General features: G+C 37.9%; 1 protein-coding gene across 1 annotated transcript; it reads right to left on the bottom strand.

Moving 5' to 3' along the window:
• Window positions 1–16,371: 16,371 nt before the first annotated feature.
• Window positions 16,372–68,083, bottom strand: LOC110196948 (protein unc-93 homolog A-like). The gene is made up of 11 exons (XM_078155041.1): window positions 67,997–68,083; window positions 66,661–66,809; window positions 51,125–51,334; window positions 39,120–39,301; window positions 38,444–38,673; window positions 28,565–28,690; window positions 24,970–25,184; window positions 21,644–21,779; window positions 18,718–18,848; window position 17,925; window positions 16,372–16,730 (listed from the first exon to the last, which is right to left on the bottom strand). The coding sequence occupies exons 3-11, from the start codon at window positions 51,209–51,211 to the stop codon at window positions 16,465–16,467; spliced, it is 1,374 nt and encodes a 457-aa protein (XP_078011167.1). The 5' UTR covers window positions 51,212–51,334; window positions 66,661–66,809; window positions 67,997–68,083; the 3' UTR covers window positions 16,372–16,464.
• Between the last annotated feature and the right edge of the window lie 3,424 nt (window positions 68,084–71,507).

Here is a 71,507-nt window from a genome sequence, read left to right as displayed (position 1 = left end):
TGGGAGCTGGGGTGCCCAGTTTATATACTTTTTCAATAGGGGCTGACATTATCATTTATTGTTTACCCATACCTGTTCTATCACCCCCCCCCGAAACCATACCAGACCACCCCCAGCCTTGAGCTATCTAGGCAGAAGAATCGATCTCTACCCAAGCCTGAGCAGACCTTTGATTAAATCAATTCAGGCTTGGGTTGGGGTTTGACCAGGATGAGAAGATTCAATGCAATTTCATTGTCACTAATGGCCTTCTAAAAGAGAGACTGAACTTTGGAAGGGGGAGGTGGGTAAGTGGAAGCTCTGAGTCTATAAGATACTGATTACTAAGAAAAAAATAATTTTTCCCAATTGGCAAATGTATTTTTCTAGTTTGTTTTTATTTTTCTTATAATTTGGTTGTACAGTTTACTTTTAATGTAGTTACATAGATTTCTCTTGTCTGAATTGTCCTTTCTAAATGGTGTATAAAACAGTCATTTATCCTCCACAATTAAGATAAATTATTCCGTTCCCTTCCTTTTTATGATTCTTTTAAATGAAATATTTCAACATTTGAAACTGATATGCTTTTATCACTGGAAATGACATTAAAGAAGAAACATTACCATCTTTGCTTTCTCCTCCTCCTTTCTCCTCTCTCCTTCTCCTCCACCTCCTCCACCTCCTCCTTTTCCTCTTTCTTCTCTCTACCATCCCCCACACATGGTTACCAGATTGCTTTGATGATAACTACTTTGTAATATATTCTAATATCTGATAGTATAAAATATCTTTCACCAGATTTATTTTAGCAGCACCTTTGTTACTTTTGCCCATACACACCCAATTGGGTATGGAAACCTATCTTACCCTACAGGAAAGTAGGAGGGAAGAGGATAAGAGAGAGAGAGTGATTGAAGGGAAGACAGATTGGGGGAGGGGGTAATCAGAAGCAAACACTTTTGAGGAGGGACAGGGGCAAAGGAGAGAATAGAGTAAATGGGGGGCAGGATAGGATGTAGGGAAATGTAGTTAGTCTTTCACAATATGACTATTATGGGAGTGTGTAGCCTATGTCGAATTGCTTGCCTTCTCAATGAGGGTGGGTGGGGAGGGAGGATGGGAGAGAATTTGGAACTCAAAGTTTTAGAAACAGATGCTAGAAATTGTTTCTTCATGTAGCTGGGAAATAAGACATACAGGCAAAGGGGTATAGAAATCTATCTTACCTTACAGGAAAATAGAAGGGGAAGGGATAAGAGAAGGAGGGAGGGTAATAGAAGGGAGAACAGATTGGGCAAAGGGGGAATCAGAATGCAGGCCATCATGGGGTTAGGAAAGGGGAGGGGATGAGGAGAAAATTTAAAACTCAAAATCTTGTGGAAGTGAATGTTTAAAAATAAAAATAAATAAACAAATTGAAAAAAAGGAGACTGATAAATTTTATTGTGTTACGGAGAAAAACCCCCCTATATCAATTGGGCTTAAGTGACTTGCCCAGGGTCACACAGCTAGTGAGTGTTCTGTGTCTGAGGCTGCATTTGAACTGAGGTCCTCCTGACTCCAGGGCCGGTGCTCTATTTTTTAATTCTTAAAAAAAAGTTATTCAGTGTTTAATTTTATTAATTACTTTTCCAGCATTTTATGGATCCTGAAACAGCATGTCTTGGTGAATAGACAGCTAGCCTTGGAATCAACACCTGGGGTTCATCATGCCTCAGATTTTTACTGGGTGTCTGACACTGGACTAGTCACTTAACTTCCCAAGAGTACTCCAGGCAATTCTGTAAAATTGTCAGTTGTAGAGATTTGTGTGGTTAGTGGAAGTTCCTTATGGAACTCCCTATTCTGATGAAATCACAGTTGAAGTCTTCCCACCCTTCCCCACTAAAGTTTTATTTTGTTAAGAGCCTTTCTGATGCTGAACCACTTTTTCATTGTTATGTTGATTGCCTGAGGAAAGATATTCTGTGAGTCCTGGATATGGATAATTGTATCCAATTATCAGGAGTGAGAAGTTTGTGTGAATTATTCATATTAGCCAACTATACAACTCAGGTTTTTATATATAAGCCAGCCCTCTGTGGTAAACTGGCTTTAGTTTCTAGAAGATAACAATATTTATATAAATTGTATACCTTTTTAAATTAAAAAATAGTCCCAGTCCTGAATGAACTTAGAAAGCTTTATGTAAGAAGAATATATACAGCTTTCTAAGTTCCTTCAGGGCTAAGACTTTTTTTTTTATGTAATTATCCACAGGGAAAGTAGGTAGTGATTTAATTTTAGTGTATTGCTATAGGTTCCCTCTGGCCTTACCATCAAGTGTAGCTTCTCAAGCTAAAGATCAAGAAAAAGACAAAGCCAGGTCTGCACTTTGGGAGACATGAGAAGTGTAAGATTGGTCCCATAGAGCCATAAATCAGGCACCAGACATAAAAGGTGCTCAGCTGGTTGGCCAGAGGCAGGAGGTGGGCTTCAGATTTAAGCATAAGTCAGTACTAGAGAATATAGGCATTTTTTTCCCCTGATTTCTTGAACTAGGAAGGCTTATTTTTTAGTCTTGGAGCAGGTATTCCACTGATTCTTAAATTATCTCTTCTTGATCTATTTTCCATGTCATTTGCTTTTATGAGATGGATAACTTACATTTTTTCTCTATTTTTCCCTCCGGTAATTCCAGTTGAACTTGTGCAGAAGCTGCTTTGCTTGTAGATGTTTTGGAGTCATTATCTTCTTCTGGGTTTGTGTCTTGGGTGTCCATTATGGTGGGATTATTATTTGGTTTGTTTGTTTGCTCATTCTTCTAACCTACTTTGTAATTCAGATTTTATGTTACAACTAGGCTCTTCACACTTTCGGAGATATTTGGGCTGAGCTTATGTCCTCTGGGATCCTGCTACAACTGAGGGCAGCTAAGTGGCACAGCGGATAAAGTGCCAGGCCTCCTGGAGTCAGGAAGACCTGAATTCAAATCTGGTCTCAGACACTTACTAGCTGTGTGACTCTTAGTAAGCCACTTTACCCTGTTTGCCTCAGTTTCCTCATCTGTAAAATGAGCTGAAGAAGGAAATGGCAAACCACTTCAGTATTTTGCCAAGAAAACCCTAAATAGGGTAAGAGTTTGACATGACTGAACAACATGTTATGAGTACATTTTCCCCTCCGAAGAGCTGACTGTTAAACATTTACTAGCATACTTCTTCCTTGTACACAGCCTTTACCTATGCTATAATGCTCCATACAGCAACTCCTAAAAATCCCATTTTCAGTATACTTAGTCTTCTCTGATTATCTTTCTTTGTAGACCTGGACTGGAAAAAAAAATTATTCTCTTCTCTGTTATAATGCTGCTAGAATGTCTTCTAAATTCTTGCATTTAAAAAAATGTCTTTGCCATGCCAGATCTCAAACTGTATTATAAAGAAGTAATTATCAAAACATTCTGGCACTAAATGGTGGCTAAAAATGGTGGATCAGTGGAATAGATTAGGTATATAATACATTGTAGTAATAGTATCTAGTGTTTGTAGTAATCTAGTGCTTGATAAATCTAAAGATCCAAGCTTTTGGAACAAAAAGTCAATATTTGACAAAAACTTCTGGGAAAACTTGAAAACAGGATGGCAAAAGTAGGTATAGATCAACATCTCACATTGTATACCAAGATAAGGTCAAAATGGGTACATAATTTATACATGAAGGTTGATATCATAAGCAAATTAGGAGAACATGGAACAGTGTACCTGTCAGATCTAGGGATAAAGGAAGAATTTAGCATTACAGGATATAAAATGGATCATTTTGATTATATAAAATTAAAATGTTTTACACAAGTAAAACCAATCCAACAAAACTTAGAAGGAAAGCTGAAAACTAGGGGAAATTTTTTTTTACAATATCTCTGATAAAGGTCTCATTTCTCAAATATATAGAGAACTGAGCCAAATTCATAAGAATACAAGTCATTCCCCAATTGATTGGTCAAAGGATATGAACAGGCAGTTTTCAGACAAAGGAATCAGAGCTCTCTGTGGTCACATAAAACATGCTTTAAATCACTATTGACTAGAGAAAAGCAAATTAAAATGACTCTGAGGTACCAATTCATAACTATCAAATTGGCTAATACAACAAAAAAAGGAAAGTGATAAATGTTGGAGGGGATGTGGGAAAACTGGGATGCTAATGCACTGTTGGTGGAGTTGTGAACTGAAGCAACCATTCTGGAGAGCAATGTGGAAGTATGCCCAAAAGGCTATAAAACTGCACACCCTTTTGATCCAGCAATACTACTGCTAGGTCTGTATCCCAAAGAGACTTTAAAAAAATAGAGAAAAGGACGTATTTGTACAAATATATTTATAGCAGCTGTTTTGGGGTGGCTAAGAATTGGAAATTGAAGGGATACCCATCAATTGGGGAGTGGCTAAACAAGTTGTGGTATATGATTGTAATGGAATATTATTGTGCTATAAGAAATGGCAAGTAGAATTATTTCAGAAGAAACCTGGAAAGACTTACATGAACTGATACAAAGTGAAGTGAGCAGAATCAGCAGAACATTATACACAGTAAGAGCAGTATTGTATAGTGATCAACTGTGGATGACTTAATTGTTGTCAGCAACACAATGATTTGAGGCAACCCCAAAGAACTCAAGATGAAAATTGCCATCTGCCTTCAGAGAAAGAGCTGCTATTGTCTGAATATAGACTGAATACTGTTTCTTTTTCTTCCTTCCTTCCTTCCTTCCTTCCTTCCTTCCTTCCTTCTTCCTTCCTTCCTTCCTTCCTTCCTTCCTTTGGAACTCAAAAATTAAAAAAAACCCAAATATTAAAAATTGTTTTTACATGTAATTGGGGAAAAATAAAATATTATTTAAAAAAATTACATGCCCTTTGACCCAGCAATACCACTACCAGGTCTGTATACCAAAGAGATCAAAGAAAAAGTAAAAAGTCCTATATGTACAAAAATATTTGTAGCAGTTCTTTTTGTTGCGGCAAAGAATTGGAAATTGAGGGGATGCTTATTAATTGGGGAATGGCTGAACAAGTTGTGGCATATGATTGTGATGGAGTATTATTGTGCTGTGGGAAATGATGAGAGGGGTGATTTCAGAAAAAAACATGACAAGACCTAGATGAACTGATGCAAAGTGAAGTGATAAGAACAAGGAGATCATTGTGCACGGTAACAACAATGTTGTATTGATGACTAACTATGAAAAACTTGGTTACTCCGATCAATACAGTGATCGAAGGCAATTTGAAAAGACTCATGAAAAAGTGCTATTCAGCTGCAGAGAGAGAACTTATGAACTCTGAGCGCAAATTGAAGTATAATTTTCTCACTTTATTTTTCCTGCTCTTTTTAGAAATATGGCTAATATGAAAATATGTTTTGGATGATTTCACATGTGTAATTGATGTCCTATCACTTGCCTCCTCAGTGGGTAGGGGGAGAGAGTGGAAAGGTGGGAGAGAATTTGGAACTCAAAATTTAAAAAGAAAAGAATGTTAAAAATAAGTAACAAATTTTGAAAAAACGATTCAGTCTGGTGAGTTTTCTAGATCTGTGTGGAGGAATTTTAAGGTAAAATTCAAGTGTACTTTTGCTTACTACTCTGCCATCTTGGCTCAACCTCCTTTCCTAGCTAATGCTCTTTCCCTTTATACCATGCTGTCTGCTTGGGATCAAACAATCAATATATTAGCTGCGTACTTACTACATGGAAAGTGTCTTAATATAACTCTCCTTTCTTTCACCCTTTCTTTGGAAGACTCTAATAAAAAAAAGCTGACTACACTCCATTTCCTCTTCTTTTACTTCTTAACTGAAGCTGCTCTCTCCAAAATTACCAGAGATATCTTAACTGACAAGTTTTATACTCTCATCCTTCTTGACCTCTCTGAAGCCTTTTTGACACTGTCAACAACTTTCTCCTTCTGGACATTCTTTCCTCCTGGGTTGTTAATGATGCCATGACCACTCCTCAATCTACTTTGCATGCTTGTGATCTATATTATGTCCCCTAATTCTGTGTGTTTCCGAAGGCACCAGGCTGGGCCCTATTCTCTTGCATCTCTATGCTATCTCACTTGTTGACCTCATTGGCTTCCCATGGGTTTAATTATCTTCTCTATGCAGATGACTTCCTGATCCACATATCCAGCCTAAATCTCTCTCCTTAATTCTAGTTCCACATCACCAGTTACTGGACATTACAAAGTAAATTTGCCATAGACATCTCAAACTCAACATGGCCAAAACAGAATTCACCATCTTTTCTTCCAACCCTCCTCCCCTTCCCTGAAAATCCCTCTTTCCATCTGACACACTGGCCTCCTTCTAGGCTTCTAGGTTCTATTTGTCATCATTATCTTCAAGGGAAAGATGACAAGTTTGGTTTTAGAGTCTGAGTTAATGGCATACCAATCAAATTGAAGACATTTGGAAATGTGAGACTGGAACAAGGGAAGAAGGACAGGGCTGGGGATCCAGAGTTGAAAGTTAACTGTATAAAAGTGGTAATTAAAAACATGACTAAGTTCTACAGTAGCAAGAGTATTCAGAAAGTAGACAACAGAGGTAATTTCTGAATCTCTAGGAATGAAGGAGGAAGAAGAACCAGCAAAATATATAAAGAAAAAGAAAGGGAAATTCAGTGGCCTTGGCCCTAAACAATAAGTGGACATTGATTAGTGCTGACTAAAGGATTAAAGACATTTTCAAAAACGTGTTACACCTTAACATTTATATGAAGAGGTTTGTAGTGTAAAGGTAGAAATATGTATTTTCAAAGAGGCATAAGACTTTTCCAAGCTTTCTTAAATGACTTTTGAACACCATCTGATTACCTGAATAAAAATCAAAGCTTTTAATATCAGTGGCTTTTAATAACTTCAAAAGCCTTGCCCCAAATCGTACATCAAATGAGTAAGAATCTCTATAAACTAAGGAATCTTGGAACTGAGTGTGGCATTCGGCATTTCAATTGTGTGACCTTTACTCAAAAGCAGTGAAAGAAGTAATTTCCCACCTCATTGGTACAATTGATTCACATAAACTCATGTCAACACAGCACAATGCAATGATGCAACAGTAAAAAAAAAAGATTTTGTAAAGTGTACTTCTATATGATGATTTGAATGGACATTCCACTGATGCTATGCAGAAGGGTAGGCCCTTGTTTTAAGTAGAGAACTTTAATTCTGGTCTATAAAGACATTTTAATAGTTCATCACAATGCGACCACAAAATCAAGACATATTTGCTAACTCAACTCTGAAAAGGCACTAGAGAGGTAATGAACAGTGAAAATTGTGTCTTGAATTTGAGAGATAATAAAATGGAAAGTGTTATCCTATCTTGAGAAATCTCTGAATATTCATACAGCACTGGGGCACATTCTTGTCAGGTCACATTGTTTGGGTGCTATTTAATGTTTATATTGGATTTCTGTTTTTGTGTGTGTCCATATATTTAATTTCTCAAAATAAATAGCTCCTTGAAAGCAGGAACCCTATGGTATGGTTCTTTGGGTCTCCTGCAACTCTTCTCACAACATTTATAAGGTATGCAATTAAAGTCTACTGAATAAATGTGTTTCTTTCATGTTGTTTAGTTCTTAAGCTGTTTTCAATTATTATGTGCTGGTAATGTTACATTTCCATCAAAGATGTTGTGACTAAGAAAGTTCTCCAAAGTTCAATCACCATTCATAGGCTATATTTGCCTGGGTACGATCACCAGCCCCAACCATCTGCAGATCCCTACTTCACCCTGAGGAGAAGGAATGGGATCATTCAGAAAACCTCTTTAGTGTTTTGGGGCCTAGTCTCTGTTGCAGCAGCTGACCAACTCTGCTGAAGACATGCACTCAACCCCTCCACTGTTAAGTCCTGTCCTTTGTTGGAAATGTCCCTTCCTTTTTCTGGAAGGGATATGTTATACCTGTCCTGCTAGACCAAATCCCTTTTCTGGCCCATCCCCAGTATCTCCCACCAGAGATGAGAAACTAATCTTGTGGAAAAGGTAAAGATATGACCTAACCAATAGTATAATTAGATATTTGGAGCAGGCTAAATGGCCTGACCTAAAGAGTAGCTATTAATGACCCTGTATCAAGTTGGATGAATGTCTCCAGTAGAATGTCCCAAGGATCTATGCTTAAGTCTATGTTCAATATTTTTATTAATGATTTGGAGGGACAAATGACATCCTTCTCAAATTTGTGGGTGATGCAAAGCTAAAAGGGATTGCTAACACAATGTATATGCTAAGTTCATAAAGAATCTGACAGGCAAGAAAATTTGGCTGAACCTAATGTGATGATCTTTAATAAAAATAAATAAAAAATCTTACATTTGAGTTCAAGAAATTTATATCACAACTACAAGGTGAGGGAGAGAGGAAGGAATGTCTGGTAAGCAGTTCATCATTTTAAAAATACCTGGGAATTTTAGCCAACTAGAAATTCAATATGAGTCAATAAAGCCATTTGTTGTTATTTGGTCATTTCATTTGTCTGACTCTTCATGACCCCATTTGGCTTTTTCTTGGCAAAGATACTGGAGTGGTTTTCGATTTCCTTCTCCAGTTCATTTCACAGATGAGAAAACTGAGGGAAAGTTGCCTGGGGTAACAGAACTGGTATATGTCTGAGGGCAGATTTAAACTCATAAAGATGATCTTTCCTGACTCTAGGCCTGGTATCTGCATCTACTGCACCACGTAGTTTCCCTTCAATGATATAAAAGAGCAGCCAAAATAGCCAGTACATTTTGGGCTGCACAGAGAAGCATTGTTTCTAAGAGTAAAAAGGTGATGGTCTTGCTCTTCTCTCTCCTGGCCAGACCACCTCTGGAATGTTATGTTCAATTCTTGGCACTACATTTTAGAAGGACATTGATAAATAGGAGGATAAGCAAAATGGTGAATGGCCCAGAGTCCAGCCATATCACAGTCAGTTGGTTGAGAGTGTTTACTATGGAGAAAAGGCTTTTGGAAAGAGAATAGCTGTCTTCAAATACTTGAAAGGCTATCAGGGGAAACAGAGATTTGAAAGGCTATCATTGAAACAGAGATAGACAACTTTCTAGCCTGTCAAAAATCTTCAAGCATCTTAAGTGTGTTAGTGATCTCTCTTAAACAGCTTTGTGTCATCTGCCATAAGAATGCCATTTATTCCTTTTCTCTACATCATGGACAAATGTTTGGTCCCAAAGGATAGAAATAGGATCAAGAAACGGAAGTTATAAAGAGGTAGATTTAGGCTTAATGTAAGGGGAAACTTCCTAATTATTAGGGATATCATAGAGATAACAGGTTCTTCCTCTTCAAAGCAAAGGCTAGATAACCACTTTTTGGATGTATCAGAGTAGTTATTCTTTTCTTCAGGTATGGGTCAGATTAGAGGTAGCTTCAGACTCTGGAATTCTGTGATTCTATACATCTGGCTTAAGCAAGAACTCCGTATAAATCCCAATATTGTAGAAATTTTTTTCTAGATCCAAAGATTGATCCCTTTCAGTGAATTCCACATTAAACCATAATAATTGTGTGGATCAGGCATGCAAACTGTAACATGTAAACATGTGTTACAAACATGGAGGACATCCTGGGCAAAGGCATATGGATAGGAAATTGAATGTTGTGAACCAAAGAGGAAGAGTGAGGTGGTCAGTTTGGCTGAAATGTGAGTGCATGAAGGAGAGTACTGTGTAATAAAACTGAATATTGTTAACCAACGTGATGTTGTAAGGAGTTTTAAATACCAAATAGAGAAGTTTTATGAGATTGAGAAAAAAGCTAACGTGAGTCATCTTGGGACCTGTGAACTCAAATTAAGATAAATACCTCTAAGAGGCAAAGGGAAAAGTTGGGCAAGGAAGTATGAGAAAAGGACATTATTGAGGCTTAGAAGTCACAATAAATATTATATCTCTGTAAGCATTAGCCAAATGAAAGGGGTGTAGATTTGACTGGAGAAAAAAAAAAGGTGCAGCTTATGAGACAAAGAGTAACAAAAAACAAAGGAGAGAAAAGGAACTTCCTCCTTTCTCACAAAACTAAATAAAAAGAAAAGTATCATGCCATGGTTGGGGCCAGAGGGAGAGAAGATTGACTCCTAATCCTATTTCACCTGAGGTTAGGAATTGCCATTGCCTTCTAAAATAAATAACCAGGTGAAAATCCATCAAAATGAGTGTGAACCGCTATTTGTAATCCCATTTTCAAAGGGGAGTTTTGGGAGGACAGCTACAAATGAATTAATAATTTCTCATGGAAGACAGCTTGCACATAAGCACTCAGTAATGTTTTGGGGATGAATGAGTGAGTAGATTATCCTCAGATTAATAAATAGGCCATATGCAGTTTTGTTTGGATGTAAGTATCCAGAAAATAGCCCATGTATGCTGTCAGATCACCATGGAAACAAAATGCCAGTTGTTAATGTTACTGTGGGCAGAGGAGACAGTCATGTAGAAGGAAAAGGAAAGGAAACCTAAAATAGCCCTGCTCTCAAGCCCATTTGTCTCCCTTATTCTCCTGGATGGACGAGGAACTGAAGCATGAAAGATTAAATCCTGCCCTGAGGGATAGGGACAGAGGAAAGTTCACCAGGGAGGCAAGCTTTGGGTACTTGTCCCAGGGAACACAGGTTAAAGTGGCAGACATTTAAAAGCAACCCAATTTTTTGGAGCCTGTTGATCCTGACAAATTTCCTTTAATAATTTATCAGGCAAAGAGTTATTTTTAGAAGGCAGCATTTTGTATCTTAAATAAAGCCCATCAGCATGTTAGAGCTGCCATGACAATTTTGCCCATCTCTCATGAACTGTCAAAGTAAATAAACAAATCAGAGTTGTTTTCTTGGCCCCACTACTCCAAGGGCTGAAAGAATTCCCACAGCCCTGTGGGAGATAAACACTTATGCCATAGGGAGAATCATCTTCCTACTTCTTTATCCTTTTTGCTTATTGCTGGAGAAACAAATCTAATTGCTTATAATTATGGATGATAACTAAAAAGGCAAATTCATAATAAAATTAAATAACATTGAACTTCATTTTATAAAATAACAAGAGGAGGAAGTCCCCTTTTTCTCCCTTGTAACTGTCCTTCTTTACAGACAATATGGTGTACACTTGGGTGCTTTTTTTTTAAAGGCACTTAAGAAGAGGGGGAAAAGGTAGGATTGTAAATCAGACCTACTGATTAGAATGAACAAAATATGCGTGAGAGATGATTTCAGAAATCTGGCATAGCGGCAAAGGCTGTATGCAGTTTTTTGGGGGCCATACTTGGTGCCATACTGAGTCTATTAATTTTTAAAATAAATTCCTTCTAATTTTGGCTGCATGAGTTTTGTTTGTGCAAAATTTTTAAATTTAACATAATCACATTTACCTATTTTACATTGCATGATTTTCTCTATCTCTTATTTGGTCATAATCTCTTCACCTTTCCATAGATCTGAGAAATAAAACTTTCTATGCTTCCATAATATGCTTATGGTTATCAACCTTTATTTCTAAATGAAGTACTCATTTTCACATTATCCTAGTATATAGTATGAGATGTTGATCTATATCCCATTTCTGCCAAACTGCTTTCCAGTTTTCCCGGAAGTTTTTTATTTTTAAACAGTGAGTTATTGCCCCCAAACCTTAGATCTTGGGTTTATCAAGCTTTAGATTACTATGGTCATTTTCTGCTATGTATTATATACCTAATTTGAGCCACCACTCTATTTCTTAGCCATTACCAGATTGTTTTGATGATTATCATTTTGTAGTATAGTTTGAGATCTGATACTGCTAGGCCACCTTCCTTTACTTTTTTTCCCCTTGATATTCTTGACTTTTGTTCTTCCAGAAGAATTTTATTATCTTTTCTAAGTCTATTAAAAAATTCCTTGGTAAATTGATTGGCATGGCATTTAACACGTAAATAAATTTAGGCAGTACAATAATTTTTATTATATTGGCTTGACTTACCTGTGAGCAGTTACTATTTTTCCAGTTGTGTAGATCTGTCTTTATTTGAGTGAAAAATGTTTTATATTATCTGCAGTTATTTTAAAAGAAATTTCTCTTTCTCTCTCTTCCTGCTGAGTTTTGTTGAGAATTTACAAAAATGTTAATGATTTATGTGGATTTACTTTATATCTGGCATCTTTGCTAAAGTTGTTAATTCTTTCAACAACTTAAAAAAAACCCAAGAACCAAAAACCTTGTTGATCCTCTCAAATTTTCTAAGTATACCATCATGTCATCTGAGAAGAGTAATAGTTTTGCTTCTGAGTTGCCTATTCTTATTCCTTCAATTTCTTTTCTTGTCTTATTGCTTTAGTTACCATTTCTAGTACAACATTGAATAATAATGGTGATAATAGATAATAGATAATATTTTACTAGGAAAGATGCTAGATAATGCTTGCACTTGATTTTACATAGATACTACTTACCATTTTAAGAAAAGCTCCACTTGTTGCTATGCTTCCTGGTGTTATTAATATGAACAGGTATTGTATTTTTTCAAAAGCTTTTTCTGTATCTATTGATATAATGTTATGATTTTTGTTTTTGTTATTGATGTGGTCAATTATCCTTAATTTTTCTAATATTGAACCAGTCTTGCATTACAGGTATAAATTTCACCTGGTTATTGTGATCTTTGTGATATATGGTTGTTATCTCCTTACTAGCATTAATTTAAAATTTTGAATTAATATTCAATCAAGCAAATTGGCAAAATAAACCAATTAGGCACATTGGTTTATAGTTTTCTTTCTCTCATTTTGCTGTCCCTGGTTGAAGTAACAAACATATTTGTGCCATACAGGAAATTTGATAGGATTCTTCATATCAATTTTTTTCAAATACTTTATATAGTATTGGGATAAATTGTTCTATAAATGTTCAGTAGAATTCACTTATAAGTCCATCTGGATTTGGAGTTTCTAACCTTAGGGAGCTGATTTATGCCTTGTTCAATTTCTTTTTGTAAGGTAAAATTATTTAAGCATTCTATTTCCTTTTCTGTTAATCTAAGTGATTAATATTTTTCTGAAGATTCTTATACTTCATTTAAATATTAAATAGTTTTACTGGCATTTAATTGAGCAAAATAGCTTCGGATAATTGCATTATTTCATCTTCATTACTGGTGCATTCATCCTTTAAGTTTTGATGCTTGTAATGTGGTATTCTTTCTTTTTTAAAAAATCAAATTAACCAATAATTTGTCTTTTTTTTCCCCATAAAAATGTTCTTTGTTTTATGTATTATTTCAACAGGATTTTTTTTTTTTGCTTTCAGTTTTATCGATCTCTCCTTTGACTGTCAGGATTTCTATGTTGCTGTTTAATTGGTGATTTTTAATTTAATTTGTACTCTTTTTCCTTCTTTGGATTCTCAATTCATTGATTTTTTTCTTTTTCTTTTTTATTGACATAAAGATTTAGAGTGATAGATTTTCCACTAAGTACTTCTTTGCATCCCACAAATTGCTGTGATTAATCCTTTGACTCATTCTTACTTTGGGATTAGATTATTTGGTTTCCAGTTAATTTTTTCTGTGCTTCAACTGCCCTTTATCATATGTAATTTTGATTTCATTACAGTGCAACAAGTGTACAATTGCATTTCTGCATTTTTGTGCCCTATTATATGGTTATATACAGCTGAGAAAAAAGGTGTACTCCTTTTCATTCTAATACTCCAGGGCTTTATCATATAGAACTTTCCCAAAATTCTATTCATCTTCACTTCTTTCTTTTTTATTTTATGGTTAGATTTATCTAGTTCTGACAACAGTAAATTAAGGTCTCCTACTAGTATAATTTACTTTATATTTCCTCCTATGATTCACTTAATTTTTCCATTAAGAATGTGAATACTATGCTATTTAGTCCATACAGTATATGTTTAGTATTGCTATTACTTCATTGTCCATGGTGTCTTTTAGTAAAATGTGGTTTCTTTCATTATCTCTTTCAATTACATATATTTTTTCTTTTGCTTTGTCTGAGATCATGACAGCTACCCCTGCATTTTTTGCTTCAGATTAAGCCTAATAGATTCTGTTATGGCCCTTTATTTTAACTCTCTGTGTGTATTTGTTCCAAGTGTTTTTGTTTGTTTTGTAAACAACATATTGTTGGATTCAAGTTGTGAATCCACTATGCTATCCACTTCCATTTTATAGTTTCACATTTATGATTTCTAACTGTGTATGTACCTCCATCCCCCTTTCTTCTGTTTGTCCTTTTTTTTCCAATCCTTTCCCCTCCTCAAAGGCCTGTTTTGCTACTGACCACTGCTTCCCTTAATCTCCCTTCTCTCTTATCATCCCCCCTTCTCTTAACCCTTTCCCTCCTACTTCCCTGTTGGTTTAGATAAATTTTTATACTGAACTGAATTTGTGTGTGTATTCTTTCCTCTTTTAAGCAGTTCAGATGAGAATGAAGTTCAAATGTTGCCTGTTTCCCCTCACACATTTTCCCCTCCATTGTAAAAATTCTTCCTTGTACACCTCCTTTATGTGAACTAATTCTTCCTCTGCCTTTCCCCTTCTCCCAGCACTCCCTCTTTCTCGTCCTTTTGTTATTTTGAGATTAACCTAACATAATAGACTCACACCCATGCCCTCTAAGTAGACTCTTTCTAAGTGTCCTAATGATAATAAAGTTCTTTAATACTGTATACTGTTTTCCTGTCATTACTAGAGAAAAGATGGAGAAGCCAAAGAAATAGCTTCTTTTCTGAAGAAGCTATTTTCACTTTTAATACCAATTTAAGGTATGTCATATCACTGCATGTTATCTCATTGGATTCTCACAACAACCTTGTGAAACAGAGGCTATTATTATCCCTGCTTTATAGATAAAGAAACTAAGGCAAAGCTGAAGTGACTTGCCAAGGGTGATACAGCTAGAAACTGTCTCAGGCCAGTTTTTAATTTAGGTCTTCCTGAGGCTAAGTACAGAGCTATTACTCATTGCACCATCTAGCTGCCTCATGAAGGAGATTATTGAGAGAAACTGAATGATATGGGATTGTGTTTTCAGTGGTTAAGAGAAGACAGCTATAGTTATAGTTACAGTCATAGTTTGAGGCGACTTAAGGGTGACATTTCTCACAGTGAAAACTTTGTAAATAATTGTTTATGTCTTTATGTTATCATTGCTTACATTGTTAGTCAACTATATGGCTAGTACTTCTGATGTTTAAATCTAGGAGATTAGTGGTTTTAATAAATAAGCAATCATTTATAAGAAAAAAAGTTTTCTCCAGTTTATGAAATACATAATATTTAATGAAGGAGAAATCTTCTTATTAGTTAATGAGAAAATATCCAGAATTACCTCCTGGATCATGCCAGAGGGTGAGAAGTGACCTAAAAGTGAATGTGGTCAAGGCAGCTAGGTGGCACAGTGGATAGAGCACTGGCCCTGAAGTCAGGAGGACCTGAGTTCAAATCCGGCCTCAGACTGAACACTTGACATTTCCTAGCTGTGTGACCCTGGGCAAGTCACTTAACCCCAATTGCCTAAAAGCAAAAAAAAAAAAGTGAATGTGGTCAATCCCACAACCTTTAAACTTGTTATGTTGATATATGTTAAGTCTTTTGGATATTTCTCATTGAAGATGATATTGGTCTGAATTTTTAGGCCCTGGGGAGTATTACACTACCTCTTCTATTAGGTTCATGATTACACAAAAGATTGATATAACAACCTATCCAGAAAAAAATAATTGAAAGAATGAAAAATGTCTATTATCTAGACTATGGCAAGGAATTAGATGGTCATTACATTAAGCTAATATTCTGGTACATATAAGGACAGGAACTACAGATGATGATTTGGGCCCAGAATTGAACATGAAGAAAAAGGGTTACATTGCATTTGGAAGATTGTGTACACTTTCAATGATGGACTTTGAAGATACAAATCTTTTATACAAAATTTCTCTCAGCAGAGCTGTGTATTTTTGACTCTCTGAACACCACAGTCTTCCAAGAATCAAAACTGAAAAGGTGGGTTAAAGTGGGCTGAAGCACATTTCTGATAATGACCCACAAGTAAGAAATAGAATATGAAATGTATGATAAGAAAGGGAAGTGGGCCAGGAAGGGATAATGGATGGATATCCCTATTATTTCATTACTACTCACCCTCCCCCCAACATAAAAAGATCCAGAAGAATGTTTCCAGAATATTGCACAAATTCCCTGTGGAAGATCTAAGGGAGAGTATGGATAAGAATTACACAGGATAAAAAGGCCTGGTGGTTGTGATCTACCCCAATGGAGGGAGAGAATACTCACATCCATGAAATCACAAATACATCAAAGTATTGTGACTAATGCTGAAACTATTCTGAGAAAACAATTTAATACTTTGGTGCTTCTACAGAGAAAACCATTTTGAGGCCTTCTTATTGTATCTTCTCAAGCACCTTGTCATTTTTACATCTTTGTTTGAGTAAGTGTTTCTTCTGCTTGACTCTCCTTTTTTTTGGCAACTGCCTCAGGTGGCTTCCCATGTTCCAGGTACTCAACAGTCCCATAGGTCACCATTGACAAAATCAAAACCCCAAGTACTATGTATAGCTTGACATGGACACACAAAAATGTGCTGTATCCAAAAGCAATGACAAAACCGAGGGACTCCCAAAGGCGATAATTAGCAAAAGCAGCTTCCTTGTTCTTCACAAATAAAATTCCATAGATGGCTGCAAGGAAAAAAAGAAAGGAATAATAAATTTGTCCTGAAACCATACTTTTTTCATTATTATTTCTGAGACTAGACACCCATAAACCACTGTTCCCCAAATATTTCCAACAAAATTTTTTTAAAGTAAATCTTCCATTTTGTTACTAGAGCTAAAATAAACTGCTGTTATATGTTCAAGCTTTTTTTTTCTATGTTTCTGTAGAAGTGAAAAATAATAGCATGCTGTTATTAAGTCATTATTATCTGGACCAAATGTAATATGTCAAAAGCAAGGATAAACAAAACAAGCAATAATAGCATTTAGCAGCATCCATCCTTTCATTCGCAGAAGTAAATTCGAGAATCACCCACACAATTCCATGTTTAAGAACTCTGGATTTCCTTTATCTGATCATAATCTTTATCTTTGCATCTTTCCCAATGCTTTACAACCCAGAATCCTTTGTGCCCAGCAAGTTTTTAATTGTTAAGCATGAATTTAATTAAGCATGCACATGTATATTATATTATGCTACCCTTCAAAAAAGTCATATTCTTAAAATAATGTCTCATTTCCCTTAGAAGTTTGCTAGCAGTGCTAACTGCTAATTTAGGATAAAGGACATAAGCATATGTTCTTACTTGTAAGAAATGAAGAAGAAAGTCTTCTCTGGGACAGTAAGGGGTACCTATTAAAGCTTAGGACTCTGATAGTTTTGTCAAACTTAGTCCTTGTTTTGAAGCAAAAACTAATCCAACATCTAACTCAGATAAAAATAGCACAGTTGATACCACAAATGATTATTAGTAGAATTAGGGTATCAGTTCCATGAAAAGGGAGACAGTAAGAATGTTATTTAGTGTCTTATATGTATCCTGATACCACCAAAACGGACTAATCAGACCTTTGTAATTTTTTTAAACTTTCCTCTTTGTTTTGTTGTGATGATCCCCACCTCATACCCACACCATCATTTATTTTAGGAAAACTCTTAAACACCCAAAAGAAAGTTCTTCTATTATTTTTAAGGGATAGGACAAAGGATAAAAGAAAGAACTGTGTTCTCTCTGCAAGGTTACAGCAGTTTGAGGAGAACCAGGTTTAGAAGAATGATATTGACCCCTAGTAGCCAGAAGAGGACATCAGGTTCTTTTGTGAAAGTCATTTTAAATTCCAAAGCAGATGAAAATGACTGTAGGAGATAGTCTTCACCCTAATAATAATAATAATAATAATAATAATAATAATAATAATAATAATAATGATGATGATGATGATGATGATGATGATGATGATGATAAAGCATCTTAATGCTTTAAAATTTGCAAAGTGCCTGTCATACCTGACTTCATTTGATCCTTACAATAACACTATGAAGTAGGTGCTATTATCGTCTCCATCCCAATCATTCCCATTGTCTTAGCCCCAGATTATCTCTCTAGGTTCATTGGACATTATCCCCCCCCCCCACACCACACACACACACACACACACACACACACACACACACACATGCCTTTCACTCTGTTCCTCACACATGGCATTTCATCTCCCTTCTCATCTGCTCCTTATAGAATCACTCTCTTCCTTCTCATCACAGATTGATCACCACTTTATACATGAAGCATCCCAGCTGTTAGTGCCTTCCTTGCCTAATTGCTTTGTATTTAACTGCCTTGTATTTATTAGCATTTATTCTCTTTATATATTTTCTGTATGTACACACACACACACACACACACACACACACACACACACACTCACACATATATATGTATATATATATACTTCTTGTTTCCTTGTTACAACCTAAGCTAGGCTAAGGATCATTTAATTCTTTCTATTTGTATCCCCAAAGTCTTGCACAGTGCCTGGCACACAGTAGGCATTTAATAAATGATCACTGATGGAGCTGTTGCTGGATTTCCTGGTTGTGTCCTCCCTCTCGGAACCCGCCACAGTCTTTATGATCAGAAGGTGAAAAAGCTAGAGAATTATACTTAACATTGATTTGTGTCTGCAAAACAGCATCTGCCATGCCCCAGAGGCCAGGAATTATGAAGAATACAACCATCTGACTGGGGTGAGGTTTCCACAGCAAGAGGGAGATGATGCAGGGAAGGTGTATCACTGCAGCTACGAATTTGAAGACAGAGGGAAAATATAAGAGAGAAACAAATGATCACTGAAAATCAGTTAAAGAGCAGATTGCGGAATTTAGATCTGCAGAAGGAACTCATTTCTTCATCTTAAAACATCCTTCTAGGATTTCTTTGTCCAATTTTCCTTCAAAAAATGAGCAGGTTGGTGTTCACCCACTTCACTGAGTCTAAACTAGTAGTTGGCCTTTTACAAGTCTCCTTTTTGTACTAAGACAAAGCACAGATGCTACTGGGATGCAGAATTTCTGATCAATAGAAACCTGCCATAGAGATTCTAGGTCTACTTTAACGTCCATTGATTTTTTTTGGTTTTGCCTTTTTTTTGTACCCCTACCACTTAGAATATGGCCTGGTACATAGTAATCAATTAGTAAATGCTTGTTGATTAACTGGTTAATTAATTAGTTCACTGGCTTTGAAAACTAAACTGAAAACATCAAAACAGGGGAACCTTGGGCCTGAGACAGCCAATGGGTTAATCAGGACCAGACCCAATAAGAGAGCTCAGCAGCAGCAGTAGTCGGCAATTTTAGGACCTAGGACAGTTGCCAGTAAAGGAGGACAACACAGCTAAGTTAACTATTAGGGACCCAGAAAAGCTTTCTAAATTGAGGGTTCTTACTACTGTATCATGCTGCCTCACAATGTTTTGACAATTGTAACTTCTGCATGATGTCTATCATGGCTTCCCCATCATAAGACACTTTTTTGTTTCTCTACAAAATACACATCTTTGGAATGGGAAAGTGCCTGCCCACATATCCCAATGCTGAATTCCTCCATCCTCCAATTCTTTCAGGCTTTGATTGGGTATCTGTTTCCAACTTCATAGTTCAAATCCTTGCTTATTATCATTCATACTGAGCTCTGTTATCTTTTCCTTTGTTAATTAAAATAATAAAATCTATGAAATTTGAAGTCTTAGATGATCAGTAAAGGAAGTATGCTAGAGCATAGCAGGCTATGAAGGAAGCCTACATTTATAGGCATGGTGGCAGCAGTGAATAGACTTATAATAATCTAAATAATGATGTCTTTTAAAAAAAATTGTTTTAGGCAATTGGGGTTAAGTGACTTGCCCAGAGTCACACAGCTAGTAAGTGTCAAGTGTTCGGTCTGAGACTGGATTTGAACTCAGGTACTCCTGACTTCAGGGCCAGTGCTCTATCCACTGCACCACCTAGCTGCCCCCCTTTTTTTGTTTGTTTATGATGTCTTAATAAATAAGTGTTTTCCCATGTTAGTCTTCCAATTTCCATATTGACATGCAAGAAAGCTGAAGGAAGAGGCCTTGGATTTAGAGCAAGAAAACTACCTTTGTTAAAATCCTAGCTCTACTATTTACTGTCTGTGACTTATGATAAGTCACTTCGCCTCTTAGGCCTCAGTTTTTTCATCTGTAAAACAAGAGGATTTGATTAGGTAGTCTTTAAGGTCCTTCCCTGATAAATGTTCCCTAAGTTCACCTCTAGGTTTCTCCTTAGTTTTATTGGGGTCCTACAAAATTTCCCCATAATTATACATCATCAGCATTATTGGATAATTTTGCTTTGTTTTTTGTTCTGAGATAATATTTGTAAAAAAAGCACTTATCATGGTAACAGGCACATAGTAAGCACTATATAAATGCTAATTGTCATTCCCTTTCCTTCCTTTTCCCCATCCCTTCTACCTTCCTTTCTCTTCCCTTCCCTTCCCTTCCCTTCCCTTCCCTTCCCTTCCCTTCCCTTCCCTTCCCTTCCCTTCCCTTCCCTTCCCTTCCCTTCCCTTCCCTTCCCTTCCCTTCCCTTCCCTTCCCTTCCCTTCCCTTCCCTTCACTTCCTTCCCTTCCCTTCCTTTCCCTTTCCTCTTCCTTCTTTTTCCCCTCTCTCTCCCTTTCCCCCTTCTTTTCCCTTCCCTCTTCCTTTTCTTTCCCCTCTCTCTCCCTTTCCATTCCCTTCCCTCTTCCCTTCCCTTGCCATAGGCTATTTTCCTAGCCCTCATCCACCATCTGATAAATGTATTCTATTGATCATAAAGTGGATCAGGTGAAAGAGCATTAGCAGATCTGAGTGCTTCTCAAAGGAACTGATGAGCTAATAATTTATATATACATATATAAAGTACATTATAAAATTTAAAGTATTACTTCATATAGAATAATAGAATACAAATTATGTTGATATAATAATTATAAAATAATAAATAACATATGTAGGTATATATGTTTATATATGTGTATATAAATATGCATAGATAATATAGACATAGTGCTTTCTAAACAACATCCATATAAGATAGTCTCCAAGGATTTAGAATTGGATGGGACCATGGAGGTCAGATAGTTCAGCAGGTCAAACACATAGCTCATAGGCCATGTGGCCCATAAGGAGGAGGAACCAGATTAAAATGTAATTGGGAAGCACTTAGCAAATTATATATACATGTATATATAATATATATACATATACATATATGTGTATACACATATATAATATTCCTCTAAATACATATACACAGATAATGTTAATGTGTGGTTTTCTAAATCAATATGCTGCTACTAGGATCCTCGTGTACATTACGGCCCAGAGAAAAGAGAAGGGAAATGACTTCTTCCCACTAGCATTAATAATAAAGAGTTCAAGCAAGAAGCTAAATACAGAACTTCAGTCTCTAAGACCAGGGCTCTTTATCCTATCATGCTGCTTAATGGGTTAGAAGAATCATCTCCAGATATAAATGATAGCAACTTCTTATTGCTATTTATAAAGAATAAAAATTATCACATACCTAGTACAAACAAAGCTATTCTGCCTGTGTACTGGGAGAGCTTTCCAAACAGCAAAGAACAAATGGAATTGGTGGCCGAAAAGCAGATCATCACATAGCCAACATATTGTATACCCAGGGCGCAGGTGACATATGACTGAAAAGAAAAGAGGCAAATGTTAAAATGATGTTTGCACTCACGACTGTTCTTTTTGGATAGGTACTGAACCTGTGATTTCATGACCACAAGAAACTTCCAGATGGAAACTCAACCAACATAGCTTAGTCTTTTCTCCATAACTACAGTCCTAGAGAGCTACCTAGAGCCCTGTTGTTGTTTGTCCTTTTTCCTTTGTTCTTTCTTTTTTTCCTTTTTTTCCCTTTTTTTTTTCCTCTTTGGTGAGGCAATTGGGGTTAAGTGACTTGCCCAGGGTCACACAGCTAGTAAGGATTTCAGGATGGTGAACTTAGGTCTTCCTGACTATATGCCCATCACTGCATTTCCTGTGCTGCCTATCTGCCTAAGTGGATATTCATATTAAATTTCACCTTATTTGATTCAGCCCATTGTTTTAGTCTGTCAAGATCTTTTTGAATCCTGACTCCATTAGTTATTAATAAGTCAGGTATCCCTCCCAGCTGTGGGTCATCTGCAATTTTATAAGCATGGCCATTTTCCAATCCATTAAACCAGTTCCAAGTTCACTTTCCTTATAACCCACATCCTTCCATCCTTTGCATAGGAGATGAGAGACTTTGTCAACTGTTTTTTCTAAAGTCTGGTTAAATTAAATCTACAACATTCCTCTGGTCTCTCAGTAATGTGTGTAAAGTACTTTATAAACTTTAGTAAAAGTCTCTAGGAATGTCAGCTATTCTTTGTCACTCTTTCTCTAGAATGGGAAGGAGATAGGGAATTGTCCTTTCGTGAATAAGGGGGACACTGGATTAACCCTGGTGGAAGGTCAGATAACAATCTCCAGAATCCATGCCTCACTATTCATTTTTCCCAACCTCATCTATCTCATCCCCACTCTGATGTTGGGAGAGGAGAAAAATGAAAATCAAACTCATCTTTCATGTAATTTTAGCTCTGTAATTTTATTGTTCTGAGAGACATCTTGCTTTTTAAGGGCTCTTATTTAAAATAAAAAACCCTAAAAGTTCTCATCTCTAACTCTTTGTGAGTTCATTAACAGGAATGGGACACAAGATAAGGCTAGGGACAGGAGAGAGAAAAGGCTTATTAATAGGAAAGATGAGAGAGGCCAGATCTCACCTTCTTAGAACCAACTCAGAGCTCTACTATGCCCTTTATTTATCTCACATTGCAAATTCTGCAGTTCACATAATCCTAATGTTACCTTTAGGAAGGAGGGCAGGCTATTAGGAACATGTGAATCTAACCTGAAAGGAACTGACTAGCTCTTATCTTCAAGGGAGGTACCCTGAGATCCTGGGTACATACCCATTCCAGGTTGGTTGCCAGAAAGCCCCAAAAGCACTGCCTATTTAAAGGACTCTGTGAGGTAAGCAGGCTTTTAGGCTTGACGTCTGCTGTGGAAGTACATTTCAGCCTGCAAAACAGGCTAGGTATTGGCTATTTTAGTCCAGCCTCTCCATAAATTGAGGTATCCCTCAAGAAAGGAAACCAGGTTGACCAAATGCATCTGGGAGTCTATGGCCTTCTTTGCTAAAAGTGTGTGTGTGTGTGTGTGTGTGTGTGTGTGTGTGTGTGTGTGTTGTTGCAATGACACCAGGTAACAGCCTTCTGCTGTAATTGGTTGCAGAGTGAAAGCCCCAAAATGAACTTCTCATCTAAAATTGTCCTTGTACTTATGTCACTAGCTGTGTCTAGGATATGTCTTCTAAAATAAATAAATGTCCTATATGTGTAGCTTTGAGATATCATATTAAAACTCCATTCCTTTTGTATATATTGATGGACTGAGGCTTTCCTGACTGAGGTGATGTTCAGCATGCACGCTGCATTCAGCAAAGAGGCAACAAAATCAGATCCCCTAAATTTTATGCTGTATCTCCAAAACATAAAGTGCTCTTCACATTCCTCCACTTGGTGAAATCTTTCTTCAGGTTCAGATCAACTGTTGCCTCCTTCATGAAGTGCAATCTCAAATCTCCCCAGATGAAAATAGTACTGCCTGCAAGTTGACTCTTGTCCCTTTCCTCCCATAAATGCACAAAATGGCAGCCAACCAAAATGCCAGGGGAGGAAAGGGAAGGGGAGAAGGGAGGTATGCTTTTCTACACTCTTGATATTGCATGATGGCAAAGACCTGTGGACTACTCATCTCTCATTTTCAATGAGTGACTCCTCCATACTCATTTTTCTATCATACACATCTGTATATTCTTGGCGGCTGATGTTTTGGAGTGTATTCAGGCCCACCTTTCCATTGGTCTTTGGATGATCCTCAATCTTAATTCTTCAGAGATGGTGGCATTTCATGACTCTGTCATATTCTATCAACACAGGAATATTGGCAGCTAAAGTAGTACAATGAATAGAATACTGACCCTGGAGACAGGAAGACCTGAGTTCTAATACAGTCCTTACCAGTTCTATGATGCTGGGCTACTAAATTACTTAAACTGCCTTCTTCAGTTTCCCCAGCTATAAAATGAGGAATAATAGTAGTGCTTACCTCACAGGGTTATTGTGAAGTTGAAATGAGATAATATTTGTAAAGTGCTTTTTGCACACCTTAAAGTGAATGCTAGCTTTTGTTCTTGTTGTGGTGGATAAGATGGGGCATTACTCAGGGACTAGCTCAAAATCACTGAAAACATTACTCAATTTCCCCAAAGAAACCCAGCTGGGTGCAGCTCATTGTTTAGGCACAGTGTCTATCAAAGCTAGATGTATTGATGGACCAAATCTATAGGTCTTCTATCCAACTGCTTATCATAGCCTTTCAATAGGTATTTTTCATCCACTTGTTTTTCTTGTATGAATTCAGCTCAATATCTTTAGAATAATTGCGCTTCTAATCTAGAGATTCTACAATGCTCTAGACTTGATTCAGTCAGGGCAAAGTTGTCCATACACAGATGCATGTGGAGGACTCAATCATCCACAATAAAACGCTCTTCCATTTGGACATTGCACTGAATATCCTTCATGACCATGTAAAATCCCTTGGCAAACCTCTGTATCCCTGTTTAATTCTTCATTTGATATTAATTATTAGAGGGAAGCACACCTAGGACTCACAGTTGCCGCTGCATCTGCCCTGCCACTCAGCAGAATCCACGTAAGTCATCGGTAGAAATAGTACACACACGTCATCATTAGTTATACATGTGATTTTCATTTTCTCTCATACCTTTGTATAGTCACCAGAAAGAAATCCTTGCTCAAAGCCACTATACATTGTCAGTGGAATGAGAAGACATTGCCGTTTATCTTTAAGATGCCGAAAAGTTGCCAGGAAGTTGGACCCAAAAAAAGCTTTTTTCTTTTCTTCTGTATTTTCCAGTTGATCATTTGGGATCTGCTCAAGAAATACAGCTACCAGTAACACTGCCAAAATACCACTTCCTATGGAGACAAAAGAAACCTAATATGACAAATGTGATCTAAACGTGGCTTTTTGTTAAATGTTGTGGACGTCACAGAATATTGGACCCATGCCTTTTGGAACAGTGACTCTTTCTAGAATCCTATAGCAATGTGAGCAACCTGGAAGTATGTAAATTAAATAATAATGCACAAAAATATACTGCATACTAACTTGAATGGCACTTTGCAAGGGAACTTCCAAAAAGTTCTTTAACACCAGTGGTCTTTGAGTGAAGGCCTGGGTATGAACTCATTGGGGAGGTTGTAGAGGTAGTTTATGCTTGAGAGAGAAATTGGATCTCTAATAGCTCTTCCATCTCTAACAATCTAGGAATCCATCTATCTATATCTATATCTATACCTATACCTATATCTATACCTATACCTATATCTATATCTATATCTATATCTATATCTATATCTATATCTATATCTATATCTATATCTATATCTATATCTATATCTATATCTATATCTATATCTATATCTATATCTATATCTATATCTGTATCTGTATCTATATGTTTTAGGCAATTGGAGTCAAGTGACTTACACTTGCCCAGGGTCATACAGCTAGTAAGTGTCAAGTGTTTGGTCTGAGGCCAGATTTGAACTCAGGTCCTCCTGACTTCAGGGCCAGTGCTCTATCTACTGCACCACTTAGCTGCCTGTATATTTCTTTACCTTATACTAATTCATACTGAAATGTATTGACTTTTTCTTTTTCAGTCTTACAATTCAAATTTGGCCCAATAGGTTTTAGATTTCGCTACTTGAAAAAGGCAGGTGTGAAAGTTTTCAGATAACCGAAACCTAGATTTCAATGAATATGGCCTTTTCTAGAACATTCATAAAATTTGCTGTGACTAGTCTCAGCACTGACCTCTTACGATTGTCATTTTTAAGCACTGCTTCATTTAGAGCACTTCTCATTCATTCTTACTCCTTGTTTCTTGTGGCTGAGCCAGTCAGTGCACTTTCCACGACCAAATATATCTTTACCACCTGCCCCAACTCCATGTCCTTCAAAAAATCATGTTAATTCGATGGTGCTAACAAATTAGAATGGAATCTTATTGAGAACTATTTGAAAATCTCAAGAGATCATTCTCACTGTCACTTCACTGATCATTGTACAAAAGTACAATATTTTACTAGTCATGATATAAAAAGGTTTCTTTAAGTCTATGTACCTGAGTCATTTACACTGTTCTCCTTCACAGATTTCTAATTATTATACTACATTTCTAAGTCAATTACATTATCTGATTTCTCTTTATATAAACATTATTGAGGTAGAATTCTCTTATCTTCATCTATTGCATAGAATTCTCTTCCCATGATTCCATGATGTTATTAAGATCTTTAGTTTAAAAATTGCTTAATAGGATGTTGAAATACTTTCCTGAAAAGGAGAAGAAATGAGAAATGGATAAATTGCCAAGGATCTTATATATAAATATGTGGAGTCCCAGACCTGTCTTGCTTCTAGGTAAAGTTTAGTTCCCAAAGCAACTCAGGAGAGGTGACAATTAGAACATGGGCAAAAGAGAAAAAATATATCAAATGCCTTAAAAAAAGAAGAATGGCTTCTTGAAAGAGACTCTCATAGGAATAGAAGGTTTCAGGAGCCTGAATTTTTTTTTCTCATGATAGCATATTTTTTACTTTTCTATTTCCTAATACATCATTATATTTTTAAGTATGACTTTTTATCATAAATACGTGTACCTTCAGGGAAATTGATGGCTCAAGTTAACACAATAATAGTTTCTTTATGTTTTATATGTATTATTTCTATTTTGCATTTTTAGATTTGAAAAGTTAATAGGTCACTAGATTTTTTTAATCTAAGCCAATTTATGGCTTAGGGTCACTGAAGACTTTTTTGTTGTCTATAAAGCAGACCAGAAGAAGCCATCAGAGAAGGTGTTAAAATTCACTTAAGAATATGTTCTTCAAGCAAAAGCAAAGTCAAGGTGATCCATTTATGTACAGAGAAGAAAAGAAAACAATGGGATGGATATCTGTCAATAATTAGGAAGGTTAAAGATGAACTCACTGTAGTGAAAAAAAGGAGTAAAACATGAAAACATTCTAAAAAGTATGCAATGAATAGACTTTAGAGATCATAGGATCATACTGTACTGGATCACAGGATCAACAGTACCTTCCAGTACTGTTGAGATTATCACGTCCAGTCTATTCATTTTATAGATGAAGAAACTGAGGTCTAAAGAATTTTGGATTTCCCTAGCTTCCACTAACTAGCTAGGGGAAGAGGTAAAATTGAAACTCAATCCTACAATGCAGCTCCCATCTCGTTTTTACTTTTGTGCTGCATTGCCTCTTGGATACTGAGAAGAATCTTTGGCAGAAAACATTTGAGAAGCACTGGTATGTAATCTCTTCTCTATATTTCTCTTACATGGTTGACAGAACTAGCCTAGAACCCAAAGGGATATAATAAAGGCTACCACTTTTAGGCAGAGAGGTCAGGTAAATATGACTTTAGTTTTTTGTTGACATCATTTGCCCTTGACTGTGTACCTAGAGATTTCAGAACTTACTGGAATTAGAACTGGATCTTAGGATGAGCAGTGCATTATTGTCTTACCACTCTATGTTTGAATTATGCAACCCTATAAATGAAACAAGGCTACTGTTTCCTGATTGTGAGGGTAATTTATTATCTCTTGTAGCACCTTCTAATCTCAGACACAACTGGGACCTCAGAAATACTGTCTCACAAAAGTCTGTGTAAGTACTGCCTGCAAGTTGACTCTTAATCAGCAATTCCCAACCTCTCATCATTTGAATTGTTTAGAATACTTCTCTGGATTCTGTGAACACCAACTGGCAAGCGGGGATCTACAGAATCATTCTCTGAAGACACAAAAGATAAAATGCCTGCCATGAACTAGAGCCCAAGATTCTGGTCTGGAAGGAAAGCTGAAGACAGAAGGGAATAGCATAACCACTAAATGATATAGGGCTGAAATTCCATGAAATATTGGCTGTGTACACGAGCTTCTAGGGCTACGGGGAGACTACCACCAAATGTGGCAGTTGTGGTTCACTGAGCCTTTCATCCTTGTTTATTTCACCAATGAATCATTAGGCTTAGCTTGACAATACACTGGGATAAGGGTAACTCTGATACATCTAACTTCACATGAGAAACACCTGCCAAGGCAAACCAAGCCTTCACAAATTTGTCAGATATCTTCTAGAAGAGAAATTCTTTAATTTTGGGAGGTGGCCTTTTTTGGGTAAGCACAAGAAAAAGGAAGAGAAATTTAGTTGCGCCGAGTTTTCTTACTACTGATAACTAATTGGTATTTACTCCAGGCACATACCAGTATAAATGCCCAGCAGGGTGTAGACTAAATCATTTGCTGGGCGCTTAGTGTTGTTTGTAGGTGTGCTGGCTGTAAAACAATCACGTGCTCCACAATGCATCAATTGGTCTTCTTGGATTTCTCCTGTAAAATAAGAATAAAAACACTTTAGAGTACTGGGTACTGTCCCACTGGTTTCAAATAATAAGTTGGAGTAAATCTCTGGAATCCAGCAATGATAGATTATGACCCTGAGTGGCCCCTTGACACCAAGACTTTGAAAATCTTCTCCCATCATTTATACTTAAAAACTAATCACCAGGTTGTCACTAGAGTTCCTCTCTGATGCCTTATCATGGTTTGGAGATGACCCTGGGTCCTCAAAGGCTATGCCAGACAACTGTAAACTCTGGCACCTCCTCCCAAGTTGGAAAAGCTTCAAATATGGGACATCTGATAAACTGAGTACCTATTATCTGAGGGCTAGCTTGGCTGCATTTGGAGAGCCTCGTCACCATAAAACTCTCTAGAATTTATCCCTCAAGCACAACTTCTGTGCTATGTCAAGACTAAGAAGACAGGGCTCCATTGTTGTGATTGAAGAATGGTTGGTAGAGATGGATGTGGACATGGCCAGCATGTAAAGAAATGGTTTGAAAATGGTACTATATAGCAAGACATCTCTGCATAATTGCCAATATCACTTCTGTTTTCTGCTTCATTTCTCCTGACTTTGGAAGTTTCTTGACACGTACCTAGTGCGTCTATTGAGTAATCTAGCACTAGAAACACAACATGGTAAAAAGCACTGGATTTGGAGTCAGAGCATCTGGATTTGAATCCTGGCTATGGTATTCTTACCTTAAACCCTCAAGAAATTGATTTAACCTCTTCAGGGCTCAGTATACTCATCTGTTTTTTTAAGGGATGAGGGAGCTTGTGAGGTCCTTTCTGGTTTTAAATCTACAATTACTTTAAAAAAATTTCAGAAATTTATTTTGCTAAGTGATTCAAGTTATAATTTTCTCCATTTGATTTTGAAAGGCATAATTTTAAATACATTTTGGAATGTTTTCTGGTCAGGTATGCATTACAATGGTTAAAGTACTAGATCTGGAATCAGGAAGAGCTAAGTTCAGATCAGGCCTTAAACACTTAATAGCTGTGTGACTTTAAGCAGGTGATTTAACCTCTGACTGCCTCAGTTTCCTCATCAATAAAAATAGGGGTAATAATAGCACCTATTTCCCAGGGTTGTTGTGATGATTAAAATGAGATAATATTTGCAAAGTACTTTAAAAGCCTTAAAGCACTGTGTGTGTGTGCGTGTGTATGTATGTATGTGTGTGTGTGTGTGTGTGTGTGTATGTTTGTATGTATTTAGTTGGGAAAATAGTATAGTAGAAGTACTTGAGAAGAAGATTTTATCTCTTTGGTAAGATTTCCCTCTGTCTACTATGGTGAAATCCTACTGCCTCTACCTTTTTTTTAACCACCCACTTAGTTCTTAATTCTTAGTTCTCAACCATTTAGAATCTAGCTTAGAATCCCACAGCTCCACTGAAACTATTCTCCCTGAAGTTAACAACAATCGTTTAACTGTTTAATATAATTGTCTTTTCCAGTCCTCATCCATCCTCGACTTCTGCAACTTTCAACAGTTGACTATCCCTTCTCTTAGCTTTCTGTCTTAGCTTGTGTAGTACTGTTCTTTCCCGCCCATCCTCTATCTGGTTGCTGTTTCTTAGTCTTCTTTGCTGGTGTCATGCACTTTCTACCCCCAAGCATGTGTGTCCCCTAACAGTCTACCCTAGACTTTCTACTCATTAATTAACCTCTCTTGCTGCTCTTAACTCCTACTAGCTGAATTGTCATCTGCATGGAAATAGCTCCCAAATAAATGTATCGAACTTTAATCTCTTTTCTGAACCCAAGTCTCTCATCATTCATTGCAGTGAATAGAGTACTAGTACTGGAGTCAGGAAGACTCATCTTCCTGAGTTCAAAACTTACTTGGTAAGCTACGCTTACTAAATGTGTGGTCCTGTCAAGTCACTTAACCCTGTTTGCCTCAGTTTTCTCATCTATAAATTGAGCTAGAGAAGGAAAAGGCAAACCACTTCTGTATCTTTGCCAAGAAAACCCCAAATAGGATTACGAGGATTTGGACTGAAAAACCACTAAACAACAAAAACTTTAATCTCTCTTCTGAACCTGTCTGTCATTATTCATTGCCTAATGGACATACTTACCTAAGCATGTCCCATCAGCATCTTGAATCCAACATTTTCAAAATTTAAAACATTATCTTTTCCCTTAAACCTTCTTTCAGACTCCCTTACTTTTTCATTGAGGGCACTATCATTCTTCCAATGAATGCATCATTGCTTTATTTTAAAACATTAGCTTTCCTGATGGTACTTATATTAATGTTACCATAGGCAAGGACAAATAATATAATAAAAAGATAAAGTAATATATTGGAGAAATGTGAAAGTGGAAAAATAATGAGAATACAAGCATGATAATTTTTACAGCTCCTAGAACCCTGTAACTCTGCTGAGGTCTCTTAAAGTGACATTCTTTTTTAGCATACAATGCATCTTCGTCCATCATCAATCATGTTTTAATTCTCACCCCCACAGATTCCTCCTTGACTTTTGCCTCACCACCCATATCCGAGCCAAATCTACTTTTGCTAAACTACAGCCATAACTTCCCTACAATCTCTCTTCATCTCTCTGTTCATTATAATCAATGATAACAACAGCTACAACTGACAGAGACTGTAAGTGACTTGTCTAAAATTGTGCAGCTAGGAAGTCTTCGAAATAGAATCTAAAGCCGAGCCTTCCTGACCCTAAGTCTACCACTCTCTCTACCATATTGTCATAAGCCTTAGTTTAGGCCTTATTCACTTCTCCCCTGAAATAATAGTCTAATGGCTTTCTAATTGGTCTCTATTTTTAGCCACTCCTTTCTTCAATCATCTTGACATAGCGGCTGAAATAATTTTCCCAAGGTACAGATCTGATGATGTTATTTCCTTGCTCAAAAGAAAAGACAAACTTCACAGCCTTGAATGTTTAGTTTTTCCATAATCTGATTTCCTCCTGCCTTACTATACATCACTCACCTTTATGGGGTCTGTGTAGCAACTAGACTAAAAGTGCTTCCCCTAACTTCCTCTTCCTGCCTTTCTATCTTTGTATAACTGTCCTGCATTCCTAGAATGCTCTCCTTGGCTTCCTCTGCACTTCTTAGAATCTTCTCTTTCCTTCAGTATTCAATGTAGGTATGACCTCCTCTGGGAAACCTTCATGGGCTAATACTTACTTCCTCTTAAAATTATTTTGTAGGTACTCTCAGGCCTATATGTTATATCTCACCCCAATAGAATATAAGCTCCATGAGAACAGATCATGTTTTATTATTTTCTTTGTATTCCAGTGCCTAGCATGGTATTTTACACATAATAGAAACTTAATAAATGTGTGTTGTAACTAGGTCTGTATCCCAAAAGAGGTAAAAAACAAAAAGAAAAAGGACCTATATGTACAAAAATATTTATAACAGCTCTTTTCTGGGGGCAAAGATTTGGAAATTGAGAGGATGCCCATCAATTGGGGAATGGCTGATCAAGTTGTAGTATGTGATTGTGATGGAATACTATTGTGCTATGGGAAATTATGAGTGGGATGATCTCAGAAAAGCCTGGAGAGACTTGCATGAACTGATGCAAAGTGAAATGTACTGTGTACAAAGTAACAGCAATATTGTAAGATGATTAGCTGTGAATGACTTAGCTGTTCTCAGCAATACAATGATCCAAGACACCTCTGAAGGACTTAGGATGAAAAACCCTATCATTCCCAGAGAAAGAACTGATGGTGTCTGAATGCAATTTGAAGCATACTTTTTTTAAACTTTATTTTTCTTGAGGATTTTTTATGTTTTCTTTTACAACATGACTATTATGGAAATGTTTTGCATGACTACACCTTTATAATCTATATTGAATTACTTGTCTTCTCAATGGAGAGTAGGGGGTGAGGAAGGAGGAAGGGAGGGAATTTGGAACTCAAAGTTTGAAAACAAACATTAAAAACTATTTTTACATGTAACTGAGGAAAAATAAAATACTAAATAAAAAATAAATGTGTGTTGAATTAAAGGAGAGAAATGGTCTTTTTTGCTGGTTCGGTATTTCTGTGTTTTTAAGTGGGACAGAATATAGACAAAAGCAGTATCTGCCCCCAAAATATTCAACTGCAGTTGGAAGGGAAGGTTTGGGAGACTGCATGCTTTTGTAGAAGGAGTTCAGAAGACTTGAGTTCTATGACCGACTGCCAGTCACTAGCTATCTGACTTTCAGCAAGTTGCCTTGCCTTTATGTGCTTCAGTGTTATGTGTTTTATGACCCATAGGATTTAGAGCTAGAAAGATTCTATGATCATCTAGTGCAACCCCCTAATGTGACAAATAAGGAAAGTGAGGCCCATGCAGTTCAAGTGATTTTTCCAAGATCATATCATTAGTAAGTATCAGAGACACGATTTGAACCCACATTTTTTAATTCCAAATCCAGGACTATGTATAGAGCTAGTGTTATTTAAGACTCCTTTACACTCTAAAATACTGTGGTGTTTAGAAACCATTTGGTGTTGGGAAAAAGGAAATAATTCAAAGCAATAAATATTTATTGGGCATGTACTGTGTGCTGAGTTCCTTAAGAATGATACAAAGATGAAAAATTACATAATCCCTGCTCTCAGGGACATTATAATCTAATAGTAAATATACAACATGTATATAAAAAAGGATGATACAAGATAAAATGAGATAAAGGCAAAACAATAATCTAAACAATGTGTTCTAGAAAAATGTATGTATTGTATGATTACATTGAGAAGATTTAATGGAGGAAAGACCTCATAGTGATAATAATAGCTAACATTTCTATAGTGCTTAAAGGTTAGCAAAGTGCCTTGAAAATGTTGTCTACTTATCACCACAACCCTAAGAAGATGGTGCTATAATTATTCCCCTTTTACAGATGAGAAAACTGAAGCAGATAAAGGTTAAATAAATTGCCCAAGGTCACTCAGCTAGTAAGCATCTGAGACTAAATTTGAACTCAGGTCTTCCTGAGATTTGTAGAGAAAATAAGACCAAGGACAAGGCCTTTCAACAGGGGCCACACACATGTGTGCACACACACAACACATACACATACACAAGCACAATTTGAGAAGAGACAAAGGAATCACAAAATCAAAGAACTTCAGAGTTGAGAAAGACTACAATTTCCATCTAATATAACCCATGGTAAAAAAACTATTTATCATACAACATACCTGAGAACTAATCACCCAGTTTTACTTGAAGATCTTCAGTGAAGGTAAGCACATTACTTCCTAGGCAGCCCAATAACATTTTGGATATCTCTAATGGTTAAGAAATTTTTCTTTACATTAAGCCTAAATTTGCCATTTGCCAACTTTTGTCCATTCCTCCCAATTCTTCCCTCTGTTGCCAATAAAAAAAACCCCCTAATCCCTCTTCTATGTGTCAACACTTCAAAAACTTGAAGAGGACAGCTAATGCTTCTCTTCCCTATGAAGGAACAATCCTAGTTCCTTCACCTGATACTCATATGACTTTAACTCAAAGTCCTTCTCCATTCTACTTGCCCACTTCTGGATACATTCTCCAGATGATAAATATCTTCCCTGAAACATGGCATCCCAAAATAAACTCAATACCCCATGTGTGGTCTGACCAGAGTAGAAAATCTATTACTTCCTTAATCCTGAATACCATGCCTTTCTCAATCAATCAATCAATCAATTAAGCCTCTACAACATACCAACCATTGGGTTGGCAACTAAAGATACAAATACCTTTAGAATGAATGAAATGATCTCAACTCTCAAGGAGCTTACACTCTAAAGAAGGAAGCAAGAATGTCTATAAGTATATAAAGAATAAAAACAATAAATACAAGGCGGTAAACAGATGACAGTTTGTGAAAGAGGGCCATAGGAGGTAGGATGTTAGGAAGGGCTTCATGTAGAAGGTTTCCTTTTAACACAAGATTCTATGACACAGAGATGATGAAGGAAAGAATCCCAGACATGGGGTATAGCCATTGCAAAGACATGGAGAAAGAACTTGGAGGGTTGCATATGAGGTACAGGAAGAAAGTCAGTTAGGCTGGATTGCAGAATGTGGAAGAGGAAAGTAATATGCATTTAGGTTGGAAGGTTGGGGCCAAGTTTTAAAGGACTTCAAAAAGCTAAACAAAGAAGTTTATATTTTCTCATAGACACATAGGGAGCTAGTGTGGATAATGGACTGGAATGATCTCTAAGATCATGTGGCTTTCTTGACCACACCACTAATTCACATTAACTTTGAAATCCACTAAAATTCACATATTTTTTCCTAACAAAATTGCTGTACAGCCACACCTCCCCATCTTGTACTTGTGAAGTTGATTATTTTTAACCTAAATGTGAGGTTTCACATATATTCTTTATCATATTTCATTTCATTTTGGCCCAATTTTCTTACAGTCCAGATTTTTCTGAATCCTGACTCTTTATCCAATGAATTAGATATCCATACCAAATTTGTGCCATCTGCACAAAGATAAAGATGCCATTTAACTCTTTTTCCAAATCATGGATAAAATGTCAAATGTCACAATATTAATTAAGTTCAGATCTCTGAGGTGCCCTCAAGACCTTTCCAATTAATAGAGACCCATTAATGACTACTCTCTGGTTCTGGGCATTCAACCATTGACCAGATTCACATATTTATACTGTCATCTATACCTCATCTATTCACTTTCCCCACAAACATATTATGACAGACTGTCAAATTTTGTGTTAAAATCTAAGCCAACATTATCTACAGTAAAGCTGTCAAACATACAGCCAGTGGGTCACAATGCAACACTCCTAAGAGTAGGAGAAACTAGATTAAAATGTAATTTAGAAATATTTTTTAAAAAAATAAATAAAAATACAATGGAATATAGATAATTGTGTTGCTAGTGCTTCATTCTCAAAGAGGACCAATGACATCAGAAGAGTGATGTTTTGACTTGTGCAAGAATTGGATTTAAGTGAGGCAGATATGTCATTTTCTAAGTCAATATGCTGCCTGTAGGAGTCCTTGTGTATGAGTTAGTGGCCCTATTTCTATTTGAGTTTGACTCCCTGATCTACAGTATTACCCTGATCACACAGTTTAGTAAACATATTGGAAATAGAACTAAGCGGAATGTGGCATGATTATGTTCTTTGTGAAACAACGCTCAATCATTGTGAATGACTTTTCTACATGTACACTAGTAATCCTTTTAATAATACATCATAGAATTTTGCCAGGAATCAAATTGAAACTCAGTAGTCTATTAGTATACATTATCTTTCTTTTGGCAAAAATGGAGACAAAATCTGTCCTTTAATCCCTCAGGCATTTCTCCCATTCTTCATTATCTTTCAAAGATCACCAGCAGTGGGTCATCTGCCATCACTTTTACCAGCACTTTTGGTACCCTAGAATGGGGTTCAGCTAGGCCAAGTAACTTGAACTCCTCAAAGGAAGGTTACTGTCTTATTCTTAACTTCCCATCAAAGTCAACCAAGAAAGATCAGTGAGAAATGTAGACGAGAACAAGGAGAGAGAGCATATTATGGCAGAAGTCATGAGATGAGAGAGGATTAAGAATTAGGGGGCGCCAAATGCTATAGAAAGGTCAAAGAGGATGAGACTCCTGGAAAAGAAGTAACTGGATCGTCCAACTTGGAGGTCATGAGAAATCTTGGAGAGAAGAGTTTCATTAGAGTGCAGATCTAGTAACCAATCTGAAGAGTGTTGAGGAATGAGAGCCGAGAGGTTTGGACTCACCTTCCACCTATGTCACTTACTCTCTCAGTAGGTATGAGCGAGTCACTAAACTCTTTGACATTCAGTCTTCTCATTCATCCAACGGGAAAAGTAACAACTGGATGACCTTTGTAGCCTTCTTATACTTTAATTTTGTCTATACATTCTACAATTCAGCCACACTGGTCTACTTACTCTTCCTCAAACATGACGCTCCACCTCCAATGTGTATATTTGCACTGGAATCCCTCAGCCTTGCACGGAATGCTCCTACTGGAAATGGCCCCAGATGAAGTGGGAGACCATGGCTTTTATAAGCTAAGGTCTTTCCCAGTCTTAGTTTGTCAGAGGCAATGTCTATTCAATAATTAAAGGCTAGGCAAGAATTGAGGCAGTGCCTTCTCTTTAGAGGTTCCCTTCCATTTACATGATCTTTTATGCATGGTTATTTGTATGTTGCCTCTCCCATTATAAGATGAGCTTCCTTGAAAGAGAGACCATGTTTTTACTCAGCTGACACATAGTAAGCACATCTTTATACTTACTGACTTACATACTTACAGACTTGCCTACTGACAAGATTTTTATATTGCAATGAGTGAGAGTAAGGAATTGAAGATGACACTGAAGTTATGAGCCTGGTTGAGGGTGACAGTGTTATTGGCAATCATAGGGAATTGATGTTGGAATTGTTGAATTGAATAATGAGGCATTTTCTGGTAGACTATGAGGGGACATGTCCATTAGATACTTTTTTCTATTGGTAAGGGCAGGGTGGTGGTAGAGATGGGGAACAAAGCAAGGTGGTTTGCTGCCTTGCTTTGAGGGGTAGTTTTATAAATGGTAAAGTATTATATAAATATGAACTATTATTAATCAAATAATTTTCTTTCATTTGAATTTTGGATTTTTAGTAAATATTTTTACTAAAGATAAGTGAGTATGAAAACCAACATGCAACACAGTTTTATATCTACATGTGCCCAAAGGCACTTACAAACAGATGAGTGTAGTAAGAGAATACATGCAAGGAGAAACTTTGATCCTGGATGACTCAATGTGTTAGTCTCTAAGGCGGTTGGCAATCTCTGGTTCCCAGTACATCTGATAAAATACACAGTTGACTTGAATTATTATCACTATATGACCCTTAAACCTAGTAGAAAACTAGGGTGATTCAGTTTGTGGGAGGTGGGGAAGGAAGTCAAGCTAATTTTGTATCATGTAGAAAGTCTGAAAGGGCAAGCGATGACTAAATAATCCTACAAAGTTGACTGCATGTTATATTGTGCTCTCTCAACATAGATTGCAAAAGGAATAAAGAAATGTCCTCAGGCTGAATCAGCAATTCTCCAATAGCTAAATGATCAAAGGATATGAACAAACATTTTTCAAAGGAAGAAATCTAAGCTATCAACAACCATATGGATACTCCCAAATCACTAACAATCAGACAAATGAGAAGCAAAGCACCTCTGAGGGTCTACCTTACAGCTACCAGATTGGCAAAAGTAACACAAATGGAGATGACAAATATTGGAGGGACTGAAGGAAAACAGAAATACTAATTAATGGTCTGCAGTGTTGAAAATTGGTCCAGGCATTCTGAAAAGCCATTGGAACCATGCCCCCAAAGTCTCTAAACTATGAATAGTCTCTGACCAGCAAGCCACCACTAGGCCTCTATGAAGACTGAAGATGAAGCACGTTACACACCTTCTGATAGAGAGGGGATGAATTCAAAATTGAGATTGAGCCATATATTTTTGGACATGGTCAGTGAGGGAATTTGCTTTGCTTGACTGAGAATTTATTACAAGAGTTTTAATTTTTGTTCTTGCTTTTTAATTGGGGGGGGAGTGGGAGAAGGAGAAAAATAAATATTTACCAATTAAAAATTAAATTATTTTTAAGACTGAATCAACATATTTCTCTGGCTCATCACCACAGAAATTGCACTGCTCTATGAACAGTATTTCAGCCAGCTCCATTTACCTGTGGTAGACTCTTGCTGAAATACCAGAGATGAAATCAAATTTCCCCAGACACCAGAAGACTGAAATATGAGAAAGAAGATGCCAAAATACTGGTTGACGACATCTTTCCCAAGTTTTCCTGTCTTTTGTGCATACATATTTCCACTAATTGTAAGGTAAGTGCATTTGGCTGACCACAGTGGGGCTCCTCCTAGACCCAAGATTATGGAGGTAGGGATCAAGGTATACCTACAAAAAGAGAACCTCAGTTAGTCAACACAAAATGACATGTTCTTCCTTTTTATGGCTTTTTGGAGAGAAATGATGGAGAAAGACATACCATTCACCATCACGCTTAAAGAAACGGGTGAGCAACATACTTTTTAGCTGAGGTATATGGGTAGAGAAGGCATTAAGTGTTAGGGACTTCTGGTACTGAAAAGTTTGGGAGATGGTTGCCAGGTATTTCTAACAATTTGAAGATGCTAGAATGATAAGAAAGTACAGGCCTCCTCAGCTGGAATGTTGTGTGATGCTGCTAGAATACAAGGAGGAAGGATACTCTTGGCCAACTGATCTTTTCTGGCATCTTCCATTGCTGACTTCTCTCCATATTTTCCCTATACCTAATGGGTAACGGGGTGTGGTTGGCTGGAGACTGAGACTTTTACTAGAAGAGAGAAGAGGAGGTATACCAGCTGGCATCGAAGTTTCCTAGAGAGAAAGTGACATAGCAGCACATGGAGGCTGTAATGGTCCACTTGCAGCCAAATTTCTTAATGAGAATTGGAGGAAGGAACATGGAAGACAGGATCAGGGATCCATAGATAACACTGAGTGTAGCCACTCCTAGTCCGTCCTGATAATTAAGGCTGCTCTGTGAAAATAAACAAATAAAAAAACAAGGTCAGTTACATGAATTCAAGAGAGGGACAAAAGAAAAAATCATTCACTTAATTCTGTTTTTTTTTCCTGAAAAACTTTGAATAATCAAACAAAAACCATCTCTCTTTTTTCTCTTTGTAGAGATAATGTATTCATTTATTTTAAATTCATTTGTAATCTGTCTTTTCCACTGCATCCACACACATCAAGTGAGCAAAACAAAACAAAACAAACAAAAACAAAACCAAACCAATTCTGAGCATAAACATAGTTCAACAAAACAAATTCCCACTTTGCTATGACCAAAAAGAAGTGTATCTCTCTCTGTATTTCAAATTCATTAGCTCTCTGGCAGAAAATGAATGGTATGACAAGCACCATCTCTCAAATTCCATGAGGTGGTATAAAAAAACACCAAAATTGTATAGCATCATTTTTTTTTTGTAGCAGTAATGAACCTGAAGCAAAGTAGATGCCCTCCTATATGACTATCTTAATTGTGGTACATGAATGTATTGGAATGTTATTACTTTCTAAATAAAATAATGAAAAAGAAGAAAACCATGAGAAGACATATAATCTCATGCAGAGTAAACTGAACAGAACCAAGAAAACAATATGCAAAGCAACTACAATGAAAATGGAAAGAAAAACAAAAATCAAAACCAAATGCTGTGAAATCACTATGACTAAGCTTAGCTTAGGCAAAGAAGAGGTACAAGGATGCACCTCCCTCTCTTCCCTGTAGAAGTGGGAGGCTACGTGTGATGTCAGACTTGGTCGAAAGAGGAGAGACATATTTGGAATTTAAAGTAATGTAAAACAAATAATAGCAATTTTAACAAATCTGTGCATTTATACTAAAGTATCTTTAAAATTCTCTGAAGGGGAAAAGAACAAAGCTTCAGTTACCAATTTAGTGAAAGGTAAGGAAAAACCTACAAAAGCTATTGAGGGAAGTAATGAATAACCTTTAATACTAATTAGTAAAATAAGTCCAACATGAACTTTTCCTTCATAAAAGGAATGAGTGGTTATTCTGGTTGTACACTAAAGAAACCATAACCTGATTATAGGATGTAGTCATAGGGTTACTGAAAAGTTTGCATGGACAAAAAAAAAATCCATCATGGTTTTCTCTCTCTCTTTTTTTGACTCAAAACTGAAGAATAAAGATTATATTTGACAAAAGATTTTGAAAATCCACCCAGAGAACAGACACCCACATAAAATTTTCCTCCACATTGATTCTAAATAAGAAATTAGACCAGGCAAAAAGCAAATAACTTGTTTCTCTCAAACTTTAAGCAAAGAAGGGGGAGCTTTCATGCTCACAAAGTGAAAAAAGAATTTCCAGATCCAGGTTTTAATTTCCAAAGCAATATCATCAATGAGCAGGATTAAAAATATATTCAGCACACGTCAAGTAGAGAAAATAGCAAGTAAATCAAAGCTAAGTAACAATCAATGATTTATTGAACATAGAGAAAAGATCACATTGTACTTCTAAATCTTGTTCCTTATAGCATTTCTACACTAATTTTCTCTTAGCTTAAAACTCCGTCTTTCTCTTGCCATAATTTCCTCTCCTCTCATGGACTTCTAAACCTGCTGTATAGCCAGGCTACTGAGCTCATTCCTCAGCTGAAACTACTCTCTCCAAAAGTAGGAGCGATCTCTTAAGGACCAGACCTACTGGTCTTTTCTCAGTCCTCATGCTTCTTGACTTCTCTAAAGCACTTGAAACTGTTGATTGCATTCTCTTTTTGTATTCTCCCCTCTTGGTTTCTTTCTCATGTTCACTGGACTTCTCAGTGTTCTTTGCTGGATCATCCACTTATTCTCATTAACTGTAGGCAAGCCCCAACGCTTTGTTCTTGCCCTTTTTCTCTTTTCTTTCTCTACTGTCTTATTTAGGACCTTATCAAATCCCATGGGTTCAATTATTGTCTCTAAGCATTTCTCCAATCTCTAAATGTCTTTGTCTCCTGAGCTCCTGCCATGTCTTTCCAACTGCCAATTGGACATGTCAAAATAATTGTCCTATAGGCATCTCAAACAAATATATCCAAATCAGAAATCATCTTTTCCAGAATGATCTCTCTTTTCATCTACATGTCTTGGAATTCTAGTCTTCCTTCAAGACAGATCAAGCATCTCTATCTGTATGAGTTGTTTCCCAGTCCCCAGTTTGCTAGTACCTCCCCTACTAAGGTTACCTCGTATCTGCTTTTTGTGTGTTGTGTACATACCTACATATATGTATATTGTTTTCCCTATTAGAATGTAAGATCCTTGAAGGCAGGGACTAGTTTACTTCTGTCTTTCTTTCTCAGCTGCCTGACCCAGTGCCTGACACATAATTGGTACAAAATACCTGTTGATTGATTGATTGAGTAAAATGATTAACTATTTCATAGAGTTATTTAATAAAGTGCTATATTTTCCATAGAAAAAAAATCAATATTCACTGACTCACGTACTAAATGCTCTGGTATTTCAGCTAGCCTTGTCTGAGAAAAAGCTCAACTATAAGGTTCATGCTACCCTAACAAATACCATCATCTCTGTCTGACAGCAACTCCCCCAGCTATTTCTTTAAACCAATCAAAATGTGAGAGCTTTCTAAATGTAGGGCATTGAGGATATAAGGAAGGAGGAATAAGACCTGGCCTTAAACCTTGAAAGTCATCCTTAATGCCTGATATGAAGTAACTCATCCCTGAGTGACATGAGGATGAAATTTGTGAAGACAATGGCAGAATTGTTCAACCACACCTTGCCAGATCAATCCCACTGTTAACTTGCTCCTAGTCAATACCATTTTGGGAAGCTGCAAAATTGATGTAACATCAGAATTTCAGGATCCACACAAAATTGACATACCAAAGGGCAAAGGGAGAATTCTCCACTATGCCCTGACCATTAGCCAAGTTCTAGTAAAGGTGCTGAATACATTCAAATAAAAAGCATTCTTTCTTCCCAATCCTATTATGAGAATTTATCACTAATTCAGCCTATACATTAAAAGGGCTGCCAAGTCTTTTAAAAAATTCATGTAAGATGACTACACACGTATACTCTGTATCAAATTGCCTGCCCTCTCAATGATAGGGGAAAAAAGGGAGGAAAAGAATTCAAAATTCAAAATTGGGGGGAAAAAGTTAAAATTATTTTCACATTTAGTTAGGGAAAATACACTAAATTTAAAAAATTAAAAATTCATGCAAGGATACCATGATTTGTACTGAATTTGCATAGATAATCTCTTTTTTTTTATCTACCTCTGGCTTCTTGAAACTCTCTTCTAGTTTAGTGTCTGACACACCACTATCTCTAAGTTTTCCTTGTGCCTTTCCAAACTTTCTTTCTTTCTTTATCCTTCTTTTTCTTATTTTAGAATATTTATTCCACCTGCCCCCTTTACCACCAACCTTCTCTATGATGCTGTCCTTGACCTTCATTTCTTCCCCCTTTATCCACAGTTCTTCTGAGATCTCAAGCACATTCATGATTTTAAGTCTACTGTATGTGGCTCATAACTGCACAAAAACAACACTTCTGCATTTCCTCTCACTATACCACTTCAGTTTATGCCCTTTCTTTAAATTAATCATGTTCAAGACTGATCTCATCATTTACCCCACCAAAGTTGACTGCACTTTTCCATCATTATCCCAATCAATCAGTTATCTGTCTCTCCTTCCTTTTGCTCTCCCTCCACATTCAGCTAGCCACTAAGTGCTGCCAATTTTTCCTTCATGTTATCTCTAATCTGAGGCAGGTAGGCAGTGTGGTGGAGAGAGCACAGGGCCTGGAGTCAGGAAAACCTGAGTTCAAATCTGGGCTCAGATACTTACTAGCTGTGTGACCCTGGGCAAGTCACCATACCCTGTTTGCCCCAGTTTCCTCATCTGTAAAATGAACTGGAGAATGAAATAGCAAACCACTCTAGCATCCTTGCCAGGAAAAAACCCAAATGGGGTCATGAAGAGTCAGTCATGACTGAAGCAAATGAGCAACAAAATCTCTCATTTCTCTCTTCTTTTTCAATACCACTGCCTCCATCCTGAATTAGGCCTTTATCCTCCTAAACCAAAGCTACTATAAAAGAATTATTTTATTTTTGTCACCAGCCTCTCCCCACTCCAATTTGCCTGGCAAACCACTGCCTGATTAATCACTGTAAACATGGAGAAGCATCTTTTAGTGCAGAGGAAAGTATATGAGACTTGGAGTCCAAAGACTTCAGTTGGAATCTCTGCTCTACTGCTTATTACCTGTGCCACCTCAACCTATCTATGTCTTTGTTTTGTCACCTATAAAATGATGGGATTAGGGGCAGCTAAGTCATGCAGTGGATAGAGTACCAGCTCTGGAGTCAGGAGGACCTGAGTTCAAATCCGGCCTCAGACAAAACACTTGACACTTACTAGCTGTGTGACCCTGGGCAAGTCACTTAACCCCATTGCCTAGTCCCCTCCCCCCAAAAAAAAAGATGGGATTAGACTAAATGATCTGCAAGGGGGGAAAGACCCACATGTACAAAAATATTTATTGCAGCTCTTTTTGTGGTCGCAAAGACCTGGAAATTGAGAAGATGCCCATCAATTGGGGAATGGCTGAACAAGTTGCGGTATATGAATGTAATGGAATACTATTGTACTCTAAGAAATGATGAGCGGGCTGACTTCAGAAACACCTGGAAATACTTGTATGGTCTGATGCTGAGTGAAATGAGCAGAGCCAGGAGAACAGTGTACACAGTGACAGCCACACTGTGGGATGACTGACTTTGATAGACTTAGCTCTTCTCAGCAATGCAGGGATCTAAGACAGCTCCAGAAGATTCATGATGGAAAATGCTGTCTACGTCCTGAGAAAGAAATATGGAGCCTGAATGCAGATGGAAGCACACTATTAGCTCTCCTTTTCCTTTATTGTTTTGTTTTATTGCTTCATTCTCGTGGTTCCTCCTATTAATTCTATTGTGTTCTTTATATCATGAGCAATGGGAAAATATGTTTAATATGAATGTATAAGTAGAGTCTATATCAGATTGCACACTGTCTTGGGGCAGGGGGAGGGGGGGAGAAAATTTAAAACTCAAAATCTCATGGAAGTGAATGTTGAAAACTAAAAATAAATAATTTTAAAAAACAAATTAAAAAATAATCTACTTTCTACTATAAAACTGAGTCTCTTTTCTGTCTGTTCCCTATTTGACAATCTTAAATGGTTTCCTACTGAGTGGATGATAAAATTCAATCTCCATAAATTACTGTTTAGTGCCTCTTGCAACCTGGCTCTAACCTATGTTCTATGTTCTTATTAAGCTATAAAATTTTGCAAATGAGATTTATTTTTTAGGCTAGTGCTGCTCTTGGCTTCCATGCATTTAGAGCAAATATTAAGTGTTTGCTGGTTAAGGTAGGTTCTAGGCTCTTTTAGGTGCTTCCTTGTAAGAAAGCTGTTTAGGTTGGCTAAACCCACTTTTGTAGAAAACGGTCTGTTCCAGATTTGGCTCTTCTATGTACTATATCTCCTATCATTAGGTATCGTTGCATGCATATATATGTATATATGTTTTATTTCTCCAACTAGGTTGTAAACTCTTTGAAGGCTTTTATATCTGTATCTTCCACAGTGTTTTATGCATAGTAGGTACTTTATAAATGTCTGTTGTTTGATCGATTGGTTAAAATCCTGGACAAGAGAGAACAATTCCACAGAATATCAGGAAGAAAGAGAAGAAGTCAATAATAACTCAGGCTGGCACAGCCGTTCAAGCCTTCTCAGAGCCATGCAAAGGAAATAAATGGAGGAAAACCAAGCAAACAATCATATTTAGACTAGTCATAGCACGAAACTATGGGCAGGAAGGAACATTTCCATAGAGTATCAGAAACAGAATAAAGAAATCAATGATAAATCATGTTGACCTGAGTGTTTTAAATGTTACCAAGCACTGACTCATAACCCATTGAAGTAAGTGCAAATAGGATTATCTCTACTTTACCAATGAGGAAATAAATTAAAGCTCAAAGTGAAGGGATTTACTCAGGGTCACACAGTCTCGAAGTCTTGATTTGAACACAAGCCTTGCTAACTCCATTTCCCAAACTCTTCTCATTCTGCCATACTGCTTCTTTTTGGGAGGAAATACGTGAGACTTAATTTATTATAGCAGCTAGGTGGCACAGTGGATAGAGCTCCAGGCCTGGTGTCAAGAAGACTTGAGTTCAAATCTGGCCTCACACACTTACTAACTGTATGGCCCTGGGCAAGTCACTTAACCCTGTTTACCTCCGTTCACTCGTCTATAAAATGAGCTGGAGAAGGAAATGGCAAACCACTCCAGTATCTTTATCAAGAAAACCCCCAAGAGTCGCAATTGGCTGCCATTGAACAACAACCAAAAATTTATTATATGAGGAGTTGGGAGTACAGCCAGAGTGGTTCAGACCTGAGACTGTTTTCCTGTTCTTGAGGATTAGCTATTGAACTTATCCCATTGTGTATTTCACTAAATTGGTATTGTTTGCCACCCACAGCTTTCCTACAAACCAAAAAAGTGTGTTTTGGTCCTTTGAGCCTTATTGCAAGTGGGTGAGGAGAGAGATTTAAATCAGTAAAAGCAAAACTTAAAATGCCAAGTCTATTTTCTATGTGAAGGAGCCCACTGATGCTGAACCAATATTAATATATGTAAGTGGAGCAAGCCTTTTCCCCTCCCCTCTATGCATATATCCAATCTGGTAGAGCTCAAAAATACAATTGTGAAACCTTCTTTCCAGATTGTGTTCCTTAAAGAGACCTGACACCCCATGCATGTAGAACCCCATCTCCTCTCTTTTGGGCTCTTCCTCTAGTCTTTTTTCTTTCCATATTCCCTTGATAATTTCAGTTAGTGTTGTAGGTTGTTCCATCAACAAGTCTTTATTGATTACAATGTGCCATGTACTATGCTGAGCCCTGGCAAAACAAATAAAGCAAAAATAGTCCTTGCCCTCAATGAGCTGACATTCCAAAGAAAGAGCCAAAATATAAATAAATAGGTACATCGAAGATACATATAAAAGATGTATATCAACCTTATAAGGGAAGGCTCTAGCAAGCTGTTCGTTTAAAACACCCACTATTTAATTAAAACTTCTAGTCCTTACAAAAACCCTTTCTGTACTTGGGACTTTTTGTTTGGAACATAACACCATTAACTTCTGTTTATTTAGTGGTGATGGGTGTCCTGACCTGAGCTATCCATGATGGCTCATCCAAGCTTTTTATTCACTGTATGCAATGCCAAGGAAGAAAGAAAGAAAGAAAGAAAGAAAGAAAGAAAGAAAGAAAGAAAGAAAGAAAGAAAGAAAGAAAGAAAGAAAGAAAGAAAGAAAGAAAGAAAGAAAGAAAGAAAGAAAGAAAAAGAAAGGAAGGAAGGAAGAAAGAAAGAAAAAGAAAGGAAGGAAGGAAGGAAGGAAGGAAGGAAGGAAGGAAGGAAGGAAGGAAGGAAGGAAGAAAAAGAGAAAAAGCTGGCTATGTTGATTAGTATAGTCTAGTGATTGTCAATCCTAAATTGAGTTTTAGAACTAGAAGGGCCCTTAGGGATCATCTTGTGAAGTCCAACCTTCTCATTTCACAGATTCAGAAAATGAAGCCAAGATAAATGAGTCAAGCAGGGATTCATTTGCAGAGCAAAGATACAAACACAAGTCTCCTGAGTCCTTAGACTTTATTGGTCTGAAGGTTTTGGTGGTTTCAGCAAATAGTTATTAGCTGCCTAATACATTTAGAGCTTTAAAGTTCCTTTGGTTGAACTACATGATTAAGGATTTTGGAGTAATTGAAGTCATGGGCTACTTAGAGGGCAACAAATAGAGAGGTGCATGGTTGGCAATGGACTCTAGCATATTCCCAAGGAAAGATTGACTACACTCCAAAAGCTTCATAAAAGATGTAATCCAAGAGCTGTAAAGCCTGAGCAGCAGTTAGACTCATTACATAACAAGAAAAAGGGATCAGAGAGGGATAGCCCTCATGCAGCTAAGTGTTACATTGGATAGAGTGCTGGGCCTATAGTCAGGAATGCCTGGGTTCAAATATGGCCTCAGATACTAACTTGCTGTGTGACCTTGATAAATCATTTACCCTCAGTTGGCTCAATTTCCTCAACTGTAAAGCGGGTATGATAATAGCACATACCTTACAGCGTTGTGGTAAGGATCAAATGAGATGATATTTGTAAAGCATATAGCACAAGGTCTGGCACTTAGAACGTGCTATGTAAATGCTAGCTATTATTATTATTATTATTATTATTATTATTATTATTATTATTATTATTAATTCCTTCCTTGATACTTATACAACGTCAAAAGAGCTCAAGGGAGGTTCCCTTCAAATGGACCTCCTGTGGAAGATTTAAATTAGACATGAATGAGAGCCCCACAGAATGAGCGATGCGCAGTGATGGGTGATACAATCTGTGTCGAAGTATATTCAAGGGTGGTTGTAGTTAAGACAGTCCTTTCCTTTGGATTCCATGTCCAACAGTCAATTTGTAAATTTTCCTCTTGGCAGCTCCCAACTCCTGAAGCCTATTGTCTCTCTTAGCTCAGTATCCAGGGGAGCTAAATTTCCAGCGTCATTGGACTTATGCCCAGGCCTGACCCATGATCAGAATGCTAGTCATTGTCCCCTACTTGGGAAAAAGCTTTGTTATTTGAATAGTGAAAAGGGAATCCAAAATCTCCCATATTCCATCAGTATGTCAGCAAATATTGCTTCCCATCAGGCACAGGCTCATGCAACATTGGATTCAGCATAAAAAAGAATATTACACATTTTAGACAAGGCTATTAAAAAGAAATATCAATACCCAGTTTTATGTTGTGAATTCTTAAATAGGACAATAACTTCAAAAACTGAAATAGAAAGGCATTTCAAGGAAATCAGAGCATTCCATTTTTTTCTATAACTCAACATTATCTGCAGTTCCCTCCCCCCCTCCCCCACCCCAAGGCATTTAGTATTATGTGTCTGAGGCTGGATTTGAACACAAGTCCTCTCGACTCCAGGTCCAGTGCTTTATCCACTGCACCACCTAGCTGCCCCCATTATCTGTACTTTTAATCTTTAAATTAAATGAGCCACAGTCCCAGAACCAAAGTAGAAAATATGAGATGACAAACTCAAAATTGAATGTGAGCTTTTTGACAAACTGATTTCCTGTGTGTGTGTGTGTGCGTGTGTGTGTGTGTGTGAGAGAGAGAGAGAGAGAGAGAGAGAGAGAGAGAGAGAGAGAGAGAGACAGAGAGAGAGAGAGAGAGAGAGACAGACAGACAGACAGACAGACAGAGACAGAGAGGGAGAGAGAGAGAGACAGAGAGGGAGAGAGAGAGAGACAGAGAGACAGAGAGGGAGAGAGAGAGAGAGAGAGGGAGAGAGAGAGAAAGAGAGAGAGGAAGAGAGAGAGAGAGAGAGGGAGAGAGAGAGGTGGTGATTTGTTTTATTTCACAAAATGGGAGGGAAAGCAGCCAGTGTTTTGCTTCCTCAGTTCACTGTCACTGAATTCCAGATTCTGAACAAGCTCCTTGGCTCAGTCTCTTCTAAATAGTTCTTTGGATTTCCCTTCAGGGCCTGGTAAAGGGCTTGCATGTTATGGTCTAGAGTAGTAGTCTCCAAGGTGGGGGATGTACATTCCTTGTGGGCTTGTAGGTGATGATCCAGCATAGTGTGTGAAGAAAAGATTAGAACTGAGGAGAGCAGCACAGTTCTAGCTGCTAATAGCTACCACCTGCCTCTACCATTCTCATTCTTCTATATGCACCGAGGGAGGGCTACTATGGTCTGTCAGCTATGTGAGCTCCTCCACAGGCTCACCTGGCACCACGAATAGAATGAAATAGAATAGATTTCAATGGAATCTATAATCATTTTCCCCCAAGATATTCTAAAATGAGACATTTTTTTTTCCTTAAAACTTTCGCTTAAAAACTATTTTTACCAATTACATTCTTCCTGGATCTTGCCAATAAAATAACTCATATTGTACTCTTGGACAGGGTTTGCAAAGGCCTGGGATTAATTATTTGGAATATGATTTTCTTTCTTTTTGAGGGATAAAGACAGGCAGAACAAATCATTATGAATCATTCTGTTTTGAACCATTTGACTTTGAGGTTTGGTTCTATTATATTAATCCATGAAATTCTCATAAAACCTGGATATGTTGCCTTCAGGTTAGGCCCTGGGCAAGCCTATTGAGCAGACAAAGTTCTACCTCTATGGGACTCCCAACCTGGGTGACAACAGACAATTGTTAGGATCGTATCTATAGAGCTGAAAGGAATCTTAGAGACAGACCACTGAGTCCAATGCTCTTCTTTTACAGATGAAGGAACTGAGGCACAGAAAGTTTAAGAGACTTGCCCAGTCTCATTTAGCTAGTAATTATCTAACTCTAAGTCCAGTCTCCTATACACTACACTATGTTGCCTCTCAAGGTATGAGCTTTAGTCCTCTCACTTGGAAAATGGCAGTGATTCTTGCAGTTCCTACTTCAAAGATTTGTGAAGCACAAATGAAATTACGTATTCAATACTTTAAAGCACCATGTAAATGTTAGTTATTGTATTGCCCACTTGTTTATGATGTTAGAAAGCACAAAAGCATCACCAGAAATGCCAACGAATGTTGCACATTATAATGCTATCCTTGAAAGGCGCAGATGGCACCATATGGTCAATGGATACACCCAGGGCCAGCTAAAATAATAGCTGGATCACCTGGCAGCTAATGAGTTTTGACTTCAGGGATACCACAAAGAATCGCTGCTCAGAGTAACACCTTTTCCAGGCTCTTTTCTACGAAATAATTTGAAATGACTTTAACATTAAAAACATACACACACTTTTATTTAACAGCCTTTTAAAAATTTTCCAAGAAAGGCAAATCTCCCCTCCCTGCCCATCACAAGTACTTTTTATTTTACACTAAGATATAAATGACTGATATATCATTTCCTCCCAGGAGAAAAGGAAAGGGTGCTGGGGCTGGAAGAAGAGGGAATAATGTGGGAGAAGAGGGGTAAACAAAGGGGCATGGAAACAGAATTTCATGTACTTTGCAAGCTTGCGCAGGACCTAACCTGAAGGCACTGTACAGGCTTTATGAGATTTTTAAGGATTCATATAATAGAACCTAACCTCAAAGTCAAATGGTTCGAAGCAGAGGATGATTCATGATGATTTGTTCTACCTGTCTTAACTACCCTCAAGAAGAAAGAAAAGCAAAATCCAAATAATTAATCCCAGGCCTTGGTAAACCCTATCCAATAGTACAATATGATTTATTTTGTTGGCAAGGCCCAGTGAGAATGTAATTAAGAAAAATTGTCTTATAAACAAAATAAAAACATTTTAGATCTTAGAAAAATAAATGCAGATTCCATTGAAATCTATCCTATTTCATTCCATCTAAGGAATTCTCCTCTCCTATTGAGATGAGATGAGTTGAGTTCTAGTCCCATCTAATGCTGTCTGTATGACCATGGGCAAACCACTTTGTCTGGCTGATCCTCAGTCTACTCATCTGTAAAATGGGAATAATACTATTACTATTACCTGCCTTGCATAGTCGTAGTAAAGAAAAGCTTTCTAAACCTTTTGATGCCATAGAAGTCCAGGTTGTATTTATTATAATTATGTATTTCATCTTCATGTAACTTTGGAGGCTGAGAGAGGCCAAAAAAAAAAGGAAATGTGCATACACCCTTTGAAATCCTCAAGATTTCCAGGTGAAACGCACACACACCTACCTGTATATTCTGAAGACCTCCATATGCTGTAAACAGAAGCAGAAATCCAAAGGCAACGACAAGAACATTCTTTAAGTTTCTTCCCATTTTGTTTATTGAAAACCTTCAGTCATCAGCTGAGGGTGTATATCTGTAGTTCCTTAAGTAACCAACCAGAACTTCAGGGGGAAAAAGAATCTGGGCTTTGATGTGACAGCCTCTCTTCTTCATCTTAAGAGAAAGAATTCGTGTTAGCCATGAGGGCTAGTTAATGAACTTTGTTATCACTGACATCCAACACTCCCACAAAGTATTGTTAATTATTCACTTTCTGTAGAACAACAACAGCGATTTTTCCAACAGGACAAAAGATTAGGACTTTTGACAAATGGGGTGTGTGTGTGTGTGTGTGTGTGTGTGTGTGTGTATGTGTGTGTGTGTGTTTTCTTTCCAAGTAGACAAGACCCCATAATCAAATGATGATTCTATACTATGATTATGGTGGGCTGACATCTATGCATTTGTGTAATGTGCAGAAATTGGTGTCGTGGTACAAAAAAAAAAGGAAACTATTTTACTCTGAAATAACAAAGAGTAAATTCTAGGTCTTGCTCCTGAGAAAGGCCAGCATGATTATAAGACACTGTTGATAGCCAAAGACTTCTTTATTATGACACACAAGCTAGAGATTATATAATATAGCCAAAACAAGAGCATGTTTTCCCACATAAAAATTTCTAATTTGACCTTAGAAGGTTAATTTTTAAAAAGCCTCTGATTTATGCCATTTAAAAATCGGTTTGAATTTGCATGACAATCCTTATGCGCTGTGGCAAATGTAACCAATTTGTATAGCAATGAATAATCTGTTTAAGATAGTGCAGACTTTATGCCTTGGGAGGATGAACCATCTCCTGTGTCCCCCCCACTTCCCTTCACAGCCCCATATCAGGTTAGATGGTGAGAAGGGAATCATCCAGCTTGAGGAAAAAAGACTTCAGCACCATTCTTCATTCTAAAGACCCAAGATACTAATCAATAAGTAATCCGTGGGGTAAAAAGCCGTAGATCCCCAAGGGTGATAGATCCAAAAGACATAGCAAAATATAGGATGGTAGATTTTGGAGCTGGGAGGACCTCAGGAGATCTAGCTCACTCCCCTCATCTTACTGATTGGAAACCTGGGACCCAGCAAAGTGACATGATTTAATAGATATCACATAGGTACTAAATGGCAGAGCCAAGATTTGATCTGAGATCTTTAAGTTCATGATCTAAGCCGTCTTTACACTGATCTTATCTAATGTGAGTTTGGTAGCAATAGGTCAAAAGCCAGAGGATTTTGCAAAGAAAAAGGTCAGGGGGCAAGTAGGTGGTGCAGTAGATAGAGCACCAGCCCTGAAGTCAAGAGAACCTGAGTTCAAATATGACCTCAGACACTTGACACTTCCTAGCTATGTGACCCTGAGCAAGTCACTTAACCTCCATTGCCTCACAAAAAAAGAAAAGGAAAAAAAAAAAGAAAAAGGTTAGGAAAACACTAGAAGGAGAAAATTAAAGCCCAGGTAACAAGTGGTGAGATGCTAGCTATAAGCCCGCCCCAGTCGATAAAAGTGTAATGAAATTGTGGATTTGTCATTCTTTCTCTTTCCATGAGGTTAATAAACCTTGTTTTATATAAACTATGTTTCTGCTCTATCATTGGGCAGCTAGTTGGTACAGTGAATAGAGCACAGGGCCTGGAGTTCGAATCCAGCCTCAGATACTAACTAGCTATGTGACCCTGGGTGAGTCACCTATCCCTATTTGCCTCAGTTTCCTCATCTGTAAAATGAGCTGTAGAAGGAAATGGCAAACCACTCCAGGATCTTTGCCAAGAAAACCCTAAATGAGGTCACAAAGACTGAGCTATCACTGAATAACAAATATCTGCTCTGTCATCCAGCATAGCGTTTTGAACACAGTAAGTGTTTATTAAATGTTGTTCCTCATGGGATCAATCAACAAGCATCTGTTGATCACTGACTATATGGTAGGCACTGTGCTAGACCCTGGGCATACAAATATAAAGTCCCTGCCCTCAAGGAGCTTATATTCTAGGATCATATAATTAGGGCTGCAAGGGGCCTAAGAGTTCATCCTGCCCAGCCCCCTCATTTCATAGATGAGGAAAGCGAGACCCAGAGAAGTTAAATGACTTGTTTGTGTTTGTACCAGTTGTAAATGGCAGAGCCAAACGTTGTTCGGTCATCTGATTCCAAATATACCATGTTTTGTTATTTTTGAATGCTTCTAGAGGCCGTGGTTTGATGGCTTATCATTGGTGAAATGTTTTCACCCTCCTGACACACGGGCATTCTTTTTTCTTTTTTTCTTTTTCCATTTGTTTGTTTGTTTGTTTGTTTGGAGGCAATGAGGATTAAGTGACTTGGCCAGGGTTACACAGCCAGTGTCTGAGGTAAGATTTGAACTCAGGTCCTCCTGACTCCAAGGCTGGTGCTTTATCTACTGCTCTACCTAGCTGCCTCCACCCTTTTTTTTTTTTAATACTGTAAAACATATCAGTTTATATTTTCATGGAAATTGTCAATAGCATACCATTTAACTAATAGTCACTTAACTCCTACTAGTTGAATTATCATCTGCATGGAAATAGCTCCCACATAAATGTATCTAACTTTAGTCTCTTTTCTGAACCCAAGCCTCTCATCATTCATTGCAGTGAATAGAGCACCAGGCCTGGAATCAGGAAGACTCATCATCCTGAGCTCAAATCTTACTTGCTAAGCTATGCTTGCTAGCTGTGTGACCCTGGCAAGTCACTTAACCCTGTTCGCCTCAGTTTTCTCATCTGTAAATTGAGCTGGAGAAGGAAAAGGCAAACCACTTCTGTATCTTTGCCAAGAAAACCTCAAATGGGATCATGAGGATTTGGACATAGATGAAAAACCACTAAATGACAAAAACTTCATTTCTCTTCTGATCCCATGTCCCTCATCATTCATTTTTTGTTTGTGGCAATGAGAATTAAGTGACTTGACACACAGCTAGTCACACAGCTAGTAAGTGTCTGAGGTCACATTTGAACTCATGTCCTCCTGACTCCAAGGCTGGTGCTTTATCTACTGTACCACCTAGCTGTGCCCCTTTTTTAATACTGTAAAACATCTCAGTTTTATTTTCTTGGAAATCATCAACAGCATACGATTTGACTAATATTCACTTATTCATTAATTGTAGAACTCAATGGGAGCAAGAAATGATTATGTATTTCCTGGAGATCTATTCATTTAAACTATTTTGGGAATACTGCTTATTCTATTGAAACCAAAAATCAATCAATCAATAAAATAAAAGACCTGATAACAACAAAAACCCTTAACCTTTGTTGAACTGACCCCTGAGATAAGATGCAGGCTAATAGCCCTTAACCACTCAATATATGGAAGCAAAATTACCCACACTGTCATCAAAAGAATCTCAATCTGTATGATACTTAAGAACAGTATAATCACTACACAGATTAAAGGAGAAGCAGTTGGATCTTTGCTGACTGTGGCTTCCAGTCTGCTCCTCTTACTAATCCCTCTTTTAATAAAATAAACAGATGAATCCAAGATTAAAATCCTCTTTTGTCAAGTAGCTCCCTATTGGGTACTATCTTTCCTTGAATGTGCTTAACCATGATTTGATTTCTGGACAATAGTCTTAAAGTTCATTGATGTGACTGCTCTTCAGAAAATTGCTGCTAAAGTTTTCTTAGAGAGCAGAGCCCAAAATTCCAGATGTCATTGCCACATTTTACAACAAAGAGATGGCAATAGTTACTTTCTTCCCAGTTTTTCCTCTACCTCTCTTACTTGCTTCTCAAAATCCTTTTTGAGCTCTTACTAATTCATGTTTTTTCTTGGAGTCTTTGGATATAGGAGCTTGACTTTGTTGTCTTCTTCTGGTTGTATGTTTTGATTTTCTTTGTCACCAAAGGAAATTCTATGGTCTGACTGTTTTTCACTGTTTGCTCATGTTCCCAGCCAATTACTTGAATTTTAAACTCTTTGTTAAGGCAGGGGTCTGCTTCCAGTGTGAAGAATGTACTGTCCCAAGCTTCAGGGGTTTTGTGCAGCTGTTTTCAGAGATACTTCTAGAGACCTGTAAATTTTCAGTTCTTCAAAGGTGGTATGATCAAGGGCAAGGTGTTTACTCCTTTCCTGGGCTGTGTTCTGCTCTATGAGTGACCACAAGCACTCTTTTCTGCCTTGGAATCATGAGGAGGATTCTCTCTTCACTGCCATTACAAGCTCATGTCAGCACTCTTCCTCACCCCAGGACCGCCACCCAGAACTGTGACCCAGTATAAGCATGGGAAAAGCAAGAGAATCCTGCCTTAGCACCAGCAAGAAGATCCCTGCAATCCTCTTCTGATCAGCCACTCAGTTCCTCTTCCATCTGTAGGCTAAGAGAAAGCAGCCGCCAGCCCAGGACTGTGCCAGGACTGGGGCTGGGACTGAGCTTCTCTTTCACCGTGGTCAGACTTTTCCTACTGACCTTCTAAGTTGTCTTTGGTGTTTGTGGGTTGAGAGGTCTGGAAACTGCCACAGTGGCCCTTGATTCAGTCCCCTGAGGCCTGCTTCAGGTTCACTGAGGCCTGGTCTTTGCCTGTGCACTCACACTGAACTGCGTTCCTCTCCCAGCCTGGTGAGATAGACCTTTCTAATCAACCATTCAGGTTATCTTGGACAGTAAATTTATTCCATTCTGTCTTTTTGTGGGTTCTGCTGCTCTAGAATTTGTTTAGAGCCATTTTTTACAGGTATTTGGAGGGGTTTCGGGGAGAGCTCAAGCAAGTCACTGCTTTTACTCTACCATCTTGGCTCCCAAAAGAGTAAAGTTACTTTTGCCTGCAATAGCAGAACATAAGGCATCTTCTTTTTGTCTTCAGTCACATAATTTGCCTACCACTGTATGGAAATACTGTTGCTGAAAGAATTGGCATAACCAAATTTTGCCACACTTTTTATAATCCAGGGATTCTTAACCTGGCCTACATGAACTTATCTTAAAAATATATTTTGATGATTGTGTTTTAATTTAAATGGTTTCCTTCATAATCCTAGAAATTTTATTTTGTGCATTTAAAAACATTATTCTGAGAAAGGGTCTATATGCAGGGGTCAGAACCTGTGGCCTTGAGGCCACATGTGGCCCTCTGGGTCCTTCACAGTGAAGTTTGGATTCAGTCAAAGGGTGGCACTCGAGGACATAGAGGGCCACGTGTGGCCGCGAGGCCACGGGTTGCCTACCCCTAGATAGGCATCACCAGACTGCCAAAGGGGTCCATAAAACCAAAAAGGTTAAGGAATCCATTTTGAAGACCTCATTCAGACTACTTGCTTTGAACAAGCTGCTTCTTTGGAATACTGGTTGTTGTCATATCTCTCTGTGCATAGTAACTTACTTTACCATTTTTTCTAGCTTCTGCCTATCCAGGAGACCCTGACGTTGATATTGAATATTTATTTGCTGATGAAAAAAGTTAAAGACAAAAGAAAATTTGGCTCCCAACAATAGTTCAGAGGATTTCTAGTAGCAAGATTATCTTCTAGTTTTCCATAAAATGTAAGCTCCTTGAAGGCAGGGACTAGTTTTTGTTTGTTTGTTTTGCATCTCCAGCACAGTACCTGGAAAGCGGCAGGTGTTAAATGAATATTCCTAGGATCATAGATTTAGAGCAGGAGGTAATCTTAGGAGCCATCTTTCTCTTCCAATTCCCTTGTTTTGTAGATGCCAAAGGTCACAGAAGTCTTTGGACTAGTATTCAAACTAAGGGCCTCTGTTTCCCAGTCCAATGATCTTTCCACTGTACCAGACTTTTTCTTGCTGAACTGGATTGATGTTTCATAATTCATAAGTCATTTCATAACTATCAGTTGTAGTTACTTAAGATTTTACTTTTATTCTTTTTTTTGGGGGGGGTAGGCAAAGGGGCTAAGTGACTTGCCCAGGGTCACACAGCTAGTAAGTGTTATGTGTTTGAAGCTGGATTTGAACTCAGGTCCTCCTGAATCCAGGGCTGGTGCTCTATCCACTGCGCAACCTAACTGCCCAATTTTCCTTTTATTCTAGCAACACTAAAGAAGAAGGCTGGTAGTGACCTAGATACAAGTTTTGCCCAGTACTCTCTGCCAGTTGGGGTAGGCTACAGCATTTCCTGTTCCCTTCTTCCCCCAGCCACATATAAGAAAGATGAAGCTAATGGTAATCTAACTCTATATGCCATGGTCCTTGCCCAGCTGTGATACCCCTTTGAAACCGTCACATTATTACATGGCTAATAACCTTGCCCCACCAGCTGTTCCTCTCCCTTTATTACTTAAATTTTGGCCATATGTGAGCAAACTGTTCATACCCTCCCTACTCTCATTCTCTCATGACTATGCTTCTCTTCCCTCCCCCATCCATGTTTCATTCCAAACCTGCCTACCCTTTCCTCTGTATCATGGAATTGCTCTTCCATATCATCAAAGGTCCCTCTTTCTTTCACTATTAGTTCTCAATGGCTAGCTTCCCTTTGATAACACTTAATCTCTTTTATCATCCTCTCCAGAACTGGATAGAGAAGACTTCATTACCACTCCCCTTCCCCCACATATACAAAGTATTCTGTTTCTTCTGTTCCTAGAAGGAAGTAGGGATACTCCTGGCTTTCTTTTACCCTTTCAGGAATCACTTTCCTATCCTTACTCAGCAATCTCTCTTCCTTTGAGGTTTACTCCAACAAAGATTTCCACCTAATTCAGGTCATGGCAGCTTCTTCTTTGCATTTCCACTAGTTAACTCACGCTTGGCAGAGAATAAGTACTTAATAAATCCCTGTTGACTGACATGACCAGATTCCAGGTTGTTCTCTCTCCTTTCTCAAGGAGTTCAGCAAGTGACTCACAATCTTTCTCTCCAATCCAGTTCCTGACTTTATAATTAGGGAGCTTCAACATCATCCATAGAGATGCTCCCTCAAACTCCCTTGGTTCCTAATTTCTCAGGTTCTTACAGTCTTATAACCTATTCCATCATTCCATCTCAGTCACACAAAGAGTACACTTGTGGGAAATGGGGAGATACACTGTTTACTATTTCTTCGTGTCCCTGAAATAAAATGATGGACTAGATAAGATGATAGGGAAAAGTAGATCTCACCATTACCTACACTTCCTTAATTAACAGTCATTCATATGATCATTACTTGTTATTCCATCCTGTCTAACCACTCCTAAACCAGTTCTTTGTTCTCATTGTGCTCTCCAATCCCTTCACCCCTCAGGATTTTCTCAATCCATTACTCCTGATCTAATTTAATTTTCCTCCCTTACCAATCTGGATCCTAGGGTTAGTCAATTAGTTCCATACTGCCCTATACTCTTCACTCACCTTAGTTCCTTGTCCTATTGCTGCTTACCCCTTGTCAAACCCTAGTACAGAATTCCTCTTATCATCTGTCTCTTCCTTTCCTATGCATGTGCCACTGAACAAAGCTAGAAGATATGCAACTGTACTGACTGAGAACACTAAATTTATTTTATCTCACCTCACCTAAGCCTTCATTTCATAAAGGCAGACTTTTCATGTCTCCCTAATTGATTGCCTTTTTCTGCATAGATGCTATTCCATACCTTCTCTTGTCAAGTCTCCTACACCTCCCTCTTTTTCCTCTTTTTCAGCTGAGGATGCTGCTTTTTATTTTACTGAGAAAATTGGGAAGCTCCTTCTTGTCCCCTTCTCTCCATTTCATAAAGCCTTAAGCAGCTTTCTTTTCCTTCTCCCTAGTCTTTGACAATGATGTGGTCTTTTTTTGTCAAGGCCAGACCCCTCTATATGTGCTTTCATTTCCATTTACTCACATTTTTTACTGCAGATTATAATCTCACTAATGTCCTGTATATCTAATCTTCAACCTCTCCTAATCTGGTGGTTCCTTTTCTACTGCCTTCAAATATGCCCCTCTCCCCTATCCTTGAAAAGCTTTTACAAGACTCTATTATCCCCTCAAGCTCTCATCCTACATCTCTCTTCTCTTTTTCAGCCAAACTCCTAGAAAAAGTTGTCTAAAATCTTTGTCTCTTATGCACTCTTTAACCCTTACAATATAGCTTCCTACATCATCATTCAACTGAAACTGCTCACTCTAAAGTAATCAATGATTTTTAACAACCACATCAGATGGTCTTTCTTCAGTCTCTATCATTCTCAACCTATCTTAGTCAACAGAGATTTATTAAGGGATTTACTTATTATATGCCAAAAATGGACTAAGTATTGTGGAAAGGAATCATAGGGAATATAAAAGCCTAGGTTTGGAGACAAGATTGAGTTCGAGTCTTTCTCCTGGCATATACTGTCTGACTATAGGTAAGTCATATAACCTCTCAGTTATCTAAAGACCTTTCCAAGACTCAAAATGGAATGTGAGCTTTTAATCTTTTGTGAAGTTTCCTAAATTAATGAAATCGCATTCCCCAATGCCATAAAGAAATGCAAAAGAAAATTGGTAGGAGTATGCCAAGTGACTGGTAGAGAAGGGAAGGTGATGCAGTTATAATAGCCTGTTCTAAAAATCCCAAACACCAGCTGGTAAGCAGTCCCCAGGCCACAAGTCAGAAATCCTTAACAAAATTAAGATTGAGGCAGCTTGGCAAGAAGGATATAGATTACTCAGACTAGAAATAACAGATTCAAAGCCAGGGTACTTGGAGTACAAAGGGTAAGATTAAAAAAACTATAAAGGGAGAAATTCAGTGGGCCTGCTACTGATGAATTACCTCCCCCAAAAGAATCATCCTTAGTTAATATGTTAGGTAATCTCCACTCAGATGAAATTAGCTATAGACTCAGACTGAGAGAAATGTAATTATACTCATAAGCAGGTCTTTAACAGACCTTTTTCTACTAAAATGGGAGGAAACTTCCACAAAATCATGTAAACATTGATTAAACACTAATCACCTAAGTTTATATGCTAACTATAAGTATGCATACTATTTGGAGCAAGATCTGAATAACTATGGTCACAGCATCCTAAACTATAAAAAGACCTTAGAAGTCATACAGTCAAACAACTTAGGCTATTTAGGAATCTTCTCTACCATATCCTTAATAAGGGATCATCTAGTGGTCACCACCACTAGACTTTCAATGACAGGACCCTCACAAGTCAGGCAATTGCATTTGGTGACAGCTTTAATTGTTTCAATTGTTTCCTTATAATCCTATTTTTTAATTGTGCCTTGTATTGACCCAAAATTGGTCCCTATTTCCCACCAGCTAAACTGCTTTGGAACATCCTTGGGCCTCTCCATCAGGCCTCCCTTCCTCAAAAAACATATTGGGAAATCTGATGGTCCTGCAAGATTGAGTTAGTTCAGTGCGCATGTCTCATCAGTGCTGACTTAACTGGAACAGCAGGTGGAGCCATGAGTTTGCAGTGCCCGTATTTAAGAAGGGGGTTTAGTACAGTCTTCTCTCTATTCTCCACCAGCAACACTGCTCTTGGACTTCTCTGGTTCTCATCATGTCCCTGGTGCTGGGTACCTCCACTTCCTTCTCCTCCCTACCCCCGCTACTTTTCAACTTCGTCGTGTGTGTTATCCCCAATTAGAATGTAAACTTCTTAAGAATAGAAACTCTTTTTTATTACTTGAATTTTTAGCATTTCGCTCACTGCGTGACACACAGTAGGCGCTAAATAAATGTTTATTGTCTGACCCAAAATTGGCCTTCATGTAGCTTTTCATGTGACTTTGGAATCCCTTGCTAACCCAGGATTTTTGCAGAGTATTTTGGGTATAGGGTGTCTGACTCAAGCCCCAGTCCAGTGAATTCTCTATCCAAATATTAAGAGTGATAAATCAGTCCTTTTTAGGATAGAATTTATTTATTTAAGGTGGAATAGCAGAGCAAATAAATAGGAAGAAAATCCCCCTGAGCTCCAAATGTACTATTCTCCGTGCCATCTGTCAGAGAGGGAATATTCCCAGGAAACCTCACATCCTGGGGCTCTTTCTTAGCTGGAAAATCTTTTAAGGTTCCATTCCCAACAACCAAACGTGTCTCACTGCAGCTACACTCTGTGTTTGCAGCTGTCGTTCCTTGCTGTCTCTGAAGCTGCTGATCGTTGCTGGTCTGTAGAACTGTTGCTCTCCTCTGAGGCTGGGCTGCTTCAATCTGCTGCCACTGTCACGAGCTGCTAGGGTTTCTTCTTTCGCAGGGCCTTTAGTTAGAACTTTTTCATGTGATACTACAGCACTGGTCAAAGTATACCTAGGGCTCAAAGGTACACCCAACAGGGAAAAAGGAGGAAATCCCTCTAGCCAAAACTGATTTTTTCCCTTCCCAACAACTTTACCACACCTCGGTGTGTTTTCTCCCAGATTTCTCAATATTTAGGTTGACACTAGGAAATTCCATTCAACCCTCATCTTGCCCTTGGAAACTAGCAAAAAATCACTGGAGTTTCAACAAGTGACAAGGAAGTATTTAAACATACAGGTGAGGGCAGGGTGCAAGTGGTGACCTTTGCCTACTATCCTGCAGGTCAGATTTCTGTCCCTCTTTTTTTTTTAATATAAATTTATTTATTTTTAGTTTTCAATATTCACATCCACAAGTTTTTGAGTTCCAAATTTTCTCCCTTCCTCCCTCCCCACCCACCCTCATTGAAAAGGCAAGCGACTCAATATAGGTTGTACATGTGCAGTTATGCAAAACACTTCCTTAGTAGACATGTTGTGAAAAACTAACTCTGTTTCCCTTAATCCTATCCTGCCCTCCCATTTATTCTATTCTTTCTTTTGACCCTGTCCCTCCTCAGAAGTATTTGCTTCTGATTACCCTCTTTCCCAATCTGCCCTCTCTATCACCCCCCTGCTCTCTTGTCCCCTTCTCCCCCTATTTTCCTGTAGGGTAAGACAGATTTCCATACCCAATTGGATGTGTATGTTATTCTCTCCTTAAGCCAAATCCTGTGAGAATAAGATTCCCTCATTCCCTCTCACTTCCCCTGTTTCCCCTCCACTGTGAGAGACTTTTCTGTTTTTTTTGGTGAGATAATTTACCCCATTCTACCTCTCCCTTTCTTCTCTGAGTATCATCCTCTGTCATCCCTTAATTTTATTCTCCAGATATGACCCCTTAATCTTCAACTCACCCTGTGCCCTCTATCTATCTACATATATACATACATACAATTTTTTTCCTTCAACTACCCTAATACTGACAAAGTTCTCATGAGTTACAAATATCATCTTTCCATGCAGCAATGTAAACAGTTCAATCTTAATAAGTCTCTTATGATTTCTCTTTCCTGTTTACCTCTTCATGTTCCACTGGAGTCCTGTATTTGAAAGTCAAATTTTCTGTTTAGCTCTGGTCTTTTCATCAGGAATGCTTGAAAGTCCTCTATTTCACTGAATGACCATTTTTCCCCTGAAGGATTATACTCAGTTTTGCTGGGTAGGTGATTCTTGGTTGTAATCCTATCTCCTTTGCCCTCCAGAATATTATATTCCATGCCCTGCGGTCCTTTAATGTAGAAGCTGCTAAATCTTGTGTTATCCTGATTGTGTTTCCACAGTACTTGAATTGTTTCCTTCTGGCAGCTTGTAATTTTTTCTCCTTGACCTGGGAACTCTGGAATTTGGCTATAATATTCCTAGGAGTTTTCCTTTGGGATCTCTTTCAGGAGATCTGTGGATTCTTTCAATTTCTATTTTGCCCTCTGGTTCTAAAATATCAGGGCAGTTTTCCTTGATAATTTCTTGAAAGATGATGTCTAGGCTCTTTTTTTGATCATGGCTTTCAGATAGTCCAATAATTTTTAAATTCTCTCTCCTGGATCTATTTTCCAGGTCAGTTGTTTTTCCAATGAGATATTTCACATTGTTTTCTAATTTTTCATTCTTTTGGATTTGTTTTACAGTGTCTTGATTTCTCATAAAGTCACTGTCTTCCAATTGCTCTATTCTAATTTTTAAGGAAGTATTTTCTTCAGTAAGCTTTTGGACTTCCTTTTCCATTTGGCCAATTTTTCTTTTTAGGGCATTTTTCTCCTCATTGGCTTTTTGGACCTCTTTTGCCATTTGGGTTAGGCTGTTTTTTAAGGTGTTATTTTCTTCAGTATTTTTTGGGTCTCCTTTAGCAAGCTGTTGACTTGTTTTTCATGATTTTCTTGCATCACTTTCATTTCTCTTCCCAGTTTTTCCTCTACTTCCCTTACTTGCTTCTCAAAATCCCTTTTGAGCTCTTCCAAGGCCTGGGACTGATTCATATTTTTCTTGGAGGCTTTGGATGTAGGAGCTTTGATTTTGTTGTCTTCTTCTGGTTGTATATTTTGATCTTCTTTTCACCAAAGTAAGATAATATAGTCTGACTCTTTTGTGCTGCTTGCTCATGATCCCAGCCAATTACTTGATTTTAAACTCCTTGTTAAGGTAAGAGTCTGCTTCCAATGTGGAGAGTGTACTGTCCCAAGCTTCAGGGGTTTGCGTAGCTGTTTTCAGAGATACTTGTAGGGACCTGTAAATTTTCAGTTCTTCCAAGGTGGTATGATAAGGGGCGAGGTGTTTACTCCTTTCCTGGCCTGTGACCACAAGTATTCCTTTCTGTTCTGTAACTGTGAGGAGGGGTTTCTCTCCACAGCCACTACAAGCTCCACCACGCCAGAGCTCCTCCTTACCCCAGCACCACCACCCAGAACTGTGACCCAGATCCAAACACAGGTAAAACAAGAGATTCCTGCCTCAGCACTGGCAAAGAGATTTCTGCAGTCCCTCTCTGATCAGCCATTGGATTCCCCCTCAGTCTGTGGGCCGGAAGCTCGGGAAGCAGCCCCCCCCCCCAGGGCCAGGCTCTTGGGGAATGGAGCTGAGACCCCCGCCTTCTCCTCTGACCACCGACAGAAACAGACTTTTCCCACTGACCTTCTAAGCTGTCTTTGGCATTCATGGATTGAGGAGTCTGGAAACCTCCACAGCTGCCCGCGATTCAGTCCTCTGAGGCCTGCTCCAGGTTTGCTGAGGCCTGCGTGCCCATGCTGCGCTGTGCTCCCAGACCGGCGCGACACACCTTTCTGATCAATCATCCAGGTTGTCTTGGGCTGGAAATTTGTTTCACTCTGTCTTTTTGTGGGTTCTGCTGCCTCAGAATTTGTTTAGAGCCATTTTTTATGAGTATTTGGAGGGGTTTGGGGGAGAGCTCAAGGAAGTCACTGCTTTCACTCTGCCGTCTTGTCTTCGCCCCCTCTGTCCCTCTTACATATCTCTTACCTATTGATGCTATCACTGCCCCTGAACCTGCAAGTAAAATACGTGATATCTCCTAACTCTGAATTTCATTTGTCATCAATTATGACAAATTCTTCTGGCTTCCATTCTACTTTCAGGAAACTTTTTAACCACAACACCCTGGGCTTTGAAGTCTTCCACGGGCTACTTATATTTTGGCTTTCATTTGGCCTTTTTCATTTCTTCTCCTAAGTCTGTCTCTAGTCTTAGATCTTTAACTGCTTAGTTTAATCTGAACTGAAGTATTTCTTAGTCTCTTCAGTTCTGTCAACTAGGAGAGAAGCTTCCTAAGGTAACTCTCTCTGTTACTTCCTACAATCTCTTGTTTTTTTCTCTTGGTTCCAGACTCCCACCTTCACTCCCCTTTGAGGTTTTTCTATGACTCTCTTCCCTTCTTCCATCAAGAAATATCTATAAAATGAGGTTAGACTCAATGATCTCTAAGGTTCTATCTAGCTCTAGAATACATTTGTTGTCTATCTGGTTTCTAGAACAATCATACTTCATTGGTACTATACTTTTTTCCTCTGTCCTTACTGGTTAATAATACCTTACCTATGTAGAAAGAGTTTTTTAATGGTATATTGTATCATCTAGCTCTCTGTCAGATCAAAATATGTCTCAGATAGACCCTTTCCCATCTCTAATTTTTCCCTTTGAACTTTTAAATATTGCTTGAATAGAAAAGGTTTTAAATGGACTTACACAATGGCTCCCTTACCTTTTTCTTATCAAACCACGAGTTCTTAACCTTTTCTTTACCATGAAAGCTTGATATTTCCCATGAAGGACATTGAAAAAAATTCTTTCCCAAAAGGGAATTTTGTTGCCTCCAGCAAAACAAGGGAAAGCACCTGCTCCATCTGAAATCAGTTACATATTTTTCTCAGAATTTTCCCTAAACCTATACTTAGATTCTGAGCTTCACTGACTTTTCCAGCGATGTACACCTTAATCTCTTGACCGTGTACCTTCCTCTCTTACTTAACTTTGTTACTCTATTCATTTGATTTTCTGTATCTTCTAAACATTTTGAATAGTTTAAACTTAAAACAACAGCAACGATAGTCTGGCAATCTGGTAAAGCTTATGGACCACTTCTCAGAATAACGTTTTTAAATGTATGAAGTAAAATATGTAGGATAGCAAAAGGAAGCATAGCTATATATTTTTTTTAATAAAGATACAAATTCCCAGGTTAAGAACCATTGAGGGGCTCATCTAATTGTTCACTCCAGGAATTTAAATGAAAGTTAATTACTGTGTATTGAGGGTGTGAGGAGAGGAGAAGAGCATATGAGTAGGGAGGGAAGGATGGCCTGGTCAGTTTTAAATACCAAGTGGATTTTAGAAGTATCTTCAATCTTGTTAAAACTAATATTTGATGGACCCAAGAACCAGAGATAATATTTAAATGTTTAAGATCTTGATGAATGTTCTCTCAAAATATGTCAGTAATATTCTGTTTCCTAAAGATTAGTATCTATACGATATTATCACTTTGGGCAGAGTAAGATTTTGGTTATATCTGTTTGAATTCTGATTAGCACTTCCAATGGACTGGCATTATGGCTAAGTGCCATGATCAGGAAATGCAGTTTGATTAACTAATCGTTGTTCTAGCCACTAGATGGCTCTGTTTTGCTACTCCTCAATAGCTCGATGTTTGTCACAACCCCCAAAGGCTTGACAGATATGAGTTCATTTAATCAGATTTTAAATAATTAAACTTCCTGTTAAGAAATTAGAGATTGTTCTTGATTTTAAGGGAAGTGCAATCAGTGCTTGGTCCTTTTACAAAAAAGTGTTCACGTAAGCAGATTAATATAATCATTCTTGACATTTTAAAATGGTATTCCTGCTGTTTAAAAAGTAGCAACAAAGACACAATCCTTCCTGCAAGTTATTTGGGTCAACACAGACAATGGAGAAAATCAATTGCTTTCATTAAGAATTCCCAGTGTCTAAATATACAGTGTGTGTGTGTGTGTGTGTGTGTGTGTGTGTGTGTGTGTGTGTGTTGCAAAGAAAATTTTGAAAGCAGCACGGCTCCAGTAGTGTAGGCTTGAATATAGCTTCCTTGTGTGTGTGTGTGTATGTGTGTTGCTTGAGGATAGATTTCCTTTGGCTGATTGTTCCAAACCATGTAGCCTTTTGAAAAGAGCATTCAAATCTACCAGGCTTTCAACTGAAGCTGTTGAATTAGATGATTTCTCAGATACCTACCAGCCCTAACACTCTGTGAGCCTTTAAAGGAGATGAGCAGCTTTGGTCTTCCCCCTCACAAAATTCTTCAGCCTGGCTCTGGAGGGAACACCTCTAAGAATCAGAGGTAGATTCAATCAGGGCTCCCTATTCTGTCCTTCGCTGCTCAGCTGAGAAGAGACAAGAGACCCAATTAGGGAAATGGCTTTTGTGATAAGACTCCAGTTTATTAGGTGCTCATCTGAGACCCCTCCAGCTCATTTCCATTATCCCCAAGAGAAGGCATTGACCTTCACTTCCAGCTGTCTCAGTTAGTAGAGACCCTAAAGGAGAATTGGAATATTTTGCAGAGACTCAGCATCCTATCCCTTTCATCCTAACATTATATATAGATCCTGTGAACCCTCCATGTAGTTACTCTTTGAAAGTGCTTTTGACTGTCCTCTGAAGTGATTTTTTTTCAAGATCTCTTTTGCCAAGGTTAGTCTTAATTCATATCCCATATGGGAAATTCGGACTGCCTGAAAACCTAGAAGTAATCCTAGAATATTACCTAGTCTGTCGTTTCTGAGGAATCTGTGGAATCCTTGCCAATGACTTATGCTAAGGCTAAGGCATTCCTTATTTTGTACCACAGTGTGGAAGTCTCTGGTAGGTCTGTAGTACATCACATTTGGCACTGCTTTCAGTCTTCTTGTCAGTTTAGCTAAGATTAAATGAATCATGAGTTCAGACAATGTTTCACTAGCTTTTTTTTCCTCCCTGGATTCTGGGCACTTCTGGCTTCATCAAGAAAACCATTCCACCTTTTCCTTCTTATCTATCCTTGCTTCTGGTCTCTTGGACAATGAATTGTATACATAAATACACACACACAAATACATGCATCAAACCTATTAAAAAACATAGCAGAAGAGGTCACAAAGATTCCCTTGTTCGGTTTAAACATGGCACTCTAACAATATGGATCTGGAAATACCTGTCTTGCTATTGGTGGGAACCTTTGAACATACTACAGAAAAGTGGGAATGACGCTTCTAGCAATATCAAATTCAACCAAATGGGGATAATCATGGCTTTATTGAACTGTAGAATACACGCTATTATTTGGTAACTAACAGCCAGGCATATCTCTCTGGAATGTTGAGACAAGTGAGGGGCAAACCATATTCCTGCTTGAAGTAAGCAAATAATGGTTTCCATTTGCTACTTCAAAGGTAGAGACACAACCACAGTGACATTAAGCTGAGTTGGCAAATACCCTAAAGATAGCCCTGTGCTTGTTAAGGCAACATACACATTTGCAAATTTTATACTTAGACCCCCAGAAAATAAACATCATCTATACAAAGCATACCTGAGTTGTATTGCTTTCTTGGGTTCAGAACAGAGAAAATTTGTTGCTGCTCCAATCTTTTGCAAACTTCAGAGTGCTAAGAATTCCCTTGATCTTTCAGTTTAAAAGATAATGCTGACTCATGGTCTTTTTGAAAGTATGTTGTGAAACTATTGTGTAATATTTATTTTGTCTATAGTAAGAAGCAAAATTCTTTGGAAAATAGTAGGTCACTCATAAACAGATTGCCCCCAAACTTATTTTCAGTTGCCTGATTCTTTGGGTACTCTTTGCTCAGTAAAGGGGATAAGACGGACCAGGAAAAGCTATTTGACATAACTTAGTGGCAGGACATCTTGAATTTCAGTAAAAATTGCAAAATTTTGTAATTCTAGACATCTACATCTATGTAGATGTCTGATTCTATTTGTAAAATGTTTATTTAAATCAAGGGATCTTAGCATGGCATCCATGAACTTGGTTTTTAAAAATATGTATATACATACATATTTTAGAGTTTGATTGGCAGTGGGAAGATAACGAAAAAGACAAAGAGAGGCAAGGCAATGAGAGCCAGGGTCAGCAGCCCCCTCAACAGTGGTACCACTGTAACTTCAGTTACCAACACAGATGCTCAGAGAACCCTAAATCACAAGATGGCAAAAGGAGGAAAACCAGCTGAACCACCAGCTGAGAGCACGTCCGCTCCTGAGGCTGAGCAGGATGGGTTGAGTAAATGACAGCTTACTCTCTCTGTCATCATTTGGCTTAGTCACAATACAAGAAGAAAGAATATGAAATTATGGCAAGAATAAGAAATGAACAAAAGATTTGGAGCGGAAGACCTAAGTGCTTGCTTTTTGCTGTTGGCCGGATAACTAGAACTCTCTGCATTATCTATGCAGCGTGGGCTTTTTACTATTTTTACCTAAAGAAGTCTCTTTTTCGGAATGACAAACATGTGTTTTAAAAAGCCTGGTTTTCTCAACATACCTTTGAAGGTTTTTTAATTGTTTCTTATCTGGTCAAGTTGAGATTTTTAAGAAACTCATTTTTAATTCATAATAGTACACCTGATTTTTTTCCTAACTCCATAAACTGCAAACACCTGTTAAAGGTATTTAAATAAAATCTCTGTCTCTGTCTCTGTCCCTCTCTCTCTCTCTCTCTCTCTCTCTCTCTCTCTCTCTCTCTCTCTCTCTCTCTCTCTCCATATATATATATATATATATATATATATATATATATATACACACACACACACACACATATATTAATACATGCATTTCAATATAATTGATTAGTTGGTTTTCTTTATAATCCATGTGGTTTATTTTATGCATTTAAAATATTATTCTCATAAGAGATCCATAGACTTTACCATAGTGCCAGACCATAGTCCTTAGGACTATGTCTGGAACTTGGTAGGCACTTAATAAAACTTTGTTGAATGAATGGAAGATTTCTGAAAATAAAATGACACATTTATAACAAGTTTTGCCAAGTACCTCCTCCCCCATAGGAAGTGAGTGCTTGGCAAGAACTGTCCTTCCTCCACCTTCTTCTATCTCCTTCCTTACTCACCTATATTCCGTGTATCTTTTTCTAGTGCACAATTGGTATTTAATCATCAGATACGGGCATATTGTACATTAGCAATATAGTAAATAAAGGTGAAAATAAGGGGGAAAAAGGCATTTCTTTATCACCAGCAACATTACTCCGATCTATACCCCAGCATATGTTCTCAATGGCCCCAGCCCTTCTCAGCAAGTGGAATAGTTAGGTTTATTGTTTCATATAGGGGAAGGGGAGAAATATGCCGTTTCCTACAAGTTGAAAAGTGAGCTTTGTTGAATGTATGAAGGATGTGCGCCCATGACTCTAGCTTTAGGGGTGGGGAACCTGCAGCCTCAAGGCCACATATGGCCTTCTAGGTTCTTGGGTATGGCCTTTTGACTGAGTCCAAGTCCTTTTATGAAGGGGATTTGTTCTGTGAAGTTTGGATTCAATCAAAAGGCCGCACTTGAGAACCTAGAGGGCCACATGTGGCCTTGAGGCCACAGTTTCCTTACCCTTCTCTAGTTCTTCCCTTCTTGAGTCACACAGTCCAGTGTGGAAATTGAGCAAAGGGTAGGGCCACTGGACTAAGATCAACTGTGGATATATACTAGGCATCCTCTAAGATAGTATTCTTGATCTGCCATTTTTCTATGGCATTTTTATATTGTTGCAGATAAAAGTAATCATTTATTTATTTCTAGATTTGTGCTTGAGTTTAGCTCTTGGGAGGAAGGAGGAGAAGAATGGAGGAGATACTCTTCCCTCAGCTAAAGAATTCAGCTGAGTATACGGTTTTGAGGGGGCAGCTAGGTGTCTCAGTGGATACAGTGTAGGCCCTGCGGTCAGGAGGACCTGAGTTCAAATCTGACCTTAGACACCAGCTGTGTCACCCTTGGCAAGTCACTTAATCTTGTTTGCATCAGTCTCTTCATCTGTAAAATAAGCTGGAGAAGGAAAGAGCAAACCACCCCCATGTCATGAAGAGTCAGACGTGAGTAATTGGTTAAACAACAGCACACTGTGTTTAGAGAACTGGATATTCCATGTGATTCATAACGAGTGATTAGCAGTGAAGTTCTTGGGTCCTAAACATTTACAGGAACATTTGATTTTATGGGAGAATGGTGCATTTCACTGAAAGTTGCAAATGCAGCAATCACAAGGCTAATGTTCTATGTCAGGCTTGAACTAGGCCAGTCTAATGATTCGAGTTGGAGGGTTAAAATACAGTGACACACTTGAAGAACAAAAAAAAAATCCAGTTAAAGCCACTTTACTAATTAGAAATTCAAAGACTGATACTGCTGTCTCTAGAAAAGAGGACCTATAGGCAATTGGAGATTAGGAATAACCTCTAAAATAGAGATTCTTAACTATTTCTGTGTATTAGATTCTTTTGGTGGTCTGGAACCCTTCTTAGAATGTCTTTAAATGCATAAAATAAAATACAAAAGATTACAAAGGAAATCAATTATATTGAAATGCAGTTATCAAAATATTGTTAAAAATAAGTTCACAGACTCCAAACCTCTGCTCTAAAATAATTTCCTTCCAAGCTAAGTCACTTATACTTTAGCTACCCAAACATCAAAATGACCTTTACCCTCTTCCTTTTTAAAGGGTCAGTCCAATCTATAGAGTGCTGGGAGGGCAGGGACTATCAAAGGAACAGGTGGAAAAAAGATCCAAGAGGTAGGGAGAGAGAAAGTAGGACTCTTTGGTCAGTTGCTGTAGGCCTGTGGGAATGTGACCATGATCAGCACTGACCAGCCACAAAGCAGGCAGAACAACCCACCAGCCCTCCCCAGCAGCAGCCCCCAGCACAAAACAAGGAGAGTTCCTACCACAGCTGGCCCATGTTTCTTTCTGGGGAAAGAGAGAGCTACTACTGTTGTGAACTGAAAACCCAACACAGCCATGACTGCTAAGTGCTCCCAAATATCTAGACTTTGGCAATGAACTGAGATCT

The sequence above is a fragment of the Phascolarctos cinereus genome, unplaced genomic scaffold (assembly GCF_003287225.1).
Source record: "Phascolarctos cinereus isolate Bilbo 61053 unplaced genomic scaffold, phaCin_HiC Scaffold_5;HRSCAF=322, whole genome shotgun sequence".
Lineage (NCBI taxonomy): Eukaryota > Metazoa > Chordata > Mammalia > Diprotodontia > Phascolarctidae > Phascolarctos > Phascolarctos cinereus.
Note: the sequence above shows the minus strand (reverse complement) of the source record. Positions and strands in the feature narration are given on the sequence as shown.

Excerpts from the sequence above, each read along its gene's own strand:
- LOC110196948 (XM_078155041.1), bottom strand. The coding sequence starts at position 51,211 with ATGGGAAGAAACTTAAAGAATGTTCTTGTCGTTGCCTTTGGATTTCTG. Across the intron at positions 28,691-38,443 it reads TCAGCAAGAGTCTACCACAG|GAGAAATCCAAGAAGACCAA; the intron begins GTAAATGGAGCT and ends CTTATTTTACAG. Across the intron at positions 25,185-28,564 it reads CCTGCTGGGCATTTATACTG|GAAGTGGTATTTTGGCAGTG; the intron begins GTATGTGCCTGG and ends TTGTCTCCATAG.